General features: G+C 36.8%; 2 protein-coding genes across 2 annotated transcripts; one reads left to right on the forward strand and one right to left on the reverse strand.

The window, feature by feature from the left end:
• Window positions 1–14,068: 14,068 nt before the first annotated feature.
• On the reverse strand, window positions 14,069–17,258 carry Scgb3a2 (secretoglobin family 3A member 2). Its single transcript, XM_004854364.4, has 3 exons — window positions 17,079–17,258; window positions 14,608–14,807; window positions 14,069–14,240 (listed from the first exon to the last, which is right to left on the reverse strand). The coding sequence occupies exons 1-3, from the start codon at window positions 17,131–17,133 to the stop codon at window positions 14,217–14,219; spliced, it is 279 nt and encodes a 92-aa protein (XP_004854421.1). The 5' UTR covers window positions 17,134–17,258; the 3' UTR covers window positions 14,069–14,216.
• Window positions 17,259–34,567: 17,309 nt separating this feature from the next.
• Window positions 34,568–41,366, forward strand: Spink1 (serine peptidase inhibitor Kazal type 1). Its single transcript, XM_004854363.2, has 4 exons — window positions 34,568–34,918; window positions 36,618–36,649; window positions 37,942–38,048; window positions 41,253–41,366. The coding sequence occupies exons 1-4, from the start codon at window positions 34,864–34,866 to the stop codon at window positions 41,296–41,298; spliced, it is 240 nt and encodes a 79-aa protein (XP_004854420.1). The 5' UTR covers window positions 34,568–34,863; the 3' UTR covers window positions 41,299–41,366.
• The last annotated feature ends 30,723 nt before the right edge of the window (window positions 41,367–72,089 follow it).

A 72,089-nucleotide genomic window follows, 5' to 3' on the forward strand; every position in this document is an offset into this window, starting at 1 on the left:
AAATAAATTGAACTAGAAAGAAGAAAATGAGATAAATTTGTGTGTGTATGTGTGTGTGTGTGTGTGTGTGTGTGTATGTGTCTATGGTATGATCTAGGGTATCTTATTAAATAGCTACAAAAGTTGGATTTGTATGTTTGTCTTATCTAGTCCAAAGTAAGTCATCACTTGAGAATTAATGACTGACAGAAATGCCTATTTCTCCAGTCTAGAAAATTTGACTTTTTTTGTTGCTATTTTTATATCTAGTAAATTTTAGTTTTTTATTTTTTATTAATACATGTTTGTATTATGTAATAATTACATTCCTTGTGTGGACTTGGTACATATACAGAAAACATCTGAATTCTTTTTTCATCCCCCTTTTCCTCTTCCTACCTCCACTGTAGTTTGGAACATCATTTAGTACAGCATGCCCCATAACTGAGGAGGAAAGTGATAAAATTACATTTGAAAGGGTTTTGGTAAAACCTGGGGGAAAGGCAATGAGATTTGACATGTGCAGGCAGGGCAAGCATTATGAAAGCTTTACAAGAAAACAAACTGTATGTGATCCTGCACACAATCTCAGGTGATAAGTAGATGTACAGTATCTAGAAAATAATAAGGATCTAATTATTAGACACCTGATAAATCTGAGATCCTCTCAACTCCTGCTGAAGCACATGGGCATAATATCCAATTGGCTGAGACAAAATGATAAAATTTCCAATGACACAACTGCTATTTCCCAGCATCACTCAGACCACAGGTTTCAAGTTGCACTTCTCTGTGTACTAAATCATTTGGCAAATGCAAGTATAAATTGCCTTTCCTATATAAAAACTGTGATATACCTCATTAGGTTACTAAGATTTTTCAGAAAAGTAATAGATAAATTGTATTTCTATACAATGTATTGCATTAAAAATATTCTATGGACACACTGGACTTACTGAGTCAGAGCTTCATAGGGTGAGGTCTAGAAGGTAAAATGAGCAGAAAACTGATGCAGCTGATGATTCCCACTGCACAAAATTGTACTTATTATACATGACTTATTATCTCCTCTGTATAATCTCAAGCAAAAATTTTAGTTTAGAATTTAGAACTAGAAAACACAATATGCTTCCCATAAGGTCTGCTTCCTCTTTTCTGATCATAAGATTTATGCAATTTAGCCTGTTTGTTTTCTGTCTCCCATCTATTCAGAAATTCACAGTGAAACTGATGCCTTAGTGTATCCTTGTGTTAAATCTATGTGCAGTTTCCCTCCATCCTTGTTTCTGATTCTTCCCTTATATACTTTGAAGTTTGTTTTTTTAATTATTTACTTATTTCCTCAAATATGTATCATAGTTTAATTCATGATGAATCCTCTCACATTTTAAAATGCAAAAAGACAAATATTTTAAAGAAAGTGCTAGAAGGCCTTCATTGGCATTTTACGTTTCAAGCCCTCTGTGGATGATAATTGTTTCCCTATGTCTGGCTCCTGTTTCTGAGGACACACCTATCTGGCTCCTGGACAATGCATGGGCAGCTAAACCCTGCTTTTCCAGTTTACAAGTTTCCAGCTTCACAAGTTGTCCAGGACAGAGCCCTTGAGATAGTTCCCAGCAAGTTGTCAGGACTTGCACCCTGAATTTACCTAGATTTGCTTTGCCTCTAAAAAGACAGAATAAATAAGTCCTTTTTGAGGTCACAGAGATTTTTCTTGGTAGCAGTAATTTTTTCTTGGGATGTGCAAATTTTTTAGTGATGCAAAAGATATTACATATATATTATATGTATACGAATAAAATTAGCCAGAATAACCAAAGAGTTTTAAAAGAAGAAAACTAAAACACAGACAACAGTAAGAAGTTCAGAGTCACAGAGCCAGTAGATGACAGAAACAGTCTGAATGTCACTCTAAAAAGCTCTGAATTCCCACAAACATATCACATTTCAAAGCTTTACACATCTTTTTAAGAAAGTGGTTCAAAAAATATCTGAGCCCATTTTCTTATGACAGTAAAGTAAAAGCTGATCTTTTTTTAATTAATAAGGTTATTGCAGTTCCACAGGGTCATTATTATTCTCAGAGAATAGTAGAATATTAGCAATGGAGGAATGAAACCTTGCAAAATTTAGTGCACCCTTTCACACTACCAACTCATGACACAGAGAGGGTCCTTGGCATTCAATGCTATAGCTTCTGCTCACTTGGCAGAAAAATTCTCCCAGGATTATTTAATGTATACAGCAAGACAAGACTAAAGTCAAAGAGCAAGGTTACCATGAAGGCAGCACTCTAGTCTAGAACATGTCTATGTGTTTATGCTACTGAGTTCTCAAGAGCTGTCTTAGATCTTGTCCTTATCAAGTACTTTGACTTTAAAAGCAACTCCATTGTATTTCCAAGAAATTCTTTGTTTGTTAGACTGTCTTCCTGGTTTTCCTTAGCTGCTATAGATTTGTGTGCAAACATAGAACTTTTTTATTTTGATACCGGGAATCAAACTCAGGACCTTGAGCTTGCGAGGCAGGTGCCGGAAACACTGAGCTAAATCCCTGGCCCCACATAGAACTTTCAATAATAGAGAATGTATGAGCCAAGAGTGAATATCTACTAAATATTGAAAAGTTCATGTTGTATTCAACAGTAAATTCAGAAAGCCTCTCCATTTTTTAGAGATTAGGCAAATTCCAATATTACACCTGTCTTAACAAAATTATCTAAAATATCTGCTTTATGTAGCAGAGGCTATTTCTCCCCACCAACTGTGATCCCAAGTTTCTTTTCAGATAGAGAGTTGCTAATCTGGGCTTGGATTATACATTTACTAGTCCTTCGTTAATCAATGCACCACATATGCATGGGAAACATACTTTACAAGAGCTTCCCTGCCTTTATCTTTGCCTGTGGTACATTTTGAAATCATTCTTTCCTGGTGTGTGTGGGGAGAGTGGAAATCAGGTGCTAAATGAGAACTGGATTTTGGTGTACTGCTAAGAAGTAGGTATTGAATATCTCTAGAGATTTTAGATTTTCCAATTACTTTGTAATAATGTTTCCTCTTCCTGTCTTATGTTGCCTCCTTTTCTCACCTTCCAACATGACCGATATCTGCAACCAGCAGGTACATATGTTTTTTGTTTTTGTTTTTGTTTTTGTTTTGGTACTGGGGATGGAACTCGGGTCCTTGTGTTTGCAAAGCAGGCAGCAGAACCACTGAGCTAAATCCCTGGCCCTACATACGTTTTGAAAAATCAAGAATCTTTTTCCTCTGCATAGTAGTTTTCTTTTATGATGTTATAATCTCACTATAATCTCATAATCACAATGTGATTGAAGTGAGTTAGTAAGTCATTATTTTCTTCATATGACAGAAAAAAAACCAAGCCTCAGGGAAACAAATATATATCATATGTGAAATACCAAATCTAGTAGAGGCTATGTGAAAATTCCAAGTAGCTTTGTCTGATTCCCGACACAGCATTCACCTGACACATCTTGAGGACATACTTCACATGATTATTATTCTCTATCTTCACTCCAAAAGTTCCTACCATCCCTCAAATTCTTGATGGAATTCACATTTTTCTCTTAAGGAAATGCTGAGCAGAAAGACTATTTCTATTTAAATAAAAAATAAATTGTATAAATTCTTTTTGCCATTTCCCATCTCATTCTGAGTAAAATCTATGTTTTTAATTGTCATACAATGTTGTCTAAGATCTTGCTTGAGCTACCCATTTCCCATCCCTTTTCCTACTGATTATTTTTGTGCTCCCTCCACTCCAGCCAGTTAGAATGCTGGATAGTCTTTAACTATTTCAAGCATGTGCTTTCCACAGGGGTTTGAATTTTCTTTTTAGTGTGCCTAAAATACTCTTTTCAAATATAGCTATATGGCTCATTCCCTTATTTCTTGAAGTTTTTTTGCAAATATTATCTTCTTAGGGGTCTTTGTTGATCATTCTACTTAAAATTGCATTGCTTTTGTTTTCTCCATAGTATTCACCTTTTAACCGTGTTAATGTTTGATTTATTTTGTTCCTATTTTGTGTACTTCCACTAAAATATGATCTTGATGAGGCAAGAATTTTGACTGTTTTGCTCAATGTTCCTGGCATAATAGTGAGGAGTAAAAACAATGTCTATAGAAAAGTTGTTTAATAAATATCCTTGTAGTATGAAGCTCCGCAGCCTTCCCAGGCCCCACGCGCTCCACTGTGCGGTCCCAGGGGCGACTTGCAGCCCCACTCCCATCCGATGCTCTCCAAGAGCGACCAGCCAGGTGAGACAAGCAGCTCGAAGCTCCAGCTCCGCGGCCGTCCCGGGCCACGCCCATGCCACAGTGAGGTCTGCCTAGCCACGCTTCGCCTCCCCACCCCACCCCGAACCTCTGGCCTTCTGGCTTTTCTGCTACCTGGTCCCACACTACAGAGGCACAGGAGGTTATAAAGACCCTTGTCCTGAGCGCCACAAGATAGAGTAGAAGTTAGTAACAGAAAGAGGGCTTCTCAGGGTCCTGGATGAAAACTGAAGCTCAGCGGAAAAGTAAAGAGAATCTCTGCAATAAAGGCGCATCAGACCACTGTACTTAATCTGCTGCTGCCTTGCTGAGACTCATTGACTCGCATATACACACGGATTCCTACGTTGCCTACTGTGACAGCAGAGATAAACCTTGAAGGAGGCCCATAATTTTTATTGCTATTTGCAAAAAAGAAAAAAAATTTTTTTTCTTATTTTTAATTCTTAAGTTTTACTTTTTTTACTCTTCAACATTTTACTTTTCTTTCTTTTATCTTCTCTTTTTCTCTCTCTCTCATTCATTCTCTCACTGTCCCACATTGCTCCTCATCTCCCCATTTGTTCCTTTCTGCACTGAATTCAGATTTCTCCCTTATTGTTCTTCTCTTCTCTTTTTCCTTCTCTTATCGTTAGGTTTAAAGGAAAGTAAATTCAGTATCTAGCTTCCCTGTTGCTGTTAGGTGATTCTATTCTATCACATCTTTGTTCTTTTATTCTGCCTTTTTCTCTTGCCTTTAACAACTTCTTAGAGTTTGTGTGATCTTTCTATGTCTTCTGGCCTTACCGCTAATCTTACCTGTTCTTTCTACCTGTCCCTCCCTCCCCAACTCCTTTTAACTCCCCACCCTGAAGGGGAAAGATGCTATATTGAAGAGTTTATTCTTTATAAACTTATGCTGGGTTGGTCCTCAGTTTTAATTTAACTCACATAGTTAAATGTGATAGATTGATAACTACCACAAATTGTCATTTTCTAAGCTGTGCTTGATGCTATGGTATTGCTGACTATGTCACTTGGGCTAACATGTTGTGAATGATCTAATTAGTTTTCCTTCCTGGTATAAGGAAAATGAAATAGCCTCAGAGTCATTAGAGTCTCAAAACCCAAACACAAGCTATATCTAGAAGACACCTCTGAAAAGCAATCATTCCACAAGGGCTTTAAACGCAAGTGACAAAGATACCTACATTAAGCAATTTTGAAATATCAACCCAGGAATTAAACCAAGGACATTACCAAAAACAAAAATGAGAAGACACTTAAGCAAGGCACAAACACAGGCTTCCATGCCACAAAAAGGAAATTCTGGGGGAAATGATGGGGGGAAGTCTGATAAGCAACCACTTGGACACCCTGAACTGATAGCACAGGAAATAACAAAGCAGATGCATGAGGCTCTAGAAAAATTCAAAACAGAAATAATCTCCCAGATAAATACAGACATGGTAAGCAGAGTAAAAGACATGATTACAGGCTCTAGAGCAGAAACAGATAAGAAAGTAGATGAGATCAGAAACATGCTAGAAGCCACGAATGCCCAGTATAAGAAAGAAATGGAATCCATGAAACAGATTCAAACAGATATTCAGAAGATTAAAAACTCCATTGAAAGCATACAGAGCCGACTAAGAGAATCTGAAGATAGACTATTAGATATAGAAGACAGGATTGCAGTTAAGGAACATGAAAAGAGAGATTTCTTAAACATAGTAAGGGACTATGAGAAATCAATCCAACAGCTGCTAGATGATACAAAGAAGAATAACATAAGACTGATAGGAATCCACGAAAAAACAGGAAAAAGTACAATTGACATAAAAAAAACTGTTCACAGAAGTAATAGTAGAAAACTTCCCAGACAGAGGTAGAGAATTGGACATACAGATAAGTGAGGCATATAGAACTCCAACCAGCCATGACAAAAAATCTACACCTAGACATATAATAGTCAAGATCCCAGAAACCCAACAGAAAAACAAAATTCTACAGGCAGTTAGAGAAAAGAAACAAATCACGTACAAAGGAAAGCCCATCAGAATCACAGCAGATTTCTCAACACAAACCCTTAAATCAAGGAGAGCCTGGAGTGAAGTATTTCAAGCCCTAAAAGAAAATAACTTCCAACCTAGACTGTTGTATCCAGCAAAATTATCTTTCAAAATCAATGGGGAAATTAGATACTTTCACGACAAAGAACACCTGAGAAATTTCATGAACACCAAACCAGCACTCCAAACTATTTTAAGCAATATCCTAGAAAAAGACAATGAAGGTTACAACTCCATGAGGCCCAGAAGGGAGAAGGCACCACGCAAGGTAAGACACTAAAGCAAAAGGGGGAAAAATAAGAAATAAAAGAGCCAACAACAGTAAAACATCATGACAAGGATGAGTCAATATCTCTCAATTATAACTATCAATGTTAACAGCCTCAATTCACCAATCAAAAGAAATAGACTGACAGAATAGATTAAGAAACAAAACCCAGCAATATGCTGTATACAACAAACACACCTAACTCAAAAGGAAATCCATAGACTGAAAGTAAAAGGATGGAAAACAGTTTTCCACACAATAAGAACCCAGAAAAAAGCAGGCATAGCAATCTTATTTGCAGACAAAGTAGATTTCAAACCAAAACTATTTAAGAGAGACAAAGATGGTCACTACATACTTGTGAAGGGAACAATCCAAGAGGAAGAGATGACAATCCTAAATATATATGCACCAAATACAAATGCTCCAAATATACAAAACAAATATTAATGGACAGGAAAAACCAAATAAGTACTAATACAATTGTAGTGGGGAACCTCAACACCCCTCTATCACAAATAGACAGATCAAATAGAAAAAAATTAACAATGAAATTCTAGAACTGAACCAAGCTATTGAACAAATGGGCTTAATAGATGTTTACAGAGTATTCCACCCCACAAAATCAGAATACACATTCTTTTGGGCTGCACACGGGTCATTCTCCAAAATAGATCACATGCTAGCTCATAGGACATATCTAAGTAAATGTAAGAGAATTGAAGTTATCCCCTGTATATTATCAGACCATAGTGCAACACAATTGGAGATCAATAACATAAGAAACTGCAAAACTCCCACAAACACATGGAAATTGAACAACACCCTCCTGAACAACCAGTGGATGACAGAGGAAATTAAAGAAGAAATTAGACAGTTTCTACAAGTAAATGATAATTCCAGTACAACATACAGGAATCTGTGGGACACAATGAAAGCAGTTCTATGTGGGAAATTCATAGCAGTGCATGCCCATATTAAGACAACAGAGAGAAATCAGATAAATAACCTAGTGCAGAACCTCAAGCTCCTAGAAAAAGAAGAGCGTAACAAACACAAAGCTCATACAAGAAAGGAAATTATAAAGATCCGGGCAGAAATCAATGCAATGGAGACTAAGAGAATGATACAAAAAATTAATGAATCAAAGAGTTGGTTTTTTGAAAGAATAAAAAAAAATCGATAAACCTTTAGCCAACCTTATCAAAAAAAGGAAAGAAGAGGCTCAAATCTATGCAATTAAGAATGAAAAAGGTGAAGCCACAACAAATCCAGCAGAAATCCAGAGGATCATCAGTACCTACTTTGAGAATCTGTACTCTAATAAAATGGAAAACACAGAAGAAATGGACAGATTCCTGGACATATGAATTGCCAAAATTCAATGAAGATATAGAAATTCTAAGCACCCCAATAACAATGAGTGAAATTGAAAATGTAATAAAAAACTTACCAACAAAAAAAAGCCCAGGTTCTGATGGTTTCACTGCTAAATTCTACAAGACATTTAAAGAAGAACTATTGCCATTACTCTTTACACACATCAAGGATATTGAAAGGGAAGCAAGGCTTCCAAATTCATTCCTGGAAGCAAGTGTTACTTTGATCCCAAAACTAGGGAAAGACCCAACCCAAAAAGAGAACTACAGACCAATCTCCTTAATGAACATAGATGTAAAAATCCTCAACAAGATACTGGTAAACAGAATACAGAGTGTCATCAAGAAGATCATACACCCTGACCAAGTTGGATTTATCCCAGGGATACAAGGATGGTTCAACATCCGTAAATCAATAAATGTAATACACTATATTAACAGAGCCAAGGACAAAAACCACATGATCATCTCAATAGACGTAGAAAAAGCATTTGACAAAATCCAAAACCCATTCATGATAAAAACGCTACAGGAAATTGGAATAGAAGGTCTTTATCTCAACCTGATTAAGGCTATCTATGAAAAACCAACAGCCAACATCATACTAAATGGTCAAAAACTGAAAACTTTCATGCTAAAATCAGGAACAAGACAAGGATGCCCACTATCACCACTCCTGTTCAATATTGTTCTGGATTCATTAGCCATAGCAATTAGACAAGAGAAAGAAATAAAAGGAATAAAGATAGGAAAGGAAGAAGTGAAACTGTCATTATTTGCTGCTGATATGATACTTTACATAGAAGATCCAAAAAACTCAGTCAAAAGTCTTCCAGACCTAATTGACAGATTCAGTAGAGTAGCTGGATACAAGGTCAACACTCAAAAAACAATAGCCTTCTTATTTGCAAATAGCAGACCCATTGAGAGAGAAATTCAGGAAATAATTCCTTTTACGATAGCATCTAAAAAAATGAAATGTCTAGGAATCAACTTCACAAAGGAAGCAAAAGACCTCTACACTGAAAACTACAGGTCTTTGAAAAAGGAGGTCGAAGAGGATATAAAAAACTGGAAAGATATCCCTTGTTCCTGGGTAGGAAGAACCAATATAGTGAAAATGGCCATACTTCCAAAACTACTATATAGATTTAATGCAATGCTGATTGAAATTGCAGCAATATACTTCACAGAAGTAGACAAAAAATCCAAAAATTCATTTGGAAGCAGAAGAAACCTAGAATAGCAAAAGAAATTCTAGGCAACAGAGACATGGCTGGGGGTATCACAATCTCCAACTTGAAACTATACTACAAAGCTACTGTGATAAAAACAGCATGGTACTGGCAAAAAACAGACCTGAAGATCAGTGGACTAGATTAGAAGATACAGAAACAACTCCAGACATACTCAGCCACCTCATCTTTGACAAAAGAGCCAACCACCATCATTGGAGGAAAGATAGCCTATTTAATATATGGTGTTGGAAAAACTGGATTTCAACCTGCCAAAGATTAAAGCTAGACCCATACTTATCACCATGCACTAAACTAAGATCGAAGTAGATTAAAAATCTAAATATTAAGACAGAAACACTAAACTTGCTGGAAGATAAGTTAGGTAGAACTCTTGATGACATTGGCATAGGAAAAGACTTTATGAACAAATCTTCAGTAGCATGGGAACTAGCAGAAAGAATCAACAACTGGGATTTCATCTTATTAAAAAGCTTCTGTGCTGCAAGAAAAACTACCAACAGAGCTAAGAGACAACCTACAATGTGGGAAGAAATTTTTAGCAGCTGTAACTCAGACAAAAGGCTACTATCTAGAATATATAAAGAACTGAAAAAAATCAGACACCCCCAAATTCAAAGATCCAATTCAAAAATGGGTATCTAAAATGAACAGACATTTCTCAGACAAAGAAGTAAAAACAGCAAATAAATATATGAAAAAATGTTCAACATCACTGGTCATTTGAGAGATGCAGATGAAAACAACCCTGAGATTCCACCTCACCCCAGAAAGAATGGCTGTTATCAAGAATTCAACCAATAAGAAATGCTGGTGGGGGTGTGGAGAGAAAGGAACCCTTCTCCACTGTTGGTGGGAATATAGATTGGTGCAACCACTGTAGAAATCAGTATGGAGATACCTCAAACAACTAGGACTACAGATCCCATTTGACCCAGCTATTCCCCTATTGGATATCTTCCCCAAAGAATTAAAAGAATCATACCACAGTGATATATGTGCATCTATGTTTATAGCAGCACAGTTTGTAATAGCTAAAGCTTGGAAACAGCCCAAGTACCCACTGATTGGAAACTGGATAATGAATATGTGGTTTTTTTATAAAATGGAGTTCTACTCAGCCATAAAGAACAAGAAACTAGAGTCATTTATAGCTAAATGGATGCATATTGAGGCCATCCTCTTAAGTGAAATAAATAGGACACACATGTGTAAATACCGAATAGTTTCTCTAGTGTGAGAGATTGAAAGTATAAATAAGGATGAAAATGTTTAAAATGAATAATTGATAATTTGAAGTAGGAAAAGGTCCAAGGGTTTGGGGATGGCGGGAGGGGAAGGGGAAAGGGAAGAAGGGAAAGGAAAAATTATGAGAAAGAAAAGAAATGGAATCAAAGTCTGTGTAAATAGGGAAGGGTGGAGGGGGTGAAGGGTGCACAGGCAATGGGAGAAAAAAATAGAACTAAGATACATCATGTTCTGGTACAAACACCCAATGATAAATGTAAATGTATTTTATACCTAAAATGTACCAATAAATATATATATAAATTTTAAAAATATCCTTGTATTCTACACTAAGTAAAAAAATGGAAATTATAGGGCTTCTACCTAAAGGCAGGGTCATAGGGGACAATGTTGAAGATCTGATGGTTCTTGCCTTCCAGTAGCTCAAGTCTTCCCACAGAGGATATGAGCACATAGCTAACCACATTCAGCATGGTGTGGTATGCCAGGTGCATGGACATGGTAACCTGGGAACCAGGACAGACAGCCATTCATGCCCCTGTGGGAGAGCTAAGACTTCTCAGAGGTAATGATATTTGACCTATGTGTCAATAGACAATAAAAGATTTGGAGACATGAATAAGGAAAAGGCAGGGCAACTAAACCTTGGCAGAAAGTTTAAGCAGATCTCAGACTGCAGCAATGCTTTATAGTCATTGATGGCACCATGATCCTTCAAATCTGCATACCACTGTTGAGGAACCAATGTCATTGAGATGCATCCTATGGTTAGACCTTCATTTATCCTCACACCAAGTACAGGAATTAGATATTATTATTCCCTTTGGGAATGCTGTAAATGAGAACCTGAAAATTTACAAGGACCCTGTCCAAGGCCATCCTGACTGCTGATGCTGGAACCTGAATTTGAACACATGTCTGTGATCCTAAAGCCCCTGGTTTTCAATTAGGTACTTTAAAACTCTGGGATAAGACTTCTTTTTGTCATTCTTGTTTTGAGGGAGAGAGAAATACTTTCTAATATAGCTAGTTGACAAATATTTTTTCAAAATTCCTCTTGAATTATTAAAATAGCATACACTTATCATTGGAGAAGGAAAACTTATTTAAAAGGTAACAATCATATGATTAAAACTTATCAATATTATAAATATGTATAAGTAACGTATATAGGCCCTTCATGCAGAAAAGTATGGAAAACATGAATTAAAGTGTGATTTTCAAAAGCTTTATAGCTCACAGCATTCTTTCACTTAATAGAAGCCTCTCCTGCCTTGGAAATATATATATATTTTTTTTTCACTGAATATATATGTTCATATATATATTCATGATATATATGCTGTATGAAAGAGGGCAATATATCATATATATTTTTTAATTTAGGAATTATATTATATATATATTATATATTCATATATATTTGAAAGTTGGCAATCTCCCAATTGAGCATCATTATCCCCAAACTAGCCCTATCAGCCACCAATATTAACTGTGCTCTCCTTGTTTGTTTGAACATGTCTAAACATATACACATGTAGAGAGGAATTTGAGCTGTAACCTGTAGCTTTTCTTCCTTATTTAATAACATTTCATGGTGTTGAGTTTAGGTAAATAAAAATCTTTTTAAATTTACCCAATAGCTCATAATTTAATCATTTCCCTATTGATGCACATTCTTAATTGTCTGTTTTTCAGCTCTTCAAAGGATGCTGCAATAAACACCCTTATACTTGTAAACTCAGGCACTGATTTTTATCACTTTATGGCAGATTTTCAAAATTGACTTACTAGATCAAAAGGCATATTTTAAAATGTTTACAGATATTTTGAGAAAGCCTTGGAAAGTAGAAATTTCTTTATTGGCCAAAATTGACACTTTGTTGATAAAATTTGATTTAGATCTATATCTGATAGTAAATGAGCATACTAATATGTTTAGTAGTAGTAGTACATTCTGAAGCAGTCAGTTCCAATACTAATTGATTAAATCTGATACCTATTTGGGTACAGAGCAGATAGAGATAAGTACTGAGAAATTAATGCAGTTTCTCCACATTATTTAGATGATTTGGGTTGCTTATTAAAAATAAGAAAATATTATCTATGGGTATGTCTGGAAATAATGACCCCAAAGATAGCAATTAATAACATTCAAGTGCCTTCCTTTTTTATCTTTCTCTTTCTTTTGTGCTGGGATTCAACTCAGAACCTCCTAAGTGCTAACCACATGCTCTACCAGTGACCATCACCCCCAGCTCCACAATTCAAATTTTTGATGCACTTGGTCCACAGATAACGGTGATATTATAAATGAATATATAAATACACTCATCTTTCAACCAGTTATTTTGAAGGGGGTAAAGCAGTGGTTTTCAGCCTCAGCGTTTACTGATATTTGATGCTTGAAATTTTTTTATTGGTTTATTTTTGTGTGCAGTTGTTTAGTAACTTCTCCAGCTCCCACTCGTTAGATGTCTGTCTGAACCCCTCCCCTAGTTGTAACAATAAAAAATGTCTCCAGATGTTGGTGGATGTTATCTGAAGGGCAACATTGCCCCTAGTTGAGAACCACTGGGGTAGAGCATGGCCCAATAAGGATCATGGGTTAAAAAGTGTATATTATTAATGCTATTATACCTTACTGATATTTAGATGATAAAAATCGAAAACCAAATAATCTAGGCTCTTCCTGCTTTGGGTGAGGTTAATATGATTAGTTTCACTTAATTGTATTATAATTTTGTTGATTGGTTGATCATATTGTGTTTTCTCTTTAAAAATAAATAGACGTTCTCATTATTCTTGACTAAAATAAAAATACCTAAAATTTTAAAATACCTAAAATAAAATGAATAAATGAAACAATGAGTGACTAAATACTACAGTGATTCTAGGTTGCCTTATTGATGGTACTGTGCTATGGACAGTGTACCAAGACTGGTAGCAGGGAAAAGGTGTAGTTATCTGTTTAGTGTGGCTGGGACTGGCACACAGGTGGAGAAAGGAATATCGATGAGATTAGACATGTAAGCAAAGGCCAGAATACAAAAGCCATTTCAGGAGCTGGAAATGTATTCTGTTATAACAAGAATTATGCATTGGAAAGATGCATTTTTGTAGGTGACAGAATGGAGGGATGGAGTGAAGTGAGGAAGAGAGTTTATAATCCCATTGTCCAAAGATTAGGTAGTAAAGGCCTAGCTTGGTAGAAGGTTTAAGAAAGTTATTGTGTGCCCTTAAGGTACCTACAGACTTCATAGAAACTAGCATCCCCTCTATATAGACTCCAAACCAGTGAAGAAAGTAAGACCCTAGTCTTGTCAGACGATACCTAGAATTTTTTTCATTTAAGTTTAACCATTTCTTTAAAACTGGACTAGGAAAGTGATGATTCTGGAAACATTGTCAGATAAAGAATAGTTGAAAAATTGAAAATTTAACTTAGAGACAAAGAGAGGAAAAGAAATGATAGCGTCTTATGTAAAATGCTAGGTTACTTTTATAACAACAGGCTGTCTAGTCTGTGATCCAAGAGGAAATGTGTCTAGTTAGGCCCCTGGAAATGAAGACAAGCTGAAAATCTAGTCATTGCTTTATTCATTCTTTTCAGCGAACACTACTACACATTAGGACATAAAGTCTGCATCTGAGCAGAATGAGTTGTAGCTGGGGAAGGGGAAGCATCAGTCTACTTCCATTTTCGCCTTCATTCTGTCTTTATCCTGATGTCACACCAAGTGCGATAGGGCTTCCTAAAAAGCAAAAGGACATATGCAAAAATAAGAGCAGCTTAGATGGAATTAAAATTTGTTAAATATATTCACATTTATTATCTTATGTAGCCACCATTTTGCTGACATAGAAACAGACTCAAAGTGGTTAAATCTCAACTAGAATCACAAAGCTGGTAATTGTAGAACAAGGGTCTCTGTTATTCAATAACGCCTTCTGTACATGTAGAAATTGGATTTTCCATGAGACTCCAGGAGAACCTGAATATTTTACTAACATACTCAGTAAAAAAGCCATATACATTTTCAAGTGAGACCATGATGGCATGGGCCTCCAGGGTGACTAAGCCCTCCCCCTTGGAAAATCAGCCCTCCAAGCCATAGTTACCAGCAGTTTCTTCACAGATTCTGAAGCCTCAGGTCCCAGCTCATTCACACACTTCCTTAGCCCTTCCACAAGGTGTTCAACAGAAATGCCCAGAGTTTGCAGAAGACGCTTTAATGGATCCAATAAGGAAAGAACATCCAGAGGCAAAGGCAACACTTTGTTAACAGGAAGGGGCAAACTGTTGATGAGGAAGGCAGTAGCTACAGACAAAAGAGAAACCAAGTGAGACAGGCATATCTGGCCCTGACTATACCTAATTATCCTGATTCCCATGAAAACCTTTGCCTATGGGCCTTTGTACTTGCTCTTTGTCTCTCTAGAACTCTCTTTCCTGGATAGCTACTACTCTTATTTTTATTACCTTCGTGTTTTCATTAGAATGTAGGCTCTGAGAGAACAAAGAGTTCACATTTTCTTCTCTACTATACACCATGCTTACTGATCTTGGCATGCAGTAAGAATTCAGTAGATACTAATGGTTGAATGAACAGGTAAGTATTTTGTATGTGGCTGTGTCCAGAGCTCACAGCTCTCAGGCAAAAGTGAAAAGCCCTAAATCTCTATTCAGGGATAAGAATGAACCAAATCGGAATCCAAGAAACTTCTCCCTACCAACTGACTTTAATGCTGCAATTTAATTGAGCACCAACTCTATGCCATTTGCTACAGATATATAGACAATGAGACAAGGGTGCTTTATTCAGAAACCTAACACTGTCCAGTGAACAATATGAATCTTAGGCCACCCTGCAGTGTATAGTATGATAGCCCTAAAAACAAAGCTCTGTGGAAGCACAAAAGAAGGGATGACTAACTGCAATGTGGGAGAGTGGTACAGGAATATTCCCAGAAGTGTTAGATGTTTGAGGCAGACATCAGGATCACAAGGTAAAGAAGAGAGGCAGTATTTCAGGAACAATATCAACAAAAGATGTTAAAACAGTAACACATTCACACAGTAGTGTGCCTTCTGCCCAGAGAGGGTGGAATGCAGAATTCCAGTGGGCTGTAACCAGGAGGTGGAAGATAAAATGGGTGGACCTAAATCAATAAGATCAGATTTTGAAAAGCCTTGGATGCCATACCAATAACAATGGAAAAATTTCCCCCTGAGGACAATGGGGAGCTACTAAGGCTTTTAAATGGACAACTGTATTTTACAACCGGCTTTGGAAAGATAACTTTTGCATAGAAGATGAATGGGAAGGAAAAGGAGATATTAGAAAAAATGCATATGATGTATGTGTACAAAAATTGAGTGGATATATAAATGCATACCTGTGTGTGAGCATACAAACAAGAACATGTGTCCTTCCGCTGCCTAAGACCTGCCATGGTTAATTTTCCTTTGGAAACTTTTTAATTTCCTCATTGAAATTATAAAAATGGAGCCTGTGCATATCTCCTACCTCTATCTTCTCATGTACTTTCCCGCCAAAATTCTCCCCTAATGGGGAGATACTTATTTCCCTCCACCCTCTTTCTCTTGTCACCTTTGCTTGTAAGCATTTGTCCTTGGACACTAGAGCACAACAAAATATTCAAAACTAATGAAATTAAAAATTCCTCAAAAAATTCAATAAAAATCACAAACCCAAGCCTGTGTAAGTGTAGGCAGCACTTGGTTTGTTATGATGAATCTTCATTCTTATTACAGTAGACATTGTGGTGAATGTTCTCTCTGTCTGTGTTTATATGTTCCTGGGGGAAGTTCTTCAAAGCCTTCTATTCTCTCAGTGAGCTCTGGCTGTCCTGAAGCATTTTTCTGTTGCACCCAAATGTTTCTTCCTGGGACTTACAATTATTTCTTCTAAAGAGAATGGTTCAGTTCCCATTCTCCTCCAAGAAGCCAGTTTCGATATCCTTACTTGGAAGTTAGACTCTTCACCCCTTGGTACACCCACAGAGCTCTCTACCGATGTATCTCATTGTGCATTTACAATAGTGCAATATTGGAGTAACTTTTGTAAAAGTCATATCTCTTAGCAGACTATCAGTACCTTGAGAATAATCTTTGAATTATGCATGACTCTTACAATGCTTACCTACAGCTTCAAAAGTTAAGCCCCTTAATAAATGTTTATTGTATAGGCAAACAGATAATATATCTGTTTCAGGAGACCCAATTTGGCAACTAGAGATAATAGTAAATGACTCCAAATACTTTTAAAAGCATAAAAGAAAAAGTTACAAAGTCATATTTTACTCAAGATTAAAGAAAACGAATGGCCACCTGTGTCCTTCAGTGACCTTCAGTGGAAATTGGCTATCCTCCTATGCAGGATCCATTAGGGATAGTACTTATATTAGGTTAGAGCTTGGATGGTGGAGGAATCTGTGTTATCTCCCAACAATTCCATTTTTGGTGATTCTAAACCTTCTACCATATTCCACTATTAGTGAGATAGGCTTATCAGTTGTGTTTTACTAATGGAAAAGTAGAGAAATATCATATATTCTAGACTACTTACCAGAGTAACTACAAACACTGATGGTCACCAGCAGGAAGACAGTTGCCAGCTTCATGGCAGGTGTCTGTGATAATTTCCTGGAGTTTCAGAAAACCCGGAGAATCCACCAAGTCACTGGCTTTGCTTGCTGTACAAAGTGTGGCTGCTGTTTTCACACACACACACATGTATTTATACACCCACCAAAGGCCTGAATTGCAGGACCCTCTTTTGATTCACTCCACCAAAGAATTGCATGATGGTCATATTTCCTCACTAAACAAACTGGAAGGTTTGGAGAGTTTTCTATTTTTCCTCATGTTCCCATGAGAAACAAAGCCTTAAATAAAAGCATTCTCAAGTACCTCTTTCACAAGCTTTGAGACAGAAATAATAGTGGAAAGCAAACAGCCCTAAGAACCTTTCTCCAGGAAGTACATTAAAAATACATTATATTGCATTAAAATGAGTGTTTTCCTTCAGATTTCTATTCATTTAAACTTGGAGAATCACATTACCTGAGGAGCTACCCAATTGTGAAGTACTCTGGAAGCTACTTCCTCAGTATTGTAAAGCAGTCAGCTTAAAGGCAACTCACCTGCTCATCCACATTTACATCTACAATGGCAAGTTCCCTGGATCTCCCTTGTATTTTCTAATTTCCTCCAGTTATCTGGAAATCTTCAGAGTGTGTCTACTCTCTGTTCTCAACTGGGACAGTATGTTAAAAATATAAAATCAAAATTGTTTTTTGGAAAACTGGGACTCAATTTTTACTGTTTGTGTTATGCTGTATTAGTCATTTTTAATGTATGGTGTTGGTCTTCCCATCAAAAATGCGGACATTAACTCCATGATTGACTCTACATTGTACATCCCTGAAAAAAAATTTTTGCAAGACCTCATTTACACAATTCAAATCTCACAAGATATACATTTTGAAACTGTCCTGGCAGTTTAATCCTACACAATGATAATATATATGCTGGTCAGAGGAGCAAACAATCTATTTCTAAGTTTGCCCTCTTGGAACCAGGGTTCAGCCAAGGGATCACAGGATGACTTCATTCATAAGCACGTATGCTAGAGTTCTCTGGGCCATTGCTTGGGTCTTGAATACAAGGAAGAAGATAAAAAAGAATCATGAAGGGGAGAAACACTGGGCAGAGATCATGTGGTCCCAGGCACCAACTCAGGGACCTTTGACCAAAAGACACTGCTGGCTCAAGTCATTCCCAACACCAAAAAAAAAAAAACCTGAGAAAATCTTAGAAGTCACACCAAGGTAACAGCACCTTAGTGTGCAAGGCCAGAATTGGGGGCTAAATTGCCTCCATCAGAGGGTATGTTATTTGTTGTGGAGATTTAATAATATCCAGATGAAAAAGTAGCTGTGCCAAACATAATACTCAAAAACACTCATAAATATCCACATACTTACACAAGTATCAAAAAATAATATATGTGGGCTGGGGATTTAGCTCAGTGGTTCCACCGCCTGCCTTGAAAGCACAAGGTCCCGAGTTCAATCCCCAGTACCAACAAACAATAATAATAATGATAATAATATATGTGTATACACAGGTCACATATACATGCATAATTGTTAAGCAATCTTGCTGTTACTTATTTTTTTCAACAGATGTTTTTTGAGTATCTATTGTGAGCCAGGCACTGTACCAGAAATGAGGACTAGAGCAGCAAGCCAAGCAAATTTCTTGTAATGGATCTATCAAGTTAATGGGACAAACAGACAGCAAACAGGTAAACAAACAAGAAAATAATCCATGGTAAGGGCTGTGAAGAAGCCAACAGGCTTTTGTGACAAGAACAAGTGAATTGGCAGTGCTCTCACCCTTGAAAAGAGACTTGAATTTGGCTACTTCCATGCTTTCTATGTTCTGAGTCATTATCTTAACTATGTCTCTTCATTCCCTAAATTTTGAAACATTGTCAGGGTCAGAATTTGAAACCTTCCTTTTCTGTTTGAATTTGGTTACCTTTAAATACTTAATTAAGATTTATTTCTGGTAAGCATTTATTAAATATATTAATTCACTGAAGAGAAATGTAACTAAAGGGATATGAATGTCAGTGCTTTTAAATTAACTTGGATCTGCTTGCAAATGAAATTTTTATGTAAGTTAAATTTATAATCAGAGTGGAAATTCACTTAGCTATTCAACAAGTATTTATTGAGCATGTTTAGTGTGTCCTGCTATGTTGTAGATTCTGGGAATACAGCAGGAACACAAATGGGCCTGATTGTCACTTCATTTCAATGATGTTAAAGAAAACTGGCAAAAATAAGTCCACGTGTCGTTTTTTTCCTTGTGAGGAAAATTACAGTTATAAAACATCCAACTGAATATAGATACAACACAGTGGTCAGGAAAAAGAGCAGAACTGGCCTGGTAGTTCATCTGATGTCCTTCCTTCTGACTGAGAGGAGACAGTCCCTTTATGTGGAAGTACTTACCTTCTCCCTTCTACTTATAGCTAACGGGCATGGTCCAAGGTAGCCCAAACATTAACGTAGATAAAAGGAGAAAGTGATGAAATTTAGTTTTAGGAACAAATGCAAATAAAATTTAATCAAAATCTACAACCACCTCATAGAGCTTGGAAAAAACAACACAATTCATTTTGATCTCCATCCCATATTGGTTGAATCCTGTTGAGTAAAAATTAAAATTGTGCTATTGGAAGCTAAACTACAGCCACTTTCTAGGCATTGCAGGGAAATCCAAATGGAATTCAGGTCTAGGAGGAGGAAGCACACAGGAAATAATTAAATCAAGAGAGAATCAAAAGAAAATTTAACAAGCTCAGAAAGGGAGAGAAACTTTTAGTACAGTTTGTATTTTCATGGAGTTCTTGAAAATTGAAGTAGTTCTTGGATTTAAAGATTTTGATGAGAAAAAGCTAGAATTTGCAAAGATTTATTTTAGAAAAGGAAATCAATTTAGTGGGCTGGTATGTGGGACAGTATCTCATTTTTTCTTGCCTAGTGCTTTCACTCGAAGTCTGCCCAGGGCAGATGTCAAAAACATTTAGTTTATAATCAAACCAGTGATGAGTGGGTTGGGGAGCTGTGGCTCTAATCCTAAACTCTGATTGATGGAATGAGGTTGCCACTTGATCTAGCAAGACTTGATCAACAAGAAGAAACATGGATGTTTGAGCAGGAGAATCTGGTCATAGATGTTTATAAAGTAGATCCATATAAGAGAAGGCAGAAAGATCTGACAGTGTCCTAAACTGTGGACCCACACATTGCCAACCGCAAACCCCTGCTCCAGTCTACAATGAGCTCCTAACCAACTTGTATGGCAGTCATCCAACTCCTTTGTTTTGGTGTGGTTCTTACTGAAGTATGTGTGACAAGGCTGACAGGGAGCTAGCACTCTGATTTATGTTTTTGCTTTCTATGTAAATAAACTGCCTAAATTGAAAGGTGGCTTCTTGTATCTTCACAAACAGACCAGTCTGGCTTTGGCCTTGGCTGTGCCTTGTCTTGCATGTGTGAGCTCCACACCCTTCCACTGTCTGCCAAGCTACATGTTCATCGCAAGGGTGCAGCTCATAGGCATCATGAGTTCATATTGATTTTGCCCAGTTATAGATCCTTGATATGTGTCTGACTATAAATCGTTTTTTCCCTTCTAATGTTTACATGCACTATGGTTCTTTAGGCCTGGGTTCAGGGTGGAGAAGACTTTTCACTGAGGCGGAAGAGCTCCTCACAGTCCTGATGTTTGCTTGGCATTGTGCATAGCTCATCCAAGCCTTCCTAATGTTGAGGCTGGTATTTGTTGTTGAGAGCCCTGTTGTTAGTTGATGATTAAGAGCAGAGGTCCTGGAGCCACCTGTCTCGATTGGTGGCCCAGCTCTTCCAGTGGAGAAGTTCCTTCACCTCTCTGGGGTCAGTTTTATCAACTATTTTATAGTTGGGCTAATAAAACCTTCTTCCTTATGGGGTATTATGAGGAAATGAGTTAACGTGAACAAAAAGGCTTATAAAAGTTAGTATCTCAGAAGGAGCATTCACCACATGTTAAATTTTATTATTTCATTACCTTGTCTGAACGTGCTTTTAATTTTCCAGTTTCCTATCCAAAACCTCAATCACAGCAGCCATCAGCACTAGGTTCATAAACATTACTTCTTAATTTTTTATTTTGAATTGTGTTTGAGAGTTTTTATTTATAATTTCTCTTTAAAGAATTCCATATTTCTTTGGTTTGCACACAAAACAGAAGAGTGGTGTGGATAATCATCAGATCCATTAAACAAATTGTGAAGGGTTTTTTGTAGAAGGTTTTTAATTTGAAACAATTTCACACTTTCAGGAAAGACCTAAAGTAAAGCACAAAGAAATTTTTTTCAGAACCATTGAAGAATAAAGTGGTTTCAAATGTGCTGTCATTCACAAGTACATTAGTGTGCAATAAAGTATTCTTTTTTTTTTCAATAAAGTATTCTTAATGCCTCATGTATACGTTAATGCTGATTAACTGAGATGATGTATGTGGAAGCCTTTGGTTTACAGTAGGGTAATATACTAAAAAAAATTATGGCTGTCATTCCATCAAGTCTGGAAAAATTCAGGATTCAGACCTTGATTGCCAGAACAGGGAACTGAAAAACAATCATAGACCCAATGTCAATATTTTTTCTTTTTAAAGTAATGTGAATAATGGTTCCAGTCTCAGAAATCATTTCAAATGCCACAGCTTCTAAAACCACAGTTGCAAAAATCTACTGAAATTATTCAAATATGCCTTCACAATCAGAAAAAAAAGAATTTGATTTTATAGGTTATTAGTCAGAATCAACACATTTTATTTAGACTCAACACTTTGAGAGCATTTGTAACCTCATTTATTTATGTTGAATTAAAAAATACTTTGTTTCTTAATGACTTGAAACAAGGGCAGTATATTTTTTCTAATGATTCTTTGAGATGATATTGTTCTTCGTCCTCTTCATTGACAAACACCAAGACTGGGGTGACTGCAGAGATGAAATATTGGCATTTGTGGTTAAGTTTGGTAGGAGCTTACTGGGGCTGTTTTCAGGGGGAATTGGTATTCCATGAGTTCTATGAAAGTGCGTTCCAAAATATTAAAATTGAAACTGTAGATGTCCTAAAGCTTAGCCTCAAAAAATACATGGCATCTCTTCTGTCACATTCTATTATTCAAGTCAAACAATAGGAGCATACCAGATTTGAGAGGAGAGGAAATGGAGAACACTCCTTAGTGGGAGGAAATGCAAAGAATCTGTAGCCATATTTAGTCCAAAACAAACCATACTAAGAAGGGTGACCAGAATTTCACAGGGTCACATGAGACACAATTAATGAATTTTGAAACACTGGCTTGGAGATAAAGTGAAATAAGCATCATCTAAGTTATTGCTCAAATATTCAGGGAGCTATCACAATGAGGCAAATTTGATTTAGAGTACAATTTGAGGTTTTAGAAATGTGATCATATCAAATTTGCCATCAAAAAGTTCTTTAATAGATGAGCGGGTGTATTAGGTCATCTTCATTACTTTTTCCAATCCTGCCATAACTTGACCTCAGCAGCCAGCTTCTTTAGCCTGAGACTTAATTCAAGAAAGTACTCAAGACAGCAACAAACTAAAAAACTACTTTAAAATGGATAAAGCTTCTTGAATATCATTTGAGACTTTTATCAAACAAAAAAGTTTCTCACTCAGTAAATGTTGATGCACAAATTTCCCCCATGAGTCTTGATGTTTTTAAGGTTTTAATTATTAAATAAATGATGGTATAATAATTTAAGTCAAATGGAAAATTAGTTGATCTTCAGTACAAATTAAATTATTCATAGCATACCTATAAATCCATCTATTCAAGAGTCTGAAGTAGAAGTAAAAGTAATCCAGCTACTCAAGAGTGTGAAGAAGTAGAAGTAGAAGTAGAAGTAGAAGTAGAAGTGGAAGTAGAAGTAGAAGTTCAATGCCAGCTTGGACAACTTAGCAAAACCTTGTCTCAAAATAGAAAATGATAGCTAGGTATGGTAGTACATGCTTGTAATCCTAGCACTTAGGAAGCTGAGGCAGAAGAATCATGAGTTCAAGTTCCTGGGCTCTAAAGTGTGTTCGGCCTGAACTACATAATGAGATCCCATCTCAAAAAATGTGTATAAATCCAATATTGTTGATACAATAACTTTCAATGCTTCTACAATATTTTAAAGAGTGACATTATCACAGGTCCTGCCATCAAGGACTTTCAGCTTGATAGCCTGGATTAGGTTATGTGTGATATTCCTTCAGCTTCATTTCTTCTTTTTTTTTTTTTTTTTTGAGTAAAATAAGTAGTCCAAATCTTGAGAAACAGTAAAGGTTTGAAAAATATGTCGAGCAAAAATGTACTCAAAGTGATACACTAACGCTCTCTTGTGTCTATATCGGAGATTGCACTACACTTTGTCTACAAAACACAATAAAGCAAAACATAGCAGACAATAGGTTAAAGTGATTACCTTTTTTTGTAGCAGGTCTTGTGCTAGAGGAAAATAAAGAATTGGAGAGTTTTTAAAAAGTGGATGTAAGGGAGAGGAAATTTTTTCTAGTTTTTTGTTGTTATTTTGTTTAGGGTTTTTTGTGGGTTTCTTTCTTTTGTTGTTCTTATTTTATTTTGTTTTTCTTTGAGAGGATAAGCCAGCAAAAAATAAACAGTATCTTAAATGTACCAGAAGGATTAGAAACAGAGATATGTGGAGTGGGAGGAGGCACAGAGCGAGAACAGAGTAATGAAAACGGCTGATGGACCTGCAAGACCTGGAAGGTTCAAATGCTCAGCGAATTTTCTAGCAGCCCCTAGGTCGTCAGCAGTGCAGGGCACCATCAGAGGCATTCTGTCGTGCCAGGATCGTGATAAATAAGCAAACATCGCAGTGAACACAGGCTGTATAAATACTCAGTCCTCCCTGTGCTCCCTAGCCTGTGGGTGCCAACTCCAGCACTTCAAGATACTATCAATAATTGTGGAAGGCATGTAGTAAGGACAGAGTTAAATGTAAATCCCTGGCAGCAACTTGGAAATCAGCACTAATAATAGGAGGCAAGATCACATCAGGATGCAGAAGAGCGGTGATTATCACCTCCTCTCCCCACAAACAGAGGTGTTCCAAATCCCTCCGCAGGGATGCCGCTGCGATACAGGGAGCAAGGTAATGCCTCAAATGGTCTTACCCAGCACTTAGATTCATTTTCTCTCTCTCCCTCTCTCCTCTCCTCTCTCTCTCTCTCAGCAGTACTGCGGATGGATCCCAGGGTCTTCTACATTCCCAGCCCTCTTGCATTTTAAAAAAAAATTCAAAGTCTTTTATTTTGAAGTTGTTAAATTACCAAAGCTGAGCTCAAACTTGTGATCCTCCTTTCTCAGCCTCCCAAAGTGCTGGGATTACTTACAGACATGTGCCACCACAGCCAGTTACACGGGGCTTTTAATTCATTTAATGGCTATTAGAATCAAAATTTCACACTTCATAAGCAGTATTACACTGTTAGACTGAAAAAAAGTAACTAAAAAGTTAAAAAACAAAAACAGTTTTATTAGCACGGAAATCTTAATCAGACAGCATAGTCCTGGCTTAAGAGGCTAGCACTATTTATTTGACTCCAAATATATTTTCACTTCAGTATCTATTTGAATGATTACAAAACCTGAATACCATCTACAGACACTGCACTCTCATAAAATTTTGCCCTGAAAATTCTGGCTTTTCTGATGGCCTCTTGCAGCAGATGGAAGAGGAGCCAATAGGCATCTAAGTGTTTACCAAATTGTTATGTTGTTTAAGCTTCAGTGTCAGAATTCCAGAAAAAAATACAAGGCCCCTTGGATGTGTAACCACAGCCATGTGCGACACTGTAAAGCAGGGGTCTTCAACCCCTGGGCCACAGACCAGTACCTGTGGGTGGCCTGTTAGGGACCAGCCACACAGCAGGAGGTCATGGTTCCACACCCAGCTCTATCAGCTCCAGTACAGTGAGTCTCATGAAAACAACCTCTTTGAGGTTTTGCTTTCACATGTGCAGAACAAGCTTACCACTAAAACATGCCTTATCTAGCTAACCTGAAAGTTGGAGAATTATCAAATATTATGAAGCACAGGAAAGTCCTTGTGTAAACTAAATTGGAAATTATATTAGTTCCCTTCATATTATTGAGGGGGGAATATACAGACAGAACCAAAGATCAGGCCATGAATTAAAGAAAATAAGCGGGACAAAGCTTTAAACTCTGCTTTTCTACTGTGTGACTACTGGATATTTGAATTTCAGCAATTCATTATCTCTCTAAACCTTAGTTTCTCCTTATCTGTAATAATTATAGATCTATGATGAGGAAAAAATTAAATTCAGTGTATCCATAAAATACTGGGCTTGTATTTAAGTGCTTTATTTATGATGTAGAATATATGGTAAAGAGGTAGCACTGTGGATGGTATAGGATATGTGATTGAAAACATAGCTAACTACCTGAATATGAAAAGAAGAGGAAGGAAAAGAGGAGAACAGGAGCAGAGCACCACTGAGGGAAAATCCATACTAAAGCAGAGGAATGAAAGCTATCTGTAGTTTTCAACTGAAGGAAAGTGATAAGAATTTAAGTTGAATGTCTGCCAAAGTAACTTGGCTATTTTTACAGTGGCATGAAGGACATGTGTGCTGTCACTACTGACCGTGGAGAATCTCATACATATACTGGACTATTAGAATGACTCATTGGAGAGGTTAAAATCTACAACATCTTCTCCAGAATAGTCTATTCAGTGACTCTCTCCCTAGGCTTGGTTGGCCATGGTCTTGTCTTCAGATAACTGATTTCCACATATCCTATGGTCAACATAGCATGGTACCTTCACCTGGCCATAGCTAACTTCATAATCATCTCACTGCCTCTCCAGCTCTCATAGAGGCTCAGCTTTCATCTGACTCTTTGGCCAGGTCCTCTATAAGCTCAATAGTATCTCATTAATTCTTAACTTTCTGGTCACTGTCTTCCTTCTGACCCTCATCTCCATGGGCAACTGTATTATAATCCTTTGATCAATGTCCTCCAACAGTGACTATACACCAGCTAAAGCTGGTGGACGAGCCTCGGGAGCCTGGATTTGGTCAGTCTCCTTCTCAGCTTCCTTGTTCTTTAAGGAAATGATTGTGGGAGAAGGGATCACCTTTTATTTCAAGCAGTATGACCTGTGCAATGAAACTCAAAGGAGTTACAAAATGTGGATTTAAAAAAAAGTCATTCTGGGGCTGTGGATTTAGTTCTGCAGCACCACACCTGCCTTGCAAGCTCAAGGTCCTGAGTTAGATCCCTGGTACCAAAAAAAAAAAAAAATCATTCTACAGAACCAAATAACCAGTGGCTTTTTCTTTGGTTTCATTCTCCCTCTCATTGTCATCATTGGGCAGGTTCAACTAAAGTTTTTGTGTTCTGTTTTTTAATTATTCATTAAGTTTATTGGTACATTTTAGGTATACATTATGATGACATTCATCACTGGGAATTTGTACCTTTACATGATGTGTCTTGGTTCTTATTTTTTCCCCATTCTCCTGCCTTCCCTTCAACCCCCGCACCCCTCCCTATTTACAAAGACTTTGTTTCCATTTTTCCTTTTCTCATATTTACTCCTTTCCCTTCTTTCCTTTCCCTTACCCCTCCAACTTCCCCTTCCCCTTCCCCTTTTGACCTTTTCTTCCAATATATAGTAGATAGTGTGAAATGGGAAGGAAAAAATGTATAATAGATAATGTGAAATAAGTTTCTGTGTTCTTGCGGCCATAATGATTGCTTTCTTCCATTGCCGGTTGTAGTAACCCTCTGGCTAGGCTTTGCATCTTCTGAGAGGACAGACAGGACTTGAAACAGATGGCCTTGTTCATTAGCACTCTGGCCTTTATCAACTGCTTCAAAACAGTCCTCTGTGTCTTCATTGAATATGATTTTCAGGAACTCTTGTTTCACTCTCTGCCAGCTGACTTGGAAAGAACACTTACTAAGGAGCCAGACATACCAGAATCCCCGTTCTTGAACAGAGTGAGTGGTTCTTTATATTATAACCCAATTTCCCACTCCATTTGATCGCAACTCATTCCATCTTCCTAGAAAGTCTATAGGAATCCAAAATCCAACTGAATTTAAGAGAATAAATCACAATTTGCAAGCTGGCTCAAGATTCTGGACCTTGTTTAGGAACAGAAGCAAAAAACTAATGAGGTCTTGTTCTAAAACAAGAAAGACATGTAACAGCTCACCAATACTCATGAAAGAAAAAGATAGGGATCCTGAGGCAGAACTGGTCATAAAGTAAGATCAGAGCCTGCAGCAGTGCTTTAATGCTGGAGTCTAGAGCTTTGATAGGCAATTGCTTAAATTTTGTCTATGCAAGGCCAAATTTGGACATAGCATCAGGAAAAATTTGGTGGAGATGAGCTAGCTTGATGGTAAAATTTCAGGAGGTAGCTGAAACTCTTCAAGGTCCTTTTGATGATTTGATACTAATGTGATACCTTTGAACCAAGGAAGGTGAGAAGATAGGTCTAATACTCTGTTATACACTAGGTGCTTAGTAAATGTTTAATGAAGAAAAGAGCAAGGGAAGAAAATTAGCATAATCTCAGTCATCACCAATATTGTAAAGAACTTCTAGTTTGAAACATAGGTTCAAAACCTCAGCAAATGGGTGTGTACACACACTTTTATCAATCTTTATAAATGTGAGAATGGTAAAGCTGCCCTTCTTTTGCCCACAGAGGAGTAAGTCCTTGCATCATGTGTATGCTCCTGGTACTAAGCCCAGACGCTACAAAAGTACTTAACAAAAGAAGAGTAGCAAGGATTCATTTTCTCTCTAAATTTAAGGCTCTTTTATAGGGAACAGAGAAAGAGGATGTTACCAGAATCCCTGCAGTGAGTCCTGGTCTCCTGTGAGCCACAACAGCACAAGGCAAATTAATGAATAAAGACAGGAAACGAGACTTAGAGAAAAAGGTGAGCTTTGGGCCTGATCAATGCTACTCTGGGCAGCAAAGATGAAGGCACTTGAGTTTGCCACACCTTTATTCAGTTCATCAAGATAAACTCAGAGGGAAGCAATAATCCTAGGACAATGAGGAACTTATGCTAATGAAGATCCCAGGTCAATGAAAAATTTACGTTGATTAGGAATTTGTCCCTCCACAGGTGAAACCTTTCTCTTACTACTTGGTTCTCAGAGTTCCAGATGTTTTCAGCTGATGTAATCCTGCCCTTGAATACCACAGCATCATGGGATCATTGAGGTTGAGCTGAGACCAGAGACAAAAATGGAGTTATGTTTCCACATGTGATAGCCAGCTCAAGGGCAAGGTGACATAATTAATACTTTAATTATGAAATGATTTCTCTCCAAAATTTATCTAGAATTGCTCCCAACACTCTTTGATAGTTTCAACTTTCCACTTCCCAGACTCACTGCTAACACTAATGAATATAGTAATAGCTATCTGGCTGCCTGAATTACAAAAATGGAGTCACAACACCTTCCATCTCACACAACAAGTAGAAAAGGAATCATCTCCTTTTCTTGTCCTAGCCCATAAATAAATGGACAGGGCAGTCTACTACATTTATAGGATCTACAGAGCTGATCAGAAGAGAAAGCCTGGGCACCACAAGCACAAAGATTTATAGGTCTATACAGTATCAGAATACCAGGATTTGATCTTTTTTTAATCACCAGAATTCTGATATGCTATGTGACTCTCAAATGACCAGTGATGTTGGACATTTTTCACTTATTTATTTGCCATTTCTACTTCTTCACCTGAGAAGAGACTATTCATTTCAGATGGCCATTTTTGGACTGGGAGTTTAAATTATTACTGGGAGTCTATTATTTTGAGTTCTTTATGTATTCTAGACATTAGTCCTTTGTCTGATGAACGGATGGCAAATTTTTTTTCCCCTCTCTCTGAGTTTTCTTTTCACTATGTTAGTAATGTCTTTTGCTATGCAAAACCTTTTTAATAAGATGAGATCCCCATTCTTGATTCTTTGTAATACTTCCTGTGCAATCCAGGTTTTGTTCATAGAGCATTTGCCTACACCTATGTCTTCAAGAGTGCTACCTATTCTATCTTCCAGCAGATTTAGTATTTTAATACTTAGATCTTTGATCCATTTAGATTTTAGTTTAGTGGATGATGAGAGATACGGGTCTAGTTTTAATCTTTAGTGTGTAGAAAGCCTGTTTTTCCAGGATCATTTATTAAAGAGGCTATCTTTCCTCCAGTGAGGTTGTTTGGCTCCTTTGTTAAAGATGAAGTGGTTGAGTGTATCTGGAGTTGTTTCTGCATCATCTAATTGGTTCCCCTGATCATCGGTAGATTCATTCTGTCATTAATCAGTAGCAAAGAAAAGTCAACATGAAGTGACAACTGCCTTTTATTATGCACAAAGATCAACACAGGTAGGACATTTGTGTGGGGACAGTGGGTGGCAGAAGGGGCAAACAGGTGTCATATAGAGAACGAAAGCACATTAAATAAAAAGTCCAATATGCCATCTTAGTGAGGAGAGACAAGGAAATAGGGTCCAGAAACTGACCCCAAAATGGTATGGCCAAATAGTCTTCAACACATTCATTGCAATGGAAGAAAAATATTTTCAGTCATTTAAAATGAGTTGGCCATCCACAAATCCATGTTAAAAATTTAATCTTAATACCTATTTACATCATCCACAAAATTAATCAAGTGGAGTGTAGATCTTCTAGAATTTTATGGGCTTTCTTCATGATCTTGGGGACAGGCAAAGTTTATGTTTTCATAAACAGATTACATAAATCACTAACAATGAAAGAAAAATTGCTAAATTAGACTCAGTTAATATTAAAAACTTTTGTTCTTCAGAAGTTATTATAAAGAGGATGAGATAGAAGATACTATACAAGTATATTATACTTGGATTCTGAGACAAGTATCAGTAGAAGTTACTTGTAATACATATATCTAAGCAAATTAGCAAAATAAAGAGAACTTCACAAACATCAGACACGTTGTTAATGACAGTGTTAAATTAAGATTCCTGCCTTCTGAAGTCTAAGCCAGTGTTTCAATTATGTCATCCAATTCAGTTTTGAATAAGTTCAATTTAATCTCTGTGACTAGGAATAAGAAAGCTCTGTGCCTCATTTTCCTTATTTATGAAATGAGAATAATAATGCTATAGGGATTAAAATGACGGAAATAAAATACCACAGTAGCTGATACATACATCTTTTTTAAAAGTTCAGCCACAGTGGTTATGGTTATAGTGATTATGATGATGTAATTAATAAAATAATTATTATGTGATAGCTTTACAAGCTGCCATGAGAAACAAGAAAGGGGAAAAGGCATTATTAACTGAATGAAGCACTAGAGATAGCTTAGCTAAGCTTCAGAGGACTAGCACAGTCAAAGCCATTGGGCCTGGTTGCAAAGTAAGCCATGAAAGGGAAAGAAGGAGTGATTTAAGAAAAGTCAAGAAGTTCCCTAAATAACAAAACAGCAAAGAATTAAGATGCAACTATGTCAGAGGTCTTCAAGTACCAGGCTAAATATTACAGGATCTGTACCTCTAGTTTCCATCACTTTTCTTACTAGGCAAACCATGGCCACCAGATGTGGAAATCAACAGGTGCCTACACAACTTCCCCATTCCGGTAAGTTTTATCAGCACCCATTTAGAGAAGTTCTATAAAGTTTTGTCATTATTCTTTACTCAAGTGAATAATTAGTCCTTGAATCAGAAAAGAGTAGGCCACAACATACTTGCTTGAGTCCATAATGATAGACATAATATGTACATAGATTTGTACATGAAGAGAAAGAAAGGGGAGAGATTTACACAATACTAGGTGGTATAAAAACACTAATATGACTAATAGTTTAGCAAAGTAGCAAGATTGCTTTAGTCAGTGCCTATCCCATCCTCCAGACAAACAATATTTATTCTTTCAAACACTGATCAGATGAAGCCTAAATGTACTATCCATTGTTAAAATTCATGGAAGGGGGGTTATATTATTACTAGCTAGCAATTACAATTCTAAGTGAAGTGGGTAGTGATATCTTTGCATAATATTGATTTACTATTTCCAGGTTTATTCTTATACCAAACAAACACAAAATTATGTACTTTTATTTTTACTTGAGAAAATTGCTGTCTCCAAAGGGCCATTTGCTATCACAATTTTAGGGCTAATTTGTAACTAGAACTATAGCTTGTATTATAGTGATTTTAAAAACAAGATTGTGGGCACTCATAGTTATGACAGTAGTGAAACGTATTGAGTTGTCACCCACAAGTCTATGCCACGTTTCTTAACAATTGTGTTTGTCTGTTCACATATATACATCTGCTATTAGGCCATAGCAGGAAATTTGTTTTTTTACTTTACTTTTATAGTCAAATTTTTAAAAACAGCTATTTGATAGAAAGACTTGAGGCTTTGGCATCCAGCAGGCCTGAATCTGAATGCTATTCCCACTACTACTATCATCTAACAACTTTCTGCAACAAGATCCCAGCCAACTTGCTCTCATATGCTGCATGCACAAAGCAACCTTTTTCTCAAATACAAACTCTCCTTAATGGTGGCAATGGGAACTTATTGCTGACAAGAAAACTACTATGTAAATAATGATTTGAGGTGAAAAAAAGGAACTTCACTGACTTAACCAATATCTGTCATTACTTAGACTAACTAAACTCCGTGAAGATGGACATCATAATTTCCCCAGCACTCAGTAGAGAGATTTGAGATAGTAGATACTCAATAAATATTTAGATTACAATAATTGAGTGAATAAAAGGCTGAATTAAATAAATGACAACCCTGTGGGAGATACCTAGAGCATGGAGATAAAGATGGCATAAAATTTGCTCTATAAGAAAATCAGTATATATTTTATTACTGAATTTATGTTTATGGCAAATATTTATCTAGTATCCAGTATATTCCAAGCACTTTGCTAGGTACTGTAGTAAACAAAACAATCACATTTGTTCACTAAAGGTGGAGAAATGTTATAAATAGTCACATAAATAGTGATAGGATTAAAATCATGTTAATTACCATGAAGTACTGGTATCACAAAATCATACAATAATAGGGCTAATTTACTGAAGAAAGAAGTAAAGGAAAACTCAACAAATAAATTAAAACAAAACAATTTTGTAAGAAACCACCATTTAATTCTTAAAGGTTAAAAGGTTTTTTATTTTCTGTCATAGTAAGGGGGAAAAAAGAATGGCCAATATATCTTGGTAGATCAAGCAAGGAGGAAGCTGGTAGGAAATAAGACATAGAAAGGGATCAAGTCATGTAGACCCCCACATCAAACCCTCCCTAGGGATTTTTAACCATGGAAAACTGGAGAGTGATATTGTCATATTTGCATTTTATAAAGATTGCTTGCATGTTCTAAGGATAGAGATTTAAGGAAAAACAAAAGGTGTTAGGAAAACAAGGAAATAGGGCAAAGTCAAGAGGAAATCCTAATATTGGCAACATCTTAGACATAAATCCAAAAGAAAACCTGGTAACACATGAAGTGTAGAAGACAATGAACTGTAGGGAAAGAGAAGCATCAAAGTGAGCACTTAGGATTTGCCTTCAACAGTCAGCTAGAGAGAAAAGAGCCACTGTGGAAAATGAAGAGAAAAATATTGATGGTGGTGAATGATCAATATAGTAGTAGATTTGAAGTGCCTATAGGGTGTCTCAGTGAAGATGTCAAGAAAGCCGTTAACACTCTCCAAGATTCTCCCCAAGTATGACACAAAGCCTTCACTGTGCCCTGCACACCCCTTCATGATCCAGGCCCTTGCTCTTTTCTTGTCTCATCTCCTGGTTTTTTCTCTGTCACTTTGCTACAACCAGAATGGCAACCTGAGTGTTTCTTGAACATCTCAGGCTTCTTTCTGCCTCAGAACCTTCACATTTGCCGTTCTCTCTCTGGAATATACTTTCTGGGGTATTTCCATGGCTCCGTTCCTCACTTCCTTCTGTTTGAAATTTCACTTAATCAATAACTTCCCTGACTTCTCTATCATAAATCCCTGCCAAGCTGGCCCTTTTCTTTCCTTTTCTCTATAATATTTTTCACAATCTGACTTTTTAAATCATTTATTATTTTTGTTGTTTGTCTTCCTTAACTAAAATGCAAAAAGCCCCACAAAGATATGGGCTTTGTCATTTTTATTTACTGGAAAGAGCGCATTCATTAGCAGATGCCAAAACCTGGTTCAGATCTGAGTTTTTACCCTACTTAGGAGCTAATAGGTCAGCTTGCTACACCTTAATGGATGCTGACTAAAGACACTTACCCCTGGATGGAGACAAGGAATTTTAATTACTTTGTAGCACTTGCCAGGATCTCAGTATTTATTCTGGTTTCCCAAACTCCAGTTTTCACAAGACAGCATGAAGAAGGTCAAGTGGCAGTTGCATGAAAAATGAAATGCATTATGAGAAAAGGAAGTCAAACTTTATAAATTTCCCAGATCTTTTTACCAGGGCAATAAACCCACATAAGTTTTGCTCTGGAAAATGTTGTTTTTATTATGCTAGACAGTAAAAAGAAAATTCTGCCCTTTGTACCAGACAAAAACTTTATGTTATTTGCCAAGGCCATTTGTTACATAAACCCCTGGAAAATGATAGTCTGAAACAAAGGTCATGGATACCTCTACTCTCAAGGCCTGCAGAAATGTGAAACAGAATGGAGAATTGTGTCCTGGCAGCACATACCCCATACTCAGTACACAGCTTTGAATGAAATATCAAATCTTTTCTGGGGGGGAGGAAAGTACTGGGAATCGAACACAGGACCTTGAGCTTGTGAGGCAGGCGCGGTGTCACTGAGCTAAATCCTGGCCCTATCAAATCTTTTTGTTGTTTTTTGGTTTTGTTTTACAAAAATATTTTTTCAATTTTTATTTTGTAGTAATACGTTTTGCCATGGGTAATGACTAGATTCCTTCTGAGAAGTTTGTACGTGCACGTAACACATTTTAATTCTTTTTTCATCTGCTTTCCCTCCCCTGCCTCTCTTCCGCCTCCATCTCTGGGTTCTCTTCCCTTCTGCAGAAGATCTATGCCCCTATTTCCTATGATCTATTTTTTATTTTGTTCTTTACATTTTGGGTTTCTCACATAAAAGAAACCATGTAATATTTAAGCTTGTGTGTCTGACTTATTTCACTTAACATTATGATCTCAAGACACATCCATTTTCCTCTGAGTAGCTCAAGTTTATCCTTCTTCATAACAGAGTAGTGCCTTTTGTGCCCTGGCATGCACTTGCTAGAACCATGTTCCTGAACAACTGGTATATTCAGGCACATCCACAACTACAGAGTAGATGGGATCTTTGACTTCATCTTGCAGATAAGAAAACAGGGGTTCAAGGAGGGAAAGACTTTCCTATAATTAAGGAGGAAGTTAGAGATCCAGCTAACTAGCTAACCACCAGGACTTTCCCTGCTAAGATTTGGGGCCCACCCTCCCCTTTCACCTTTCTTACCCAGATGGCATTCTCTAATCCTGGAGGCCAGGCCACCACACAGAGTCAATCAATAACCAGGGGCTCCTGCGACACAGCGTGGCAGGTGGAGCCTGTGCTGCCATCTGCCTATATAACCCTCCAGTCCCAGGGTTCTCAAAAGAAGTGATAGCTTCAGGCCAGTTTTCAACTGACCTCTGGACACAGAACTTCAGCCATGAAGATAACAAGAGTCTTCCTTCTTAGTGTCTTGGCCTTGCTCAGTTTATCTGGTAAGTGTCTTTACATATTTTTAAAATTTGAGCAAAACTTTTTTGACTTGTTGGTTTGCTAAACACATTACCTCCTGCAAATTTGGCATATTCTAGTCTTAGCTGAGACTAGCTAGTCTTAGTTCGTCTTTTGCTCCCAATGAGATGAAATAAAATCAATAGATCAAAATTATAAAAAGAAGATTTTTTTGACATAAATTGAGGAAAACAATTCTAGTGAGAAGTTTCTGCAGGAAGAAAGGTTTTTGTCAGGATGACCCTTTGTCAAGGATATGGTAGAGGAAAAAAAGTAGGGATAGATCAGTCTTAAATACCATTCTAGGGCTCACTTCCACGGGACATGTGCTAAAATTAAATAACACTCTAACTCTATAAATGCTTAGAGTTATTTACAAGCTTTAAATTCTCATAGATTTGCATAACAGACAATGATGGCATAACAACAACAGTTACTCGCTAAAAGAGGAATAGTTTGACTGATTAAAAAATTTCTTTCTTTGATCTCCAAAATGTTTCAAGGTATATTTTCCTTCTGCTTGAATAGATGGTGTGCCTAAGTTCCTGAAGTGCATCTGGGAAATGTTGGGAGACAACTCTGAACCCACAAGATTTAGACCAGTTTTGTTCTTATTATTGAAAATGATTAACATTTTCAACCTGATCTTCAATGTCATAGAAGGTTTTGAGAGCTAAATCAGCACTTTGCTGAGAAGAATATCATTTGTTGTATTTGCTAAATATTTATGGAAGCAAAGGTCCCCTTTCCCCTCCACATGAATATTAATTAATACAAAGAGATGCTTGTAGTGAGCACCTGCTTATCAACTTTTGGAGTAATTTAGATTCTGAAATCCAGTGGGACCCCACAACTTCAGGCTGTGACTATTCCAGGAAATCTCCATGCCCTGAGAGGCTACTGACATCAAAATTAAATCTCACCAACATTTCCTCCTTTGGGTGCTATCAGATCATTTTCCTTTCCCTTCGGTGAACTCATGCAGTTACCATTCCCTGTGCGATGCCAGCAAGACCAACTGTGTCTATTTTGATTATTTGTAAATTCAAGAACTGTGACTGGGCCTATGGTCACTCAGTGTCATACAACTGTGGGAAAAAGCTCTTTGAAAACTGATGGTGAGTTGGCAAAAACCTCCACTTTAAACATTACTTACAAAAGGGGATTTACCTGAAATTGCATCAGAAAACCTAGTTGCTGCTAGTGATAACTCTTTCACAGACAACTGTGTAAATACTCCATCCCTTCATGTTGAGATCATCCCTTTAAGTTGAGATCAAGATACTTTTACTCCACTAATTGAGATATGAAAGATCTAGGGACAAGCTGTGAGAGTGTTAGTAAGCCTTCAGAAGATATTTGCTCAGTGCCTGACACACTTCGTGCAGTGAGTACATAATTTCAATGTTCAATGAAATGAATCAATTTCTCTGATGTACCAAATTATGATACTTTGTTTATAATCAAACTCGTACTTAATTTTTAAAAAGATTTTAGCAGACGAAATGAACAGAAATTGCTCAGATGTCTTCGAAAGGAGACAGAAAGAAGAAGAGGTGGGCAGTGGGAGGGACCAGCAAAGAGGTCACAGTCTTCTATGGAAACAGAAAGGTTCTCAATAAAAGTAGATCTGTCTTCTCCCACTTAGGATCCAACTTTACAAGTCTGATTTATGTTTTCTAGGCAATATTGCAGCTTATTCCAGTGGAAGAAAGGTAACGAGAGTCTTATTATTCCTTATTTCTCAGGCTGAAACTGTTTGATCTGACAAAAGTGCAGATCAGCAGTCACCTTTCAGTTTAGTCTGAAGTCAGGATGAGTAGTATGAAACCTAGGGAGGCTTAAACTGTTAAATGCAGATAGTAATAGCAATTTCCCCTGTCCTCACAGTCCTGTGCTGAAAGGGAAATCCACTGATGTATGGACGAGTTATGTGTAATTGTCTAATGCTTGGGATGAAAGAGAGTTAGTTGTAAGGATGGAAGTGGTGAGAGTGTTGGTGAATTTATGTACACTAGCACTGGCTAGTAGGAGGAGTATTTTGGGTGGAAGCTTTTTCAAGTCCACTTCCTCCTTATATCCAGTCTCGTCGCATTGGCATAAAGCCCCTAATCACCAATATGTGGCTCAATACCAACATGTGGCATCACCAACATGTGGATCATTATAATGCTCAGCAGAAAATAGTAAACTAACTTCTTCCTCTAGAGAAATATTCTAAACCCAACTTTTCCATGATTTTCTTTTTTTCCCAAAACTTAATTTTAATAAATTTGGAGATCAGAAGGGGATTACTGCTCATCACTTCTATATCGAGGGGGAGGGAGCCCAAAACTTCATAAAGAATAATTTTTTTACATGTGTGATGTGTTATGAAGATCTGTTACCATTAGGAATTTAACGTAGCTTGAGAGATGAGGTAAGATGCTTACAAGTGAGTAAGAATTATTTTGAACCATGAAAGATAAATCAGTGTTAGCAAAATATAGCCTGCAGGAAGACTGTACCAGTCGTTAGATGATTACTGGCTCTTACTGCAGTTGGGATACAGAATATGAAGATTCCAATAATGGGAAACACGTCATGCCTCTGCATGCCAAAAGGAAGACCAGTGTGACTGGACCACAGTGAAGGGACCACAGAAGAATGTGCCCTAAGTAGCAGCCAATCTGAGAGACACTAGCACCTGCAGCACTGTAAACATGAACATCAGCCCATTCATCTTACGCAAATTTCACAGTACCTTGATAGCATCGATGAAAAAATGACAATACCATTCCCATTTTGCAGATGAAATGACTTACCCATGTCACACAATTTATAAAAGGCAGCATTACCCAAATTCAGGTTCTTCTGATACTGAGTCTTAGATATTTTCTCTTGGAACACTTCATGTCATTTTCCCACTGTCCTCCCCTAGAGACATTAAAACCACTTTAGAGATTTTTGCTATAAACTCAAAGAACAGGGGACGATGGAAAGTTATTGTGTTTAATTCCATTTTTAGGCTAACTGCGATTATACAATGGATGGATGTCCCAAGATTTATGATCCTGTCTGTGGGACTGATGGTATTAGTTATGGCAATGAGTGCACACTGTGTGCCGAAAATCTGTAAGTACAAATTTTAAATCTGTAAATATAGTTTAAATGTGTTGTCATCAAATATTTATCTTATCCCTCTAATGCCCCAATCAGCATACCAAATAGCATGAATCTTACAAAGAGAGAAAAAAAAACATCTACTTTTTCAAAAAATAACTCTTGCTTTTTTATCCTTCATATATATACGTATATATGAAAACATGACTTTTAATCATTTCCATGATAAAAAACACATAATTTTAGAGTAGTCTGAATTTTTGAAAAGCCTATACACGCTTTAAAACACAATTCTTGGTGATAGCAGTGAATTTTTTTTTCAGTACTGAGGATTGAACCCAGGGATTTTCACTGATAAATCTGCAGTCAGCTCTTTCGTTTTGTTTTGTTTTGTGACAATTACTAAGTCGTTAAGTTGCATAGGCTGTGCTCAAACATGTGATCGCCTTTCCTCAGCCTCCCAGAGTGTTGCGATTACAAGTGTGTGCCACCAAGCTTGGCTAGTGATTTTTGTCTTCTAAAATCCCCTATTAGGCAAATACAAATTTTATAGATTTAGATGATCAAAACGGTACTTTTATAACAATAAATTTCCATTTTCTGAAGTGGCTGTAAGTAAATGAAGAAAATCAATACCAAGTCACCCAGAGAAACAGAAACCCACAGATTTTCTATTTCACCCAACAACTCTGCTTACCACGTGCAGAGCTTTATGTTAGTGGCCTCTGCTTCCTTTATGCTTGTGACTAAGAGAAAATAAGTATGAGCATATGTAAGATAGCTTCTTGTAACTTGTTGCAAATGCCAGCAAATAAGGTACAAGGTATTGCAGTAGAAAGAGGTGGAAAGCAGTCAAGGGGTCAGGAAAGGTTTCATGGAAAGAACACCCTAAAAACAAGGCTCTAAATTTGCGTAGCATCTATAAAGAACATTCCTGGTTAAGTAAAAGTGTGAAACTATCAAAAAATTAAATAGATTCTACAAGTGGCCTGGAAAACACTTAATTATTCTGGGATTGACTTGATATGAAAGATCTTGACTTAGGCAAATGACTCTGTAAGTTCCATTATTGCCCAGCATAAATTCCCTTCCTTAAACCCAAATCTTCTTCTTGGGCTTTTAAACCATCTCAGAAAATTCTCCAAGTTTAACAAGGTTTGTGTGGAAAAAGGTCTCCAGGGTAAGAGACCTGCGATCTGAAGTTTTAGTCCCCAAACTTTAGGTATCCTGCTTTGTGGTGGATCTGTTTCGACAATAAGAACCTTTTTATTTTTTTATTTAAATTATTTTATTGGTACATTTTTGGTATACAATACATTTACATTTATCATTGGGTGCTTGTACCTGTACATGATGTATCTTGGCTCTTATTTTTTCCCCATTCCCTGTGCTCCCTTCACCCCCTCCACCCCTCCCTATTTACAAAGACTTTGTTTACAATTTTTTCCTTTTCTCATAACTTTTCCTTCCTTTTCTTTTCTTTCCCCTTCCCCTTCCACTTCCCCTACCCCTCTGGACCTTTTCAAGGACAATAAGAACTTCTAAAAGGAATTTGAAACCAGTTGTTAATTTTCTCATGACTTGTGCTGTTGACATTAAGATCAAACATATTTCTTTCCAAGAGGAGGATAAAGCAATAGAAAAGCTTTGAGACTTGGGAAGTTTCCAAGTGCCTGGATCAAAAAGCCCAATATTTAGAGTGAATCACTGGGACAGTCTGAGCGGAGGGCTAGGACACCTGTCCCTTTGGCCTTTGAAACCTATTAGCTCCAGCTTTCTCTTTCTATTCTTTCAAACATATATAAATTTGGGAGGAACATTTGGCTGCCAGAAAATGTAACATCCGTACCTATATTTCTCAGATAAGAAAACTTAGGTCTGGAAACAAATATGACTGTCTTATATACGATGTATTTCTTAATATACTGTAGTACCTTCATTTCTATCACCCATTAAAAGTTCCAAACAAATCCATTTCATAGTAACTACAACCAGGCTCTGACCTTAAGTGTCACATTTTGAGATTAGCAGATAATATCAAATGAGTGCTTGCATATAGTAATCTCCTTAGTCATTATGTTCCTGGTAGCTATTATCAATGAGGTCTTCTTCTTTTTCTTATATATCTTCTGAGGGGATCTGTTTTGGCACATTCTTTTCTACGCATAAGCAATGTCTAACAACTTTTTGTAATGATAGGCAGGCTTTATGTCTCTGTTGTCCATTTCACAGCCACTAGCCATTAGCACTTAAATGTACTGATAAAACTGGGAAACTGAATTTTTAATATCAGTTAATTTTTAATTTAAGTTTAAGTAGCAAAATATGGGTGTTAAACATACTGAACTACAGTGAACTGCATTACAATGGAAAATAAGTCAAATTCATATGGTCTGTTTAGATGTTTATGCTTACATACATAACTGATTTGGAAATTGGTAGTATGAGTACTTAATGATTTGGGGACCAAAAATTTAGCCTCTTAAAATGAATCGATGAAGCCCATAAAATGTATGAATGTCAGATATTCTCCAGTAACAGAGAAATGGAAAAATGTAAGTTAGTATTTTCAAGAAAAATATGGGTAGAAAAGATGAAAGAGCTGTAAACAGTTTTATTAAGTTCATTTGCAGGATTTAGGGATATTTAGCTCAGAGTACTTGATAAGGGTGAAATGAGGAAAGCAGAGACAATTTTTTTTCTGGAGAGGAGGATGCTTTGAATGAGCTGGTACTATTTGGGAGGTAAGATTTCCTTTTGCAAGACTTTTGATCTGCAGTCTTCTGAAATAGCAATCAATTAGAAGGTTCAGCAATAGCCCAAGAACCACTAAAATGGAAAGCTGTTAGCTAGAGAAGTAGCATAAGTAGAATAAATGAAGTACAATAGGTAGAAGTAGAATAAATGAAGCAATAAAAGACTTCCTATTAATTCCAGGAATTCATTGCAACACCTCCTATTAGATCTATAAATTCAGTAAGAATAAATTTTTCCCCTTTCTGTTGAATCTCCAGTAAATGTAATAGTGATAAACTGATTTTTGATGAATAAGTAAATGAATGAACACATGAATGAAAGAGACAAATGAGAATGAATCTTAAACTTCTATAGTTTTAAATAAAACTGACTTTTTCCCATTGAAATTTTCCCCCATAGTAAAGTCACTTTTTGGTCAGTAAAATTTAAGTCAATTTTGCTTTTCAATTTCTTCTACAGGAAGCGCCAGGTTCCTGTCCTCATTAGAAAATCTGGGCCTTGCTGAGAACCAAGGTTCCAAAATCCCTTAAGGTTACCGGGAAGTCTGGCTGGCCTAATTGTTAAATAAAAGCATAGAATACACTTTGTTCTTTCTCAAATGTTTTTTCCTTGAATGCATGTATGATTGTACTGGGGACAGGGGACTTGGACAAGCATCAGAATAGACCAAGTTTTACCAGTATATGAATCCTGTAATTTCAAACAGAGTTTCCCTCACAGTGCCTTTTCCTTCTTCCCATTCTGAGGCCTTTGCCTCAGGATATGTGATACCAGATACCGAAAAACAGCACACAGTAGATCATGAACACATTTAATCCCACAAAGCACTGAACACTATTTTAAGAAATAGATGAAAACTTCTCAATCCAGAAACATGTTATCCAACACTTTTCACTGATTCAAATAATTGCTTTCAGTTTTCTTGAGATTTAATTAAGCATTTTTTTGCCTGGCACGGGTCTGTGTACATGGACATAATGCTTCCTTTCTGGTAGAATAGAGTTTAGTCCTTAAGTTTTATTAACCTCAGAATGTAAATTTTAGGTTATAAATATAGATCACAAAGAGAATTTGAGTTATTAAGGAAACAAACCAAAAAAACTGTATTTTCTCAAATATGCTGTGGATCAGTTTCTGGACTTAGCCTCAATCTTTCCGCATTAGAGGTAATTCTTCATTAGTTACTAAGGTGAATAGTAAGTAGTAAAGTAGAGCTCTAGGTTTTCCCTGATCATCTGAGATTTGGAACGTCAAATTCCTAAATAAACTCAATCTGTAGAACAATGAAGAAAGATATTTCTTTAGGACTCAAAGGGATCACAACCCAGGAATGGAGACACACACAGTGTTAAATATATGCTCTGACAAGTTACAAAATGGAAGCCATATTTAAAGCTTAAAAACTGAAGGGTGAGGGGAGTTACATCAGTGTTTGACAGGATTTTGGATTGATGCTAGCAAAGAGTTAGTTGTGTTGTTCAGTACTGGACAAGTCTTCAGTTCCTGGACAGTTTCTCAGAGAGGCAAAGCAATGCTTCAGTTTGGCAGATTTGTAGAAAACAGTTCTAGTGAGTGATGGGTTGGTTTTTCACTTCAAGAAGTTAGCTTGTATCCTAGCACATGTGTATAAGGAACAGGGTCTAAAGTTGGAGTATGGACATGTTGATTTAACTGACATCTCTTGACTCCATTTTGAGTGCTCTGTACAAGATGGAGGACTTCATTTCAAGACTTCTCTTGGATATCTGCTTCATAGGACTGATGGGTGTGTACTAAGCCAACAGGAGGCTGGATGGGGTTAAAGGGGGAGGCATGATTCTGAATTAATCTGAGAAGTGGACACTTCTACCATCACATCATCCCCAAGTGACAACCTGAAAAAGAAAACAAGGAATATATGTGGGGTTTTTTGAGGATTTATGTATAAGCCATAATAACCCTGTAAGATCGCTCTTCTTTTGTGAAGAAACCTAGAAAGTGAAGTCACTGACTGTCAGAAGCAAAAAAGGTAGCAGAGCTAGACTTTTTATTCAGGCTGACTCCAGTGCTGCTTGTTTGAAACCACAACCACCTCAGATGGATTATTAGTTGACTTTATCTTCTTGCAGAACTATAGACAAAAACCTCCTAGTAATAGGGTCTATATGTTTATATTTAACAGTACTAAATAAGAGAGAAATAAGGAAGTGCTCAAGAAGAAAAAAGTCACTGCAACTACTAAAAATTGAGGAAAGGAGGAGTGGCTACTTAAAATCCTGAGTTTCTGCAAAACTGCACTAAAATGGAAAAGTGGCTAGAGGGCTAAACCAGGCTTGAGATATATGGAATTTCCTGATATAGGGTGGGTAACATATTACCCATTGAACCAGAAATAACAAATTAAAAGATATGAAAGAAGGGAAAGGAATAAATATGAGAAAAGGGAAAAAACTGGAAAGTCTTTGTAAATAGGGAGGGGTGGAGGGGTTGAAGGAATGGAGAAAAAAAAAAGAACCAAGATATGTCATGTAAAGGTACAAATTCCCAATGATGAATGTCATCATACTGTATTCCTAAAAGACACAAATAAACTTAATAATAAGAAAAAAGATATTCCAAAGCTGGGCTTGGTCGTACACATCTACATCTGTAATCCCAGCATTCACGAGGCTAAGGCAAGAGGACTGAGAGTTTGAGCCCAGCCTGAGTACAGAGAGATACTATCTCAAAAGAGAAAAGGAAAGAAAAGGACCGTTTCACAGTTGCAAAACACCGCTGCCTAACACACTAACATTTCGACTAATTTCTTGTGATGTTCAGCCTATACAGCTCTTGAAGTTTAACTCTGACCACTAGAGGGTGCTGTCATCCGTCTAGTGCCTCAGTCAAATCAGAGCCTAACAGCTCTCACCAAATGCCATGCTAATCGAAGTTGTAGATGCAAGATGGCTTCTGGCATCTTGGCTGTGATGCTAGAGGACACCTGAAGGGTACATCTAATATTAAAGAACTTTGCTGTGGAAAAAAAAATTTAAATCCCTGACTCCTACAAATTGTCATGTCTAATAGGACCGTTCTGCAAGTCCCAAAAGAAGAGAGATTATAAGCAGAAGCAAGACAACTCCAGATGATCTGCATTTAACAGCACTGCTTTCCTGTTTCTCTGACCCACCAGAAAGCATGTGAAGACTGTGTCCATGTGTGGATTTTTTTGTTTTGTTTTTGTTTTTGTTTTCTGTACTGGAAACCTTGCCCTTGCGAGGCAGGGTGCGGAACCACTGAGCTAAATCCCTGGCCCTCCATATGTGTTTTTTAAAAGCTGATTTACAAATTAGAATGTATTTAGAAGAGGAAGATATCAAAATTGATAAGAATTTGAAACTATCCTATGATGAGTGACTGACAAAAGTAGAAAAAAATCTCAGCTATAAAAGAAAAACCTTCAGAACTCGTTCATTCTGTTAAAAGTTTAAAGGCAACAGCAAGAAAACATAAATGCCTTTTTTTCACTGAGGAGCAAGTTAAAAATTACTAAAAAGTCAACAAAAATAAAATACAATAAAACAAAATAAAATAAAAGGACTTGTTAAAAGCTTCTATATTTGAATGGACTACTGTAGTCATGTGTCTTGTAGACATCTTAAAAATAAATAAAAATGGAAGCCATAGTTTAGATACACCAGAGCTAGTTGCCTAGGTAAATTTAAAAACTCTAACCCTAAACAAAAACAAACATTAGATTTCTTGTTCTTATCAGCATTTTCTAGAGAAATTAAGCCAGTCAGCTATAGATAGATCAGTTTAAACAATTGTTTGCCTTTAAAGGATGTATATGACAGCCAGTCATGAAAAAATCAAGGACTTCCTCCTCTGTGCTCTATAAATTGTGTTATATGTGCTATAGAATTGACGTTTTCTGCTATTTATTCTTCAATTTGATGTTCCTCAATTCATGAACCATTCTCCTTGTACTCTCAATAAACTCAAAATTCTGGTGATCATATTTTACTTCTGACAGATGGTAATAGGTAATTCTACATGTGTAGTCTTTACCAAGCAGTGGAAAATAAATGTTTCTTCGTTTCGCATCATTCCTTGTTGAAGAAAAAAAAGGATTAAGACAAAATTGAAACTTAATGGTATCCAAGCAGAATGGTTATATTATAAATAGAAATGGAAGAGTAAACATGAAGAGAAAAGCTACAAAGAAAATGAGCAAAATACATAACTATGAAAGCAAAAAGGAGAAAATGTCATGCATATTATTAAAAAACAAGGTAAAACATGGAGAAAAGCACCTGAATAGACAAAGAGTGAGAAGCAGGGTGGAAGACAATTAAAATTGAAGGAGCTGTGCAGTGAATTTGGCTCTGGACTGCTATGTTCAAGCTAAATTACATTATTGAACTGTTTGTGTTACATTTCTGTTTTGTTAAAGTCCGTTATTTACTGAAATGAATTGCATATGCTTTTCTTTATAACTTACAACTATATTCTTGAAATTTTTATATCCTAGAGACATTTAAAAATCTTTAGAAAAATGATTTGACAGGAATTAACTTTAAAAATCTATAGATGTCAATCAGCACGAGGTGAAAGTTGATAAAGAATAATAAGGAAACTAAGCTAACCTGCATGAGTAATTCTATGTGCTAGCCTCTACATTAAATACTGCCCATGTGTTGCTCACCCATTGATGCCTCACAAGGGTCTTGAGATTCTCGCTTCGTGACGAGGAAACTTCCTCAGGATTACAACTTCCTCAGGTTAGAGCCAAACTACAGTTTTTAGCCTAATCACTGTTACACTGTTACTCTCTCACTGCTGTGCTCTGCCTCAAAATTGTTTCTGATTCCTGAAACAGAATGCTGACCTGCTTTTGAAAAATAATCACTCTAAATCTCTGAACACGGGGTGCTCTCTGGCCTGTGCTCTACTCTGGCTGGATTGCCTTCCTTGTTTTACTTGCCTAAAATTAACACACACACACACACACACACACACACACACACACCATCTTTTCCTTGGCTTATCAGAATGTAGGCTCACTTCCTCTGGGAAATCTTTATTAATAACCCTACAACTCAAGTAAGTGCCTTCCACTTTTTTATCCTTATTTGTGCTTACCAGTTTCTGAGAGTCTGAGTTTGCTAAGATTCGGTGACAGTGAAAGCCCTGGAAGCCTTAAATGTGTTTCCACTTTTTCTTCTTTTTCTAAGTACCATAAGAGTGATATTTGAGTGAATCAATAAATCCATTCCACCTTTGCTGGAAAGTGACTGACATCCAGTAGAGCTAAATATTAAGGACAAACAAATTTTTCCATGGAATTTGTACCATGGCATTCATTCCTGAAACACATTATCACCCAAATCCAATCCTGTCTCCTTTCTTCAACAATGACAAGTAAGGGTGAGGGTGAAGTTAGGTTTAGGAAGAGGGCTAGACTGGTTAGGATTAGGATTATGGTGAGAGTTAGGGTTGGAGTTAAAGGGTTAGGGGTAAAGTTCAATTTAGGTTTAGGATTAGGGTTATGGGGTTAGGGTTAGTTGCTTTAACTTTGTCAGAATTAATACCAGTTAGGGTTAGGGTCAGGGTTTGGGTATGGTAGAGGCTAGGGATAGAGTTAGGGTTAATTGGATTTGAACTTTGTCAGAATTAAAACCTGTTGGGTTAGGGTTAAGGTTAGTTACTTTAAACTTTGTCAGAATTAATAGCAGTGAAGGTTAGGGTTACAGTTACAGGGTTAGGATTAGTTGCTTTAAACTTTGTCAGAACTAACGCCAGTTATGTTTAGGGTTAGTTTAGAGTTAGGGCTAGAGTTAGGGTTAGGGTTAGCTTCTTCAAACCGTCAAAATTAACACCACTTGGTTAAGGTTAGACTGAGTTGCTTTTAATGTTGTCAGAATTAAAACCAGTTAGAGTTAGGGTTAGGTTTAGGGTCCTGGTTAGGGTTAGGGTTAGTTGTTTAAAACTGTCAAAATTAACAACAGTGAGGATTAGAGATAGGGTTAGATTAGGGTTAAGTGCTTTAAACTTTGTCAGAATTACACCAACCATGGTTATGGATATGGTTAGGGTTAGAGTTAGGGTTAGGGTTACTTGCTTTAAACTTTGTCAGAATTACTAACAGTTAGGGTGAGGGTTAGGATTGGGGTTAGTTGTTTTAAACTTTCTAAAAATTAACACCAGTTATGATTAGTGTTGGGATTAGGGTTAGGGTTAGGGTTAGCTTTAGGATTAGTTTCTTTAGACTTTGTCATAATTAAAACCATTTATGTTTAAGGTTAGGGTTAGTTGCTTTAATCTTCACCAGAATTAACACAAGTGAAGATTATGGTTAGTGTTAATGTTATAGTTAGTTGCTTTAAATTTTCTCAGAATCAATAGCAGTTAAGGTTAGGGTTAGTTTCAGGTTTGGGATTAGGATTAGGGTTAGAAAATGCTTCTAACCCAAAAAAGAATCATGTTAGAATTGGGACATGAAGGCTGCAGTGGTATATGTGAAGAAAGTTCTAATTCATCCTAATGGTTATAGAACCTCAAGAGATAAAATACCACATATTTGTGTCTACGTATTTTCACCTTAAGTGGTCCTTCTGCACTTCTTTCTTACCTGTGAAAATTGTTTCTGTTTACTGAACTTCACAGAGACAAATGCTGTCATGTAATATAATGTGTTTCAAGCTTTAGACTACACTTGAATCAGAGAGCTTCTTTGCCATTTGGATGGCCAGGCCTCACCTGCCTGATGTTGAACAGTTGTTGTTTCTGTTTCCTCATATAAATAAGGCTTGTTTCTCCGTGAAATTTTTTCTGTTTTCTTAAACTGCTTTCTTCCAAACTCCCACAATAATCTGTCAATTCTTTTTTTTTAATTAAATTTATTGGTACATTTTAGGTATACATTACAGTTACATTTATCATTGGGATCGTGTGCTTTTACATGATGTATCTTGGTTATTTTTTCCACATTCCACTGTCCTCTCTTGACCCCTTCCACCCTTCTCTATTTACACAGACTTTGTTTCCATTTTTTCCTTTTCTAGTGTTTTTCTTTTCCCTTCTTTCCTTTTCCCTACCCCCTCCCACTTCCCCTACTCCTTTAGACCTGTTCTTCGTATTTCAATTATCAATTATACATTTTGATCCTTATTTACACTTTTAGATTTCCTCACCAGAGAAATTATTCAGTATTTACACATGTATGTTCTATTTATTTTACTTAAGAGTATAGCCTCAATGTGCATCCACTTAGCTACAAATGTCTCCAGTTTCTCATTCTTTATGACTGAGTAGTACTCCATTTTATTAAAAAAAACACACACACACATCTTCTTTATCCAGTCTCCAGTTGATGGGCAGTTGGGCTTTTTCCAAGTTTTAGCTATTACAAACTGTGCTGCTATAAATATGGATGTACATATATCACTGTGGTATGATGCTTTTAATTCTTTTGGGAAGATACCCAACAGAGGAATAGTTGGGTCAAGTGGGACCTCTAATTCTAATTTCTTGAAGTATCTCCATATTGATTTCCACAGTGGTTGTGCCTGTCTGCACTCCCATCAACAAGGTTTCCTTTCTCTCCACAACCCTGCCAGCATTTGCATGATGAGATCCCAGTTGTTGGTTCTTTGTGCTAGTTCCCATGCTACTGATGAATTGTTCATAAAGTCTTCTCCTATGCCAATGTCTTCAAGAATTCTACCTAACTTATCTTCCAGCAAGATTAGTGCTTCTGTTTTAATATTTAGATCTTTAATCCACTGCAATCTTAGTTTAGTGCATGGTGATAGGTATGGGTCTAGTTTTAATCTTTGGCAGGTTGAAATCCAGTTTTTCCAACACCGTTTATTAAATAGGCTATCTTTCCTCCAGTAAGGATGGTTGGCTCCTTTATCAAAGATGAGGTATGTCTGAGTATGTCTGGAGTTGTTTCTGCATCTTCTAATCTATTCCACTGATCCTCAGGTCTGTTTCTTTGCCAGTATCATGCTGTTTTTATCACAGTGGCTTTGTAGTATATTTTCAAGTTGGGGATTGTGATGTCTCTGTTGCCTAGAATTGCTTTTGCTATTCTAGGTCTCTTCTGCTTCCAAATGAAGTTTTGGACTGCTTTCTCTAGTTCTGTGAAATTTATTGTTGGGATTTCAATCAGGATTGCATTGAATCTGTATAGTAGTTTTGGAAGTATGGCCATTTTCACTATATTGGTTCTTCCTACCCAGGAACAGGGGATGTCTTTCCATTTTCTTATATCCTGTCATTTCTTTTTTTAGAGTGCTGTATTTTTCAATGTAGAGGTCTTTTGCTTCCTTCACTAGATTGATTCCTAGATATTTCATTTTTGGGGGAGCTATTATGAAAGGAACTGTTTCCCTAATTTCTCTCTCAGTGAGTCTGTTATTTGTGTACGAGAAGGCTATTGACTTTTGAGTGTTGACCTTGTATCTAGCTACTCTACTGAACCTGTCTCTTAAGTCTAGAAGTCTTTTGGTGGATTTTTTTGGGTCTTCTATGTAGAGTATCACATCATCAGCAAATAATGACAGTTTAACTTCTTCCTTTCCTATTTTTATTCCCTTTATTTCTTTCTCTTGTCTAATTGCTGTGGCTAATGTTTCCAGAACTATATTGAACAGGAGTGGAGATAATAGACATCCTTGTCTTGTTCCTGATTTTAGTGTGAAAGTTTTCAGTTTTTGACCATTTAGTATGATGTTGGCTATTGGTTTTTCATAGATAGCCTTTATCAGGTTGAGATAAAGACCATTCATTCCAATTTTCTGTAGGGTTTTTATCATGAATGGGTGTTGTTGAATGTTGTGAATGCTTTTTCTGCATCTATTGTGTCAGGAGCAATTCTAGATAATCTTGGGAAAAAAATCATTTGATTAGGCCTCTACAGGCCAGCTATGGTATTTTGAGACATAACTCCATTTTAGCCTCCAGTCACAGCTAAGACCTCAATGGTCCGGTATGCTGTGTTGCTCCAGGACAAGATTACACCAGCTGAAGACATCCTGGGAGGAACAAAATCTTTATCTGCGTAGTTCCTCATTGTTCTAGGATTTCCACCCCACCCCCCCCAGTCATCTGTTACATATGTTTCTCCCCATGTACTGAATAAAGGTACAGCAAGCTTTGGGACTTTTGTCTTTGCAGCTGAGAGCAGCACTGATCAGGCCCAAAGCTCAGCTTCTTGTCAAAGTCTCATTTTTTCTACCTTTCCTGTATAATAAGTTAATTTACCTTATGCTGCTGTGGCTCGTAAGAGACTAGGACTTACTGCAGAGTAAGTAAAGTCCCCTGTCCCTGTTCCCTACACTATTGAAATGATCATATGGTTTTTGTCCTTGGCTCTATTAATATAGTGTATTACATTTATTGATTTACATATGTTGAACTATCCTTGCATCCCTGGGATAAATCCAACTTGGTCAGGCTGTATGATCTTCTTGATGACCCTCTGTATTCTGTTTGCCAGTATCTTGTTGAGGATTTTTGCATCTATGTTCGTTAGGGAGATTGGCTGTAGTTCTCTTTTTTGTTTGGGTCTTTCCCTGGTTTTGGAATCAAAGTAACACTTGCTTCCAGGAATGAATTTGGAAGTATTGCTTCCCTTTCAATGTCGATTCTTGTCTAATTGCAATGTAGTCAACCTGAAATATAAGAAAGTGTGTGCAAGTAAAGCATGTTCAATGCCTAACACAGCCTCCAAAACAGACTAAAGTGTAAGGTTTTTCAATCAAAGAACCATTCTGCTGTAGAATACCTATCTTCTGTCAACTGTATAAAACCAAGAACTTTATTGTGTTTTACTGTACTCCCAGAACCTAGAACATATGTTGGTTCATAGTCATGCTCAGAAAAGTATTAAATAAATAAGTACTATTTAAAGGTTTAAATGAGGCATGTATTTGAACAAAAATTATATACATATTAATTTGCCTCTCTGTTTTAATTTCCAAATGATCTTTGTATCCTGCACTACACAAATATACCATATTATCAGTATACTGACTAAAGAAAAAAAGTTAATTTTATAGCAAGGATACTGGTGTGCTGAAGAATTTTTGAATTGAGTTTTATTCTTTAACATCCTCTGAAAATCCTTCTTTAAAAATTTATCAGATCAAGTGTTTAAAGAATTTGATTAATTATTTTGATTTAAGGAGGTTGTAATGGAATTCTGAATAGTAGAAACCTAAAAAGGAATAAAAAATCTTTATAGGAAAAAACCTTTAACAATTACAGGGTTAATTTTTTCTTTTTGCATTCATTTATTATTTATGTCTTTTTGTGATCTTCAAAAACCAAAATAGATTTTATTTTCAATTATATGACAAATATTCAACATAGATTAAGCTTTTGCAATTACAGTTATATTGTGCCACAATAATTATTGACCTTTTGTTTCTATTGAATAATACTCTGTCTAGTGTCCCATATATACCAGGCATCAGAAATTCTTCACCTATTGGCAAAAACAAAAAGGAGAGAAAAAAAAATACATTATGTTCCCTGTAGAAGTTTCTAAATGCTAATTAAGAGCTATTGATAGTAAGGAATATCACACCTTTTAAAGATAATGAGTGCTCTGAAAATTCATTTATGCCCTGTGCAGACAAACCAAATGTCTACCAAGCCACATTCTCCATATAGCACCTGCTGAGATCCATGTCTGAAATAAACTCTAAAATAAAAGTGGGAAGAGTGCTATTACTTAGCTTTATAAACATACATCATACTTTTCTTAAGAAATAGAGAAAATGTGTAATAAAAATAACTTAAATTTCATTGAGAACCTGTGGGGGCATTGGGCAGAGGTATGTATGAGATGGATATGCAGAGATAAGGGACTTTTGGAGCTACTTGCCCCAAGCCTCCCAGAATCCATAGTTAAGAGGTCAAAAGATAGCCTACAGGGCTACAAGCCCAAATAGGATCAAAATATACTGCCTTAAGGAACGAATGCTCTAGCCCTTGTCCTCCCCATATTTGAATTTATTACTTAGATTGGCCCTAAGGTTAGCCGTGTAACAGACCACCCTGACCTTACCCTGTCCTTCCCCTAAATGAAATTCATGAGTAGTTGTCCTTCCTTTGTCCTTTATCCTTGCTTCCAGGTTCAATTTATAAAAAGCCACACAGAAGCTTCAGTTTGAGTTTGTCTTTATGAGACTTTTGCACACTGATGGGTCTTGGTCAAAGGGAGCCCCTCTGGGCCTTCTTCAAGTTTGAATTGGACATTGAACTTTCATCCTTTGTGCCATGCCAAGGTAGTGAACTGTGACAAGAACCTAAATGATATTTTATAAAAGTTTTCATAATCAGTGAAAATACAATCATCTTTTCAACTGAGAAATATCACCAAAATGTAGTCTTAGGAAATAATCTTGATTAAAATGTATGCTTATATTTCAATGCATTTTTGGACAGATATATGCTTATGAAATCACACTGTAAGAAAAAAAAAATGCAATATTCCTATCACCCCCAAAAGCTCTTTTGTGGTCCTTTTGTACCCAGCACTGCCTCCTCCAACTGAAGATAACTACCAATCTCCTTCTGTCACTAAAGACTAGGTTTATTCTTGATGTTGACCTTGTTTTACACATCAGCATGCTTTGAAATTCAGCTATGTTGTTGTATATGTCAACAAGTCCTTTTTTTATTCATTAATAAAATCATCTACACTCTAAAGATACCATATTTTGCTTATCCATTCACCTTTTGTTGGCTATTTGGGTTTGTTGTTTCCAACTTTTGGCAAAAACATTTTCTGACCTTTATGTATAAGGTTGTTATGATCACTTGCGTACAAGCATTTGTGCAGGTATTTTTATTTCTCTTAGGTAGGTAAATAAAAATTGCTGAGTCATACTCTAAGTATATATTTAATTTTATACAATAGCGCCAGATATTTCCCAAAGTTTTTGTATCATTTTACATTCCCACAACATTGTATGAGGTTCTAATTGTTCTGCATACTCACTGACTTTTAATAATGTCAATCTTTTCTATTTTAGCCCTTTTAGCAAGGTAGTATAGTAATATCACATTGTAGCTTATTCTTTTCATTTCTTTGATGGCTAAGGATGTTGAGAATCTTTTTGTGCATTTATTGTCCATTGAAAACAGGAGTCTAGGGTATTGCAATGTGGCTGGGGCAATTGGGCATGAGTCACCAATTGGAGATACTTGTTAACCATGAGTGCAGAGCAGCACGGCCTGAGCCTGGCACCTGGTACCAATCTTCTAGCACAAGATCACTCAGGAGGCCCTGGATCTAATGTGGGAAAGAAGATAAACAACTATTGACTTCACTGCCACTGCCCTCTTGCTCTTGGATTGATCTGTTCTGCGTGCAGCATGTATCTTCTTTTTTCTTCAAAGCACTTCTTTTCTCACTTAAGCACTTCTTTTGTGTTTCTTTTCCTTTTCTTTTTTTTATTACTGCCATAAAGCAAATGTTAATCTTTCATATTCACCAATTATTCTGACCAGTTCATTGAATGGGACAGTAAGAGCCTAGAAAGCACTGCTGATCAATAGATATCTAGTAACACATATCTGGTACTTTTTGGTATAGAAAAATTTTTATGTGTGTTTCAATTTTTTCCTTAATTTTAATAAGTTTTGAGTGTTCTTCAGTGTAACATTTTTGTCAATGGTGTTTTTCAGAGATCAAACATTTTAATTATAAATGAAGTTCATTTTATTAGTTTTTCTTTTATGTTTTCATTGTACTTATATTTTCACTAAGAAACATTTGCCTACCCCAAAGTTGCAAATATAGTTTTCTTATGCTTTCTGCTAGCTTTTTGGTTGTATCTTTATATTTAGATCTATGACCCATTTGAGTTTGTTTCTATGTATGTTGTACTATAATATCTGAGGCCCATTTTTCCTGCCATATTCTTTTTTTAAAACACTATTCTCTGATATCTTTATTGTAAGGTGAAAAAAAATTTTAAAAATTGTGCAATTACAATATTGCACCAGATAAAAAGGGTTTGATTTTAATTCTAAAAAGAATAGATAGAAGAGGAACAGAAAGAGGGCTGGAGAAGAGAGGGATAGTCAGAGAAAGGGAAAAAATGAAAAGAAAAATAGGCCCAGGCATACTTCTGAATCAACAGCCATATTTTTAGGTTTTCAACCTAACAACTTCTAAAATCAACCTCTGTTTACACCTCTGAATAAATGTCTCAACCCCTGCACCCCCAAAATACAAGATAAAATCATGAACTATTTAGTCTAACAAGGCTGTTGATTGTTTTCTGCTCAATTTTATTGATGCTATAGGATACAATGTAGTCTCAAGATTTAAACTGTTCACCTCTACTACAAAAGACAGATTAACAAGAGAAAGGTATGTGCACTTAATAAATGTAAGTTTTCTGTTATTTTGAAGTTTTCATAAGGAAGTAGATCAGCTTATATATTTTTATGCTTAGGTCTGGTGGTCAGAAGAGGAAAAGTATCACTGGAAAAAGGAAGTATGATCTAGTGGTAACAGCCTGGAAGGAATATAGCAAGGGCTTGTTCAGATTCTCCTCTGTGTTCTTTTGTCTTGGGAGAGAAAGATGATCCTTTTCTCTAAGCACAGGTCACCTCTCAAATGGCCTCAGATCACCTGCTTCAGGGGAAAAGGGCGAGGGGAAGGCAAGAGTCTTCTGGCATCTGCAGTTTCCACCATGTTTTAGGTAGAGTGTCTTGAAATTCATCACCCTCAGATCTCTATTTCCAGTTGACAGGGTTAGCCTGTTAATGGAATTACTCTTTTGGTATCTCCAAGAAAGAACATCATCTGGAAACCACTTCTGGATGGTTACATGTGAAATGAAAGATGCTAACTGCCAAACTACTGTCATTAGGCAACAATGTAATATTCTCCCCAATCTGCATCCTTACACTGAATGTGACTAGAGAAGTATACAGTAGTACCAATTTTTTTTGTTCATTGAGAGCCCTGTCTTTTTATTTGTTTCTTTTTTGTAAGATAGAACCTTTTTTTTTTGTCTATGACTTGTACTTTGAATAACATTTTGGCCATTCTTTTAAGATCACGATATACAGTATATTTACCATTGTTATTGTCTAGTTATTTTGTTATTAAGCTTTGTTTTATTTTACATAGAAGTGAGAGGAATGTTTTTATATTTTCTTTATTAAAATCTACTTATATTACATTAAAATAAAAAATAAAATTATATGTTTTAAGAACAAAAAAGAAGTAGATATAGAGCTGTACTTCAATTGTCTTTCACTTTTATTACCTATAGGGAATAATCCACTGTCTTGCCTCTGCTATTAGCAGAGAAAAGAGAAAAGAAAAAAGCATGAGAACAATAAACAGCAAAAGAGATTGGAGTGCTTTGTAGAAGGACTCGTTTTAAGCTTCATGTATGTGTTGCTCATTCAATACCTGTCTTCTTTCTCCCTCCACCACTGTCTTCTCACCTGGACAGAAGGTGTGGATCAAGTCCCATCCCTTGTGCTTGAAGGCACTGTGTGCTCACTTCTGCTATAGTCAGTCAGAAAAGATGCCTCCCCTCTTGGAGCTCACACTCATTTAGATGTAGCAAGACTCATCATCAAAAACAAACACAAACAAGGGCATCTTAGATAATGTTAAAAACTAAAAAGGAAATAGTATGAGAATGCAGTAAGGGTGATGGGAGGGCACAGAAAAGGGGCAGAATAAATTAAAAATTAATTGCAGCAGCTTTGTTCAAGAGTAGAAACTCTCATCTCAATCTTAGCAAACTTTGTGAAATACTGAGCAATAGAATGTGATCTAGATGACATTGTGCAACATCTAAAGGGGCTTTGGGCTGGGGATTTAGCTCAGTGGTTCCGCTGCCTGTCTCACAAGTACAAGGTCCTGAGTTTGATCCCCAGTACCAAAAAAAAAACTTCTGTGTGACATCTAAAGGGACCTTTTAGTTTCTGACCTCGGGTGGAGGTGTTTTGCGAGGAAGTCTGATTTCGCTTGCTAGAGAGGCCCTGAAGTTAAAGACCAAGGTCTTTCAGCTGATACACTAAGACAACTCCCAGGCATCTGGGTGAAACCATTTAGAATAGTCCCTAGTGACTTTCCAATAAGCCACAAATGCATGCTTAGGATTTCACCAATAGGATGGAGCAAAGACAAGCAAAGCCGGGACAGACAGATGATTTATCGAATCAAGAGCAAATAAGTGATTGTTTTAACCACAATACTTTTGATGATTTGTTACCTGGCAATAGATAACTGAAATTGAAACAAAGGTGATCCTGTAGATGGGATATTAGGGAGACCATCCAGGAGGAGGCAGTACTAGAGGTGACATCTGAATAATAATGAGAAGCTAGCCCTGCAGACATTAATGAGACATGAGTCCAGGCAGGGACAAATGCAAGTGCAAAGAAAGGCAAAAAGAAAAGACTGGTTGTGTAAGAAAAACAGAAAGAAGAGCACTATGGCTGGAGCACAATGAACAATGAAAAAAGTGACTTTGCAACAGGAAATGAAGCAGAAGAGCAGGGAGGCCCCTATCATGAAGATCCTGGTAGTCTGTGGCAATGAGTTTGGATTTCATACTACATAAAATAGAAAGTCATTGAGGGTTTTGGAAGGGGAGTAATACAATTCTGCATGTTTAAGAGATATTCTGGAATTATGTAAAAAAAAAAAATAGATAGTAGAAGAATAGGACCAGACCATTAAAAGGTTGTTGAGTTTTTTCTAACCTATAGATTGAATATTATGGCTTGGATTAAGGTAGTGACAGTGAAGATCAAAGTGGAGAGGTAAGATTAAAATTGCATTTTTGATGTAAAAACTATAAGACTTATTGAAGATTTGGATGTAGTGGGTAGTTAAATAGGAAAAAAAGAGCAGAACTGAGAATGATTGCTGGAATTTTGACTAGATCACATGGAGAATAATTGAGAAATAAATTGAGGGTGGGAAAGAGGCAAAATACACAATTTATCAAGTTTTGTTACCTAGAATGGAAATGCATAGAAGATAACTGGCTATTTGTCTGGAAATCAGGGGACAGGACATAACTAGATATTTAGATTTAGTAATCTTCATCATATAGAAATAGTATTTAAAGCTGTAGAAGAACATAACTGTGCTGAGTTTAGATGAAGAAGATAGTCTGTCATATAGAGATGATATAAAAAGAGTGGTCACTTACTTACGAAGAGAGTAAAAAAGAGTATGAGATTATAAAATACAAGATACAAAATATCTCTTTTAAAAGGAGATAGTAGTCAGCTGGGCCATATGCTTCTGGGAAGTGTGGGATTGGAATGGAGGAAGATAAACTAGACATTTCAGCAGAGAAACCAAAGTGTCAGAGATAAAAGCAATTTCAGTGAAATGATTATCAAACCAGAAGACCAGCATGAAATGAGCAGAAAAGTGAATGGAAAGTGGAGAGAGTGAATAAAGATACTTATTTCAAGAAATGCAGCTGTGATAGGAGCAGGGGGCATATGTGGAAAGGAATATAGAGTCAAGGAGGACTTTGGAAGGTTTCAAAGTATATTTATGCACAAATGTTAAAGAGGAAGAGCAACTGATGATGCCAGAAAGTAGGGGAAAATCATAGGTATAATGCAGTCAGATGTGATGACCAGAAAGTTTAATCTCCCGAGATAATATTTTACATAATTTTAATAAAAGAAGCAGCTTTTGAAAACAATTCTGTGAACATTCTCTGAGGTACTGGATATACCTGAACAGATGGCTGAGCCTCTAAGAGACATATTCATGTTTCACTGATTCTTGTCCCTCAAGTACACACCTATGGTCTCATATAAATTCTTTATTTCCAGTGCACATAGAAGGAAGTAAATAGAGTGCAACTAGAAATGATTTTGCTAGAAATGATAGAGATGGTATTGAGTTTGAAATGTACTGATGCAACATTATAGCTCCCTCATCCCTCAGGAGGGTGCCATCCAAAAAAAAATTACAGCAGGGCTGGGAATTTAGCTCAATGGCACTGCACCTGCCTCACAAGTGCAAGGTCAAGAGTTCAATCCCCAGTACAAAAAAAATAAATAAAAACAAAAGAATTACATCAGAGATCATGTATATCTGAAAGATATATTCATTGCTAGTATAAGCTGAAATGCAAAACAAAAGTTAAAACACTGAAAATTTGTATTATTTATATTTATATTTTAAATACATGTTTTTATTTATTATCAGTTATAATCCAAAAATTGTTAAACAAAAAATTACTATAATATTTACCATACTTCATGGTATCTCTCTTAGACAATACACTATTGAATACCAGACACACTTACAAAACACATATTATAAGCAAAATGACATCTTAGCCACTAAGGCTTAACATTAGTCATGTACACACAGCTACCCATGACCATGAACCTATGCACTCAATATGTGTAATAATATTTAAGAAAAGAATTTGCTTATATTTCTCAGATCAGCCACGACCTCCCAAGGGTTAAAGCCATTTTCATTATAAAGTGAAAAAAGAGAGCCTGTAACTTATAACAACTTCCAGTAGCTTATGTGTTTTTTCTACAATTTTGAAGAGTTAGCTCAAGTTATTGATATACCACTTCATGCTCAGTGACTAAAATGGGCCGGCCAGATCATCAGGGCCTTGGAAAGAGCACAGCTAAGGTTTTGTAACAAGGAGATCTAGGGGAAAGGTATACTCACAAACTTCTCAGAAGGGATATGGAATATGAGAATATTTGTGTTTCATGTAAATGCTCACCTTATCTCTTCTCGGCCTTTTGGCTAAGATCAAGGGTAGTAAATGCTCACCTAAGGGCATCCAGTGCAGAGGATGTCCAGGAACTCCAATAATTCCTCAGAGATAAGATTTAAAATGTCCATGGCAGTAGGGATGAAAGTTTCCATTGGTTCCAAAACACGGACTTTATCAGGTCTGATGTGGTTGCTACCGCCACTTAGTATCCATCCTTCCATGGCAGACACTGGGGCAAAGCCCTTCTAATGATGTCATTCTTGTAGGACCGACACCCATGCAGTGTGTAGTGTTAGGTTCCATAACAAAAGGGGAAGTGATTTCTCATCACCAGAACAATCATTAGGAAAATGGATCTCCCATTCTCGTAGGCAGCACATTCGTAAGTCATCTGATTCTTTTTTTTTTTTTTTTTTGGTACCAGAGATAGAACTCAGGACCTTGTGCTTACAAGGCAGGTGGTGGAACCACTGAGCTAAATCCCCGGCCCTCTTCATAAGTACCATTATGAATTCCTTATTTGACACTGTACTATTCCATATAACATTGCTAGTTATAAAAATTGCTATACACTTAAAGATGTTTTTATACTCTAATAATTTTATTAGTATATGTTTGTTGTACATAGTAAATACATTCATTGTGTAGCATTGGTAATACACATATCACATCTTGAAACTTTTCACTTCACTTCTCCTCTCCTTCCCCTTCTTCATCCCTAGATTTCCTTCCCATCATTTCAAAGACCCAACCTTTGATTCATTGATCCTTCTTTTGCATTTTTTAGTCTCAGTTTCAGTAATTTGCCCACTGATGTTATAATTTTTTCTCTCTATTAGTTTCAGATTTAGTTTTAGACAAGATTGTTTTTGTCTTTTTAGGACTTTGAGATGCATTATTATTTACTTGAGATTGCTCTGTTTTTTTAATGTGTACAGCAACAGCTATAACCTTCCCTCTTAGAACTATGTTTACTGTGTCCCGTGGATTTTTGTATGCTGTCCTTCCATTGTCAATTGATTCTAGGTAGTTTTCAATTTTTTCTGTAATCTTTGATTAGTCAATTCTGTATTATTTAATCTCCATATGTTTGCATAGTTTCTGTGACTTCTATTGCTATTGATTTTCAGCTTCATTCTGCCATGTTCCAGTGGAATGTAGGGGATTATTTAAATTATTTTGTATTTATTTATGCATGATTTATGGCCTAAGATATAGTTTATTATGGAAAGTGTTCCCTGTACTATTGAGAAAATGTGTGCTCTGTTGTTGGATGAAACACACTGTAATTATCTCTTAAGCCATTTTGTTCAAGCATATGGTGTAAGTTCTTTGTTGATTTCTTGTCTAGTTGACCTAATTGTAAGAAAGGGGTACAGAAGTCCCCCATTACAACTCTGTTGATGTCTATCTGTCTTAGTCAAGTAGTTTTTGTTTCATGAAATTGAGTGCACTGAAATTTAGTGCACAGTTATTTACAATTGTTATTTCTTTCTGTTGAGTTCTTGCTTTACAAATATGTAGTTGCCATCTTTATCTCTTCAGATCAGTTTTGTCTTGAAGTCAGTTGTGTTTGAAAATCTGTTTTTAGGCTTCTGTTGAATGGAGTATCATTTTCCATGCTTTCAATTTCAGTGTATGTACTTCCTTTTGGATGAGGTGTGTCTCCTGTAGACAATAAATAGTTGCATTTTGTTTTTCATTCAAATTGCCACTTTGTGTCTTTTCATAGGAGAGTTGAGATGATTGACATTGATAGTTATTATTGTAAGGTGTTTACTGAATCTTGTCATTGGATTATTTTTCTAGTGCTGATTCCTTTCTTATTCCTTTTGCTTAACTACTCTCTAAGTTAGAAGTATACTTTCTTCTTTCTTTCTTTCTTTTTTTTCTTTTTTTTTTGAGACAAGTAGTTCGATAAATAGTTCAGGCTGGCCTCGAGCTCAATATGCAGCCCAGGCTGACTTCAAATTCATGGCAATCCTCCTGTCTCAGATTACCAAGTGCTGGGATTACAGGTAGGAGCCACCATATCTGGCTCCTTTCCTTTTTCTTCAGTGCTGGTGGCCTCTGTCTCTGTCTAGGGTTTTCTTATCTATTTTCTGGAAGTCTGGTTTAGTGGTCATTTATTTCTTTAGAATATTTTTGTCGTGGAACAATCTTTACTTCTCCTTCGGCTAGTTTCATAGGATATAAAGATCTGGGTCAACAGTTGTTTCTTTGAGGGATTTAAAACCTTCACTTCAGGCCTCCTGGCCTTTAAATTTTGTGCTGAGAAATCCAGTTATTTGAATAGATTTGCCTTTATACATTACCTGCTATTTTTCTCTAACAGCTTTTAGTATTCTTTCCTTTTGTTGAATTTTTGTAATTGTATTTTGTTGTATCATAGAGAGGTTCTTTTCTGGTTGTGCCTATTTGTCATTCCATACACTTCTTTTATTGAATATTCAATTATTTCCCTAAATTTGGAAAATTTCCTGCTACAATGACAGTGAATAATTTTTTTAGACTTTTCCTGTCAACTTTTAATTTTTCCTTTGTTCCTATAATTCTAAGGGTTTTGTTTTTGGTTTATTGTTGTTGTTGTTGTTGTTGTTTAGTAATCTAGCAGTTCTTGGATCCAACTTGCATGATGTTTTGTTGTTTTTAGAGTACCACTGAGTTCATGATCTACTATATCTGCCTTGTCTTCTATTTCTGACACACTGTCCTAACATTGATCAAGTTTGCTACCCACACTTTCCATTTAATTTTTCATATCATCTATCTCTGCTTGCTTTTTTTCACATTTTCTAAATATTTTCTGAAGTAGCCATTCATATCTTGAATTATCTTGTTTAACTCAATTATTGTTTGCTTTTTTAAAAGCCTGTTGAACATTTTATTGATAAAATCCAGTAGCTATTCAATTAAATCCACTTTGAGCTCATTAAACATTTTATGTTTCTTCTTTTATCTCTTCAAACATTTTGATCAATTTGGTTTTTAAAGTCTTTGCCCATAGCTTTTCATACTTCAATGTCTATTAAATCTGCTTTTGGGGAGTTACAGATTTGGAGGGCATCTTGTCACCTTGCTTTCTCATATTTTTATTGTTTTTATGCTGTGGACCGAAGACCAGTTAGGCGGAGAAACTCTGTCACTGCTGTGGAGATCTCTCTAGCTAGGTTCTGTCTCCCTGTGGGATGACCTTGGGTTTCATTACATTTTGGTGTTTATGCTGCTTTTCAACCTAGTTAGCATGATACCTGAGGATCTTCCTAATGCTCAGTCTCCTTCTGGGGACTTGATCCCTAATATCACTTGTGTTAATGGAAAGAAGACCTCCATCCCGGGCACTGAGGTTAGCCTTCCAGACTGCTTTATTTTTGTCTCTGCATTGTCTTCAGTTTCTTGGTAGTTTCTATTTTTCTTATCATCTTTCTTGATTCCCAAAGCTCTACTTTTTTTTTTTTTTGTACCGGGGATCGAACTCAGGTCCTTACACTTGCAAGGCAGGCGGCAGAACCACTGAGCTAAATCCCCTGCCCTCTACTTCTTTTTTAATTCACTAAGTTATTGTTCTCCAGGTGTCCCTATTCCAGGTCCCAGAAAGATTATATTTGCTGCCAGACTTTACTCTGCCATTTTTAATCTCTGCACAAGTAAAGATTTAAATCTATTCAGATGTATCCACTTTAACTTCTGTGTATCAGAAGTCTAAAATTAGTTCCAAAGGAGGAAAGCCAAGCTATCTACAGGGCTAGTTCTTCCTGGGAGGTGTGCGGGGACAATCTGTTGCTGCGTCTTTTTTGCTGTCTCATGGCCCACCTGTACTGTTAGGCTTGTGACCCCTTTTCCATCGTCATCTCTCCAACCTCTACTTCTGTTATCATATATCTTCTCCTTGCCTGTTGTAAAACTTCCCTCTGTCTCCCTGTTAATAAAATACTTGTCCTTACATCATCAGGACAACCTAGATAATCCAGTATAGTCTTCCTCTCTCAAGATCTCTAATCATACTTGTAAAATCTCTTTTGTCATATAAGAATACATTTACAAGTTCCGGAGGTTAGTAGGTGCACCGATTGTGGCGCTGTTACACAGGATACCACATCTACTGACCAATGAGTTTATTCTATAGAAAATAAAGCATGCTCATTTCCCCACACTATGAAATTCATGATTTTACCATGTTCTCCATCACTTGAAACACTCATCCCTACAGAACACATAGAGAAAGATTCTACCCCTGTAGACCATTAGAATGGACTATCAAAGACATAGTGTTTATACCACTTTCTGGCTATGAATACTCTCTAAAGGTTCATGTGATGTTGCCCTAAAACATAATGCTCTTTCTGTCAGTACTAGGATTCACAGGTCTGGGAATCAAGAGACACATGTATACCCAATAATCAACTTGAAAATTTCAGCTTTCAGTCTCTATAAATTTAAGCTCTCTTTCTTTTGAGATCTTAATTCTGAAGGGAGAATTTGCTACCACATGACAATGGTTTCAGTGATCTAGGATACAGTACTAACACTTGGCCAGTTGGGAACCCTCATGTCGCTGAAACCATAAGGAAAGCAGCGTAATCAATCTCCACAACTAAGAGAAAGTGGGATGCTACTCCACAATGGGCCAGGTGTACTGTGTCTAGAGTCCAAGCGGTGCTCTGAGGTGACTCTCAAAACTTCTAAACTCAGTAATAAAACTGACTTTAAAGAACTACAGCAACTCAACAAAGAGGACTAGTATGAGGTCAGAATCTTCTAGAATTAAACTTTGACTTACCCGCCACCTAAAGAACATTAGCCAGATGAGGTGCTACCTTAGGTCAAAGGCAACATGGAGTGAGTAGAAGAGGGAAATGTAAATAAGTATAAATTATAAGTATCATGACTTGCTAATTATAGAAATGATGACTGTGGAAACTACCTATGATATCTGTCTTGCTTTCGTGTAACATTTGTGTTTATTACTCCATTATTTCTTTTACCTTCTCTTCCTTTATAACCTCTTTTCTATGTGAGTGAGAATATGGCTAATTTTAGAATTTAGAATTTAAGCTACAGAACATTCAGGGTGAAAACATTGTAAAATACTCCATGATGTTAGATAAACACCATATTGTGATTGTTGTTGAATTAGGTTAAAAGAAGGATACAAGAAAGGTGAATGAACACCGTATAACTATAGAGTGGACTCTGGATTATTTTTCTACTAATTGTCAGCTCTATCTCCACACTTTAGTACTATTTTCTGTGTAAGTGGGAGAACGAGAGCTTGCAAATCATATTTGCCATGTTCCTTTGTCAGGGGAGACTAAAAGGAAATAGAATGAAGGGAGGAAAGGGGAAGCTCTTTTATTTTCTGCTCTTTGTGGTACATCAAAAAGTGGCAGCAATATCAGTAGCAACATGGCTGCAGTGGTATGGAGACAATTGTGGAAACAGCAGCAGGATTATAAGCTCCTGTGTCTTGCTCAACTGTGTCAGCATCAATGGCAGCACCTCCAGCTAACAGCTGGCAAGAGTGGCTAGGCTTCAATCCAGGTTCAACAGCAGCTTCTGCCTTCTGAGTAGCAGCTTCTTTTCCTTTGTTCTTTCGGCATTTCAAAACCCATTGTAAAGTATTGGCTGCATTAAATCTCTTTTTACTTGAAATATCTAAAATGCTCTGTGATATGTGGGCTTGGCACTAACTGATTCAGATTTGAACCTCTGATTTATAAAATATGTAAGAAAACAATTTTCCAAGATTGAGTGCTCTTTTTAATTACCATTTCCTAGCCTGGACTAAAATATTGTTTGGGAAATTGGGCCACCTCTCAGAGCAGGGAAGCAGAGTGGCACAGTGAGAGAACAGTAATGTGATTTAGCAAGTCCAAGTGATCTTTTAGGATAACTTTCTTTAAAATAGAATAATTATACAAGGTTTCAGAAAGAATTGAAATAATTATGTGAACTGCAATACATAAATTATGTTTATTAAATAAGCTAAATTATTTAAGAAAAATTGAAATTAATAGGAAAGGTAAAACTATCTGGCTGCTATAAGAGTTTAGAGGTTTCTATCTGTTCTCTCTCTCTCTCTGTCCATTCCTCTCTGTCTCTGTCTGTATCTCTCTCTCTCTTTCTCTCTCCATCCCTCTCATTGTCTGTCTTTCTCTTTCTCTCCCTCTCTCCCTTTTCTTTACTCTCTCATTGTTACTCTCCTTACTTCTAATTTCTCCTTTTCCATATTTTCTTTTCTTTCCTACTCATTCTTCCTCTCTGTGTGATGGATTCATTTTTGAAGAGACATAATTCAGATGCCAAATATCTGAACATCTGTATCCACAAGTAAAAACTTAATTTGTCAGATGTTATAAGTATTATCTACTGAACAATAAAATCTATAGAACTATAACTCAAGTGTAGCTCTATGAACCAGGAATTATACTATGAATAGGTACAAAAAAAAACAATCTGGGAAGCTCTGAAAAGCACAGCTAAACAAGATATTGGTTCAGGCTGAGGGTGAGGAGTCCGTGTCTTAGGTGGAGATGAAGCTTCCGTATTAATATATCGTAGAACACTTCTTTGCTCTGCTGAATCAAAATCCTTTGAAAGCAAGAAGTAAAGAATATTCTGGCTCTGTGGGATAGCAGAAACAAGAGAAGCAACATCTGAGGAAGGACAAAGAAGGTGATTGATGCCTTTGCATCCTCTGGAGACTCCCCAGACCTGACACACTGCTATGGGGCATCTTATGAGTGCACAGGTACAGAGTGCTCAGATACTCAGCCCTTGTAGGGAACAGGAAAAGGGAACATTACCAGAACCCCTGTAGTGGGTCCTGGTATCCTGTAAGCCATGACAACACAAGGTAAATTAAAGAATAAAGACAGGAAACAAGACTTAGAGAGGAGGTTGCCTTCTGGGCCTAATCAATGCTTCTCTGGGCAGCAAAGACGAAGGCATCCCAAGCTTGCCACTATTTACTGAGTTCATAGGGAGTAACAGATGACTCATAGAATGGAGATAATCCTAGGTTGACAAGGATCCTACATTCAGAGAAAGTATCAGATGTCTCAGAGGGTGGCAATAATCTTATAACCATGAGAATCTTATGCTGATGAGGATCTTAGGTCAATGAGGAGTTTATGTTTATTAGGATGGTAAGATGAGCAAAGACATTCTTAAAACAGTAGGTGGGATCAGTTAAAGTGATAAAGAATTTGTACTTTCCCAGGTGAGACCTTTCTACTCAGTTCTTAAAGAATCAGGATGTCTTCAGCTGATGTAATCATTCCATTGAGTGTCACAGCACCATGGCACCATTGAGGCTTCAGCTGTCACTGGAGGCAAAAATGGAGTTATGTCTCCACGTGTCATAGCTGGCCAGTAGGCAAGAAGACTAGACCTAATCATAATTTAATTGTGAAATGATTTTTCCCCAAAATTATGTAGAAGGGCTCCCGACAAGCCCTACCCCAGCCTCCTCTATAAGATGACTGCTGATCTAAAAATGCACTAAGCAACATATTCCAATCTTTCCTAGAAAATATGCTCCTTCTGTTCTGGAAAAAAATTCTGAACCCAGGAGAATGGAAGAAATGTTTACTCCTCATAGTGAGGAGAAATGCAGCTAGCAAAGAGACAAGGGTGAAAGATTGGGAATTGTTGCCTACTGGCAGCCTCTGCTCACAGTGTAGATGGTAATGCAAGCAGAGCTTCAGAGGGTTCAGACATGGAAAAGTTTACTTCGACATCATATCAAGTTATCTTCAAAGAAAAGATTAGCCCTGCCCTAAAGAACATATTAACTTACTTATCTCATTTCTACATTCCTTTGATCTGCCTTTATTTATATATTCTTATCACATTTAACTACTGTCCTATTTGTGGAAGTATGTGGCAAATTGTGCCTATGAGATCATCATTGCATCATCACTGCAAATCACTGCAAACTGTACCTATGAGATCTAACATGGGTATTCTTTTCCTTCTGACTAGGAAGGAGAATGCCTATTATCTTAAGGTTTTGGAAAACTCGATAAAATTTTTATCTCAGACATTCAGAGACTCAAAGACCAGAAGTTACTTGCCTGATATAATACACTTTCAATCAAACCACTGCAACAAACTTGGATCAGGAATGTCAAGTTTTGAAAAAGAGAAGAGGGGTAATTTGGCCTATTTTAAGGAGTCTATGTGAAATGTTCCCTTTGAGTATCCCCAGGGCAGGTGGAGACAGAGGCTGGGACAGAGTAAGGCTCCAAAAGCCAGGCAGCACCTGGCTTTCTCAGAAAGCATTGGCTTGGGATAGTCCCAGATGATGGATTAATTGCCATGATAGTGGGGTTTGTTTAGCAGTGAGGAGGCCTGTGCTTTGTCCACAAGAGAGAATATTGTGACCTTACATGGGAGGAGCAGGTAATTCTTCCCTCCCACTATAACCTGGGTAACTTTGACAGCCATACATTGTCTTACATGAAACTCTTCTAGGAGCCTAGATAACCTAGGTCAGAAAGCCTGGTACTTTTGATAATGCCTACCATGTCACCCATATTTGCCAATCGAACTCACACCATGCAGTTGTCCTCCTATCCTTTCAGATTAGAAGCATTTCATAGATCACTCCCTTTTCCTTCCTAGAAAAGGAAAACTGCACTGGGCATCAGGTAGAAAATCTGTCTTTGTAATGGTTTAAATCTTGGGTATCCTCCCAAAGTCTCATGTGTTTGGAAGGTGATCATAGAGGTGCTATATTTGTCAGTGGATTAGTCCATTAATGAGTTCATCAGATGGGAGTGCTGTTGGGAGGTGTGGTTTGCAGGCATGACCTAGAAGGGTAGATCTTCTAGCTCCTCCTTTGCTCTCTACTTTCTGGCCATGACAGGAACAGCTTTCCTCAGTGCCACTCCCTTCCACCATGCTGCTTCTGCATTTGAGCCTGCCATCCATGGCTAAACTGTAAACCAAAATAAATCTCTCCTTTAACTTGTGAGTGTTGAATTTTGTGTCTTAGTAACAGAAAAGTGACTAAAACAGTCTCTGTCCTCCACAACTTCTCATTTCATTTATACCACGAGATAGTCATCAAATTCCCAGCTGTTTCCTTCTCCTTGAGAATAGAGACTAAAGAAGGGTATGTACTTAAGTTTCTCACCCATGATGCTGTCACATTACAGAAAGCATTTGAGCATTCTTCAACACAATTGTTGCAATTGCTTTGGGGTTGCCAAGTTTTCCTAGGATCAACAGTTCACCCTGAATTGGGAGAAGTGACTTTATGTTTAAGAGTAGAACCATAGCTATAGAAGCATCAAGGATAAAACTGGCCAGAAAATGCAAGGTAAGCTATAGAGCAAAAGCAAATCAAGAGTTAGGATAGGATTACCTGGGTTCAGATTTATCTATGCAAAGGTCAAGACTATTTTTAATATTTCTTTCTATTTTATCTGAACTCTCCAATCCTTTGCCAAGTTCCAGGTCAACCTAGGCAGTCACCTCACCCAGCTTCTAAATATCACCTTTACATGTTTATTCTTCTGTTTGCTCAGCTTTGACTAGATGTATGTGTTTCCCCAGGGGAGTTAGGTTAAGGAAATCCATCTGTCTTTCCAGATCAGCTTCATTTATGTGGGCATGGTTTCCCTGCTGCACACAGAGGATTTTTTTTTTGATGTTTCAGTAACACAGGACTGTGGTCACTTCTCTTAAGATAGAGTACTGCATTTATTTATTCAGCCATTAGGAAAGAATGATTGATGAGCCAAAGTTTTCATTTCACCATATACGACCAAAGTGGTTTATTGTTACTATGACTCTCGGTGTATACAGAATGGGAAAAGTATTTATTAGAAAAGAGGGATTTACTTAAGTGACCTCTTTCATTTTGGCATTTAGATCACAAGTGAATCCAATCTTCTATTAAAAGATGTGTAAAGTCATTAAGTAAATTTAAAATTACTGACTTCCTGTGCTTTAATCAGGGATGGTCTATGTATATTTAAGCATACAAGGATTTTCTTTTTATCATAAATACTACTTCTCATGCCTATGAGATGACTATAACTATGAATAGGAGATTCTAATTAAATGTTCCAGTTTTTAAAACTGAGCATGGTAACACAAGCCTGTAATTCATTACTCAGGAAGCTGAGGCAGATCACAAATTTGAGGTCAGCCTTGGCTACATAGCAAGTTCAAGGCCAGTCTGTGCTACATAAACCCTGACTCAAAAATAAATAAATAAATAAATAGGCAAAAGATTTTTTTAAAGATTTCTTCAATTTTTTATGATATTATATCCTGGACCTTGCAATAAACCTGTCCATAAGCTTAACTTGGTTCCAACCTATCTGTTTACCTTGATTGTATAATTAGTCTTACTTTCACTGTCATTTCACTGGATATTTCCTCCTGAATTGTTTACTCCTTCCTCATTGCAGAGACCATACTCCTAATGTTTGGTACTTTACCACACTTCATATATTTTCCTTTTAACATGGACTACAAAAAAACCCCACATCAGTACCAGCAAGTGATATTTGCAAGAGCATAGAAAGACAGAGTTTGGTTGTTTTAAACTGCTTTTATATAAGTAGGGGTTTTTTCAGTGCATTTGAAGTGTAATTTCTTGAAGAAAAATAATGCCATAAAATTGATCAACAATGGAAATTGTTACTGGAACAGGTAGTACACTAAGAAAATAACCCCACCATCAAAAACTCAGCTGATCACTTCTATCATATACGATCCATAGAGGAGCATCTGAGAAGTCAATGGAGAGAACATACATTTCATTTCCTCTCTTCTCTGACTACCGCTTTACTCATTTGCTCTGAAGTAAGTATCTAGTCCATGGTGAGGCCACAGCAAATTATCACACAATGAGTAATTTATAAATAATAGAAATTTATTTCTTACATTTCTGGAGACTGCAAAGCCCAAGAGCAAGGCTGTACCAGCACATTTGGTGTCTGGCAAGGACTTTCTCTCTCCTTCCAAGATGGTGCCTTGTTGATGTCCCTTTACGGTGGAAGGCAGAAGAGCAATAGAAGGCCTTACTGGTTTGTATTGGCCTTTTCCTAAGTCACCAATTTCACTCATGAGGGTTCTCTCTTTGTGAATTCATCATTTCCTAAAATACCACCTGTTAATGTTATCCCATGGTAATTTATTTTTTAACACATGAATTTTGGGGAACATTTGAATAACACTAAGTAGAGAAATCTTTTCTGATTGCATGAAAAATCTTGCATTTTATATCAAGATACATATAAAACCTTCCAAATATCTCCATATTTAAAATGTGTTCACTCTGCAGAGAAGGGAGTAATAGATGACTATAGAATGAACTTCTTTAAAATGTTCATTGTTCTAGTTTTAGCTTAGTTTGCACCCCTCAGTACAACCAGGAAGACTAGCAGAATTTCTTAGGGAAATGGAAACAAGCCAGAGAGGCAAATCTGAATATTCCCCTGAGGTTTGAAAAGGAACTAGAGCTTACAGTATATCTCAAATGTTAAGGGAGGGGGGGGTTTAGAATATTAGGGACCAGAGAAAAGGGCAGAAAGGGTAAGAATGGTAAATTACTTAAATTGTAAATGTCTAGGTTCAGAGTATGCACATTGTGAATAGTAATTTTCTAAGAAAGGGTAGAACAAAAGGAAATACAGCTTAGATATGCTTCCAGTGTTGATTTCAAGGATTCACCTTAATGCAGGAAGGCTATTCTGGGCAGCTCTAAGGGTAGGGGCATTTGCTTTACTTCAGAAGATTCCTTGCAGCCAAAGGCCCAGAGAACTTATAAACCAATAGGACTCAGCCTCTGTGGCACAAGAGACCATTTCTATGGAAGACAACTTTTCTATGGAGAGGGGAAGGTGGGAAGGGTAGGTTTGGGGACAATTCAAAGAAGCATGGAACCTAGATCCTTCAGATGTACAATCCACAGTAGGGTTCTCAATCTCTTGAGAATCTAATGTCCTCATGAGCTGACAGGAGGCAGAGCTCAGGGGGTAATTCTAGCAATGGGGTTGCCTCTGTAAATACAGATGAAGCTTTGCTAACTTGCATACTACGCAGCCTAGCTCCTAATTGGGGACCCCTTACTATTCCTTACTACTGAAAGCTATTTGTCTGGGAGATCTGTTACCTCCAGCTCCAACTACATGTGATCTTTCCAGCAGTTTATCTGCAAAGTCTGGAGGTGATGGAAGGAGAGCAATAACCAACAGCTATAACTGATTACAGCAACTCGCCTTAAATCTTAAGTATATACAGTTTGTTTTGCTGTACATCTCAATTGCATGACACATATTAAGCTCTCTTTAAATTAATGGACAACTACGAATCTGTTCCTTGAAATAAGACTAGAACTAGAGAACTATATATATATATATATATATATATATATCCCATCAGTTTGATTTCTTAGTTAAGCTTTGGGGCTCCCAGTGCTCAAATTCTCTAAAGAGGGTTTATGAAGCACTCCTCTTGTTTTCCTAAACTTGTCTACATCAGATCTCTTCCACAACAAAAGGACAGAAATGGCACAGCAAAAAGTTTTGAAGTAAAATCAAGGGCTCTACTTCTCTGACTCCATATCTTCTGAGACTTACAGCCATGGGCAAAAGGGAAATATATACAGGAAACTTCATTCCTTCCCAGTCTACTTGAGTTGATTTGTTGCTCACACTAAGCTACAGCCCACAGCAACTGTAAAGTAATTGAGGCCCTTAGAAGCGACAAAACCTCAGGCAGCCCAAATAGCTCACATATGTTAGGGTGCAGAAAGTTCAAGACTTCCCTTTAATATTATTTATTTTATTGGACCCCAATGATTCTTCTTAGGCAACTATTTAGAAGAAGAAAAGGCTGCATGAAGTCATCCTTTGTTGGTCTTCTTTAATCCCTACAGGAGTCCTCTGCCATGAAGCAAATGTATAGAAAACTTTGGGAGATGACAACGACTTTTCCCTTGGTCTCTCTCAGGTTCACCATGGTATCACGACTTGAGTCAGGGTTCAGAGAGCTGAGAAAACGCAGGGCAGTTCAGTTCTTGGAGCATGAAGCTTCATTTCTCCTGGCTTCACCTTGTCTTTTCCCATGATCCTAAACTGTTAAAGCACCACCTAAACTGTTAAAGCATCTCATTGGAAAGACTTGACCTTCATTCTAAAATGTTAAATAGACCAACCAAAAGAAAAGGTTAGAATTAGATAAACTGTAGATACCTTTGTTTTACTTAGAGGATTGATTTGTTATAGCTGCAAACATGAGGAATATGAAACATGAATGAGGATTTGGTACACAAAGGTAACTAGAATCATAATGTTTGAGGATCTCCCTGACAAAATAATTTGGTTCCTTAAGTTAGGCAATAGAAAACTTGAGCATACATTGCTTTTTAATTATTCACAGACTAATCTCTCATGCCAAGAACTAACCTATGATGACTCCTCCTGAGCAATTCTGAAAGATTTACAGAAGATTGTAAGAAGCAGTCCCTTTTCCTGATGTCTCATGACTCTGAAATCCACTGTCATTAAGCATAAGTATAAAGTACACAGGAATG

The sequence above is a fragment of the Heterocephalus glaber genome, unplaced genomic scaffold, assembly GCF_053883595.1.
Source record: "Heterocephalus glaber isolate CG9 unplaced genomic scaffold, H.glaber_assembly_v1.0 deba00001463, whole genome shotgun sequence".
In the NCBI taxonomy this organism is placed as follows: Eukaryota; Metazoa; Chordata; class Mammalia; order Rodentia; family Bathyergidae; genus Heterocephalus; species Heterocephalus glaber.

Bases quoted from the DNA above. Each gene is read 5' to 3' on its own strand.
- Scgb3a2 (XM_004854364.4), bottom strand. From the start codon at position 17,133: ATGAAGCTGGCAACTGTCTTCCTGCTGGTGACCATCAGTGTTTGTAGT. The intron at 14,808-17,078 runs GTAAGTAGTCTA...TTTTGTCTGTAG, and splicing joins CAGTGTTTGTAGTTACTCTG to CTACTGCCTTCCTCATCAAC. The intron at 14,241-14,607 runs GTAACTATGGCT...TTTGCTTTTTAG, and splicing joins AATCTGTGAAGAAACTGCTG to GAAGCCCTATCGCACTTGGT.
- Spink1 (XM_004854363.2), top strand. From the start codon at position 34,864: ATGAAGATAACAAGAGTCTTCCTTCTTAGTGTCTTGGCCTTGCTCAGT. The intron at 34,919-36,617 runs GTAAGTGTCTTT...TATGTTTTCTAG, and splicing joins GGCCTTGCTCAGTTTATCTG to GCAATATTGCAGCTTATTCC. The intron at 38,049-41,252 runs GTAAGTACAAAT...TTTCTTCTACAG, and splicing joins ACACTGTGTGCCGAAAATCT to GAAGCGCCAGGTTCCTGTCC.